At 41.9% G+C, this 72089-nt stretch overlaps 1 protein-coding gene across 1 annotated transcript; it reads left to right on the top strand.

Annotated features, from left to right (window-relative positions):
* The first annotated feature begins 32994 nt into the window (after positions 1-32994).
* Tnfaip8l3 (TNF alpha induced protein 8 like 3) lies at positions 32995-71848 on the top strand. Its single transcript, XM_021226829.2, has 2 exons — positions 32995-33277; positions 66999-71848. Exons 1-2 carry the CDS (start codon positions 33226-33228, stop codon positions 67559-67561), a joined length of 615 nt encoding a protein of 204 aa, XP_021082488.1. The 5' UTR covers positions 32995-33225; the 3' UTR covers positions 67562-71848.
* Positions 71849-72089: the final 241 nt, after the last annotated feature.

The following is a 72089-nucleotide window of genomic DNA, read 5'->3' as shown; positions in this document are numbered from 1 at the left end:
AGTGGAAAAAAACAAAGGAATTTTGAAGTTTGCAGGCAAATGGATGGCACTAGAGGAAACCATACTGAGTGAGGTAATCCAGTCACAAAAAGAGAAACATGGTATGTACTCACTCATTTATGGATTTTAAACATGAATCAGGGGAGTGCCAGCATACAATCCCACTGCCAGAGAGTCTAGGAAACAGAACCTTCATCCAGCGACTGATGAAAGCAATGGTAGATACCCACAGACAAACACTGAACTGTAATCAGAAAGAGAGAACTGATGGGCAAAGGAGTTAAGACTGGGCTGGCTTAACCCACAGAAACAGATGACCTGAACAAGGGGGAGATCTTGGATTCCAGATTGATGGCTGTGTGGAAAGCATGGGACTGACCCAGATCCCCTGAATGTGGGTGTCAGTGAGGAGGCCTAAGTAATCTATAGGGCCTTGGGTAGTATTTATCCCTGGCATACAAATAGACTTTGAGTGCCCATGCCACAATATGGGAGGTTCTCTCAGCCAGGACTCTTAGGGGAAGGCCTAGGTCCTGCCCTGGATGAAATGACAGTCACCAGAGATCCACCATGGAGGGCCTCACCCTCCCTGGGGATCAGAGTGGAGACTGGGTGGGGGACTGGGGGGCCTGGTGGGGAGGGCAGGGGAGGAGGGGAAGGAGAGGGAGCTGGGATTGACATGTGAAACAAGATTGTTTCTAACCTAAATAAATAAGAATAAGAATAAGAATAATAAGACCACTTTTGTACTTGATGCTGTGTTTAAGAAGCATGGGAAACAATCCAGTCTATTAAACACTTCGAATGTGTATATCCTTTGAGCCAGAGATTTACTTCTAAGAGGTTAGCCTATGGGAAACACGCATACTTAGGAACTTCGTACAGAAATATTTGCTGCAACATCATCAATTCTAGTGTATGATTAGAGGCACGCTCATTATCTAGCAGTAGGGGAATTATTAGATACAGTTGAGAGTATTCATACTGCAGAACACTGCACCCTCCATCAGCGGATGACATATGACTCTGAAGAATGCGGATATTGTGGGTGAAAACAGCACGCTGCAGAACATTATTCATAAATTCATATTTGGTTTATTTTTCCATAATGAGATTAAAGCATTTTGAGCTAAACACACTTGATTTCATAGTCATCAATTACACAGTTAATTTTCATCAGAGTGGTTATGCTACATGTTTGCACTATCATGACACTGCAAGACCTGCTGAGACATTACTTGCACATCCCTCTCAAACCTTCATTTAAGCAGCCTGCTGTGTTAAACTTGATGACTTTGATGGCATAAGATCCTCTCTTTTGGTGGTTTGCTTCAATTTGGAAAAATGGAAGCCCCACAGTGACAAAATGGTTATAACTACACTTAGTGATATTTTTATCCCCCCCAAATTGCCAAGTGGCAATGTACTAAGCTGCATCCAGCTCAAAAGGCAAATTTCAAAGAACATTAACAGGAGAAGCCAGTACCAGTGATTTTCACAGTGCCCCTAGAGACTCAGATGCTCTCAACAGTGTCCTTAGTCACCAGCCTGGCTTCCAGACAGCTCCATCCCACACGTCTGCCATTAGAGGGCCACTGAGCAGTCTATCTCTCCTCCCTTATTGTTCATAGACTGTAAGTTTATAGGAGTAGGAACCACATCTGTCAGTCATAATCTTTGGCAAATATTAAATGCTCAATTAGTTCATTGGGTGAACGTGTGAACCCCAAAGTGCCCTTGGAGGGATCATGCTTGAGGACTAGGGAGTAGAAGTACTATTTGAGTTTTTTCTTGTCTTTTCTCAATAACTTTGTTCTAACTCAAGTTTTAAAAAATCATGGCTTAACCAACCACCATCTAAAAGTATGACTAAACAAGCCTTATAGCAACCATGCTGCTGCCCAAGTGGGTCATTTATTTACAGGGAGGTCACTCTTTCCATTAAGGGAACTGAGCACCAAGGCCCAGCACCACCACCTGAGAAGTCTGATGAGAGTGTTCAAGTTACAGAGATGCTGAAGGAAAAGTACAGGGTCTCAAATAAGTAAAGAAAAAGTCATCCAGGAAATAGTAAGTAGCTAGCAGTAACCAGTTACCAAAATCATAGTGAAAGGTGCAATTGCTTCTAAACACCAGCAATAGAGTCTGCTTTTAAAAGAGACTTCAAACAAGTAAAAGCAAATTGTTTCTATTTGTGAAAGCAGTTTCTACCATAATTTTATGTTTTTGTTCCTTATTTCCTATTATATGCTATTTACCATGACTTGAAGTTGTTCTAATTATTTGCCTGCCTGCCTGATTTCTTTCTCTTTTATAGACCATAAATCTATAGAAATAGGGACCATATCTCCCATTCATACTCTCTGACAAATAATTGGTACTCAGTTAATTCGCTGGGTGAATATGTAGATGTATTAAAAGCATTATAAGGATCCACTTATGATATCAGCTAAGTGTGAAACAGAAATAGAATGGAAACTCATTAGCAATCAAAAAGTCCTGCAGGTCATAAGGAGAGAAATTTATGCCAGAAAGGATAGAGCATGTTAATGCCTTCTAATGGTTCCTTAGTGAAGAATAATGACAAATTAATATCCTAGTTTGCCTGCTTAAGTAAATTGCTCAAATTTATAAAATGTTATTAACAAATATATATATATGAGTCTAGCTCGCAAGGTAGGTTGAATGTTTGCAAAGAGTACAGATTGCTGGGGAGATCAATCTTAATGTGAATTCTTGTCGCTGGGAAGCATTGCAGTTCGGAGTCACAAGAACCACACACAAATGCTTAGCTGAGGCTGAAGCACTGGTACAAAGTGTATTACGTAGGAGTTGTTCATTTGGATGGAATATGCTTTAAGCAAGTCCTAACTGGAGACTTATGCACTGTGGGGGAGATGGAGTGGAGTTTGAGACTTGCTTTAGTACAAGCAGTGTTCAGGCTGGCTAGCAGAACAAAAAGTAAGACAAGGCTAACCATGAGCTAATGACCCCTAGAACTAAGACTGTGTATGTGGTATCTTAGTAGTGTTTCTTCTCTAATGTCATATAATTAAAATTTTTATAATCAAAAGCTGAAAAAGAAAACAAGCCAGTGCATATAAGGTTAGGCTTTCAGTACCTGAATGATGGGGCAATTTTCTAAGCTTCTCTCTGCTCTGCTTCATTTGGAATGGTAATTCTTACCTTACACATTGCTATAAGGACTAATGAAATGTAGATGTGAGACTTAGAACGGTGACTGGCATACAGTGAGCTCATGAATATTATCAGAGGAGGAGACACATAACTAAAGATCTAGACACATCTTGACTAAAACATTAGTTCTGGTGAAGAAATTATATGTCATATTAAGGTTGTTTTTTGTTTGACTGTCTTCTAATACTTAAAAATGTGAATGTGTATTGCTTATATAATAAAAGTAAGTTGAATATTGACTCAGGTACTTTTACAACGTGCAGCAATCTAGCTAGTGAAAGTTTGGTGACCAGGAAATTAATTAAAGAAAGGCTAACAAGAGTTAAGAGAAGAGCAAATCACAGAAGGGCGGCGTGGTCAGGCATGGAGGAAACAAGGCTGGGAAGTGAGGGCAAGCCCTTTGGGGACCCCTGGTCCTGCACAGATGGCCTATCAGTTTGCTAGTTTTTCTCCACTACTGACACTAGTCCTTACCTGGTCTCTACAGATGTCTTCTTGAGGCAGGAATCTTTTCCGACGGTTTTGCCTGTCATAGTCGAAAGGCAAACTCCAAACCCCATCTCCGGTCCTCCCATCTATCTGTGCTTTCTCCCAGAGTGGGTTTAACTGGGCACACCCACTTCTACCTGAAGCCTTAGTTTACCCACAGCGGTATGCATTCTTTTCCTCCCACACAGTAAAACAACAGATCTTCCCATTCCTTGGCCTCCATTCTCCAGCGTAAAATCCCCATATCTTTGCCCAAGAAATCAGTTCTATTAAGCAATATATACAGTGTAACATCCCAGATGACAGGGAAAGAAGAGTGTGATCAAAGAGCATCCAGCCAAGAAGCCTGGCGTGAACATTTGAGCCCGAAGTCTCTTTGACTGAACTCATATTTGCCCTTCAATGCCCAAGCTTTGTGACATTTTTTCCAACTTCTTTTTCTGAGGCCTCAGCTTATAACCTGTTTACTTTTATAATAACTACTTGATAGGGAAGATATTGCTAATTGTCCCTTAGTACTTACTGTCCTTTTCCCCCTGCAACAATAGAATCTCTAAATGTCAGCCCAAGAAGTGGTATCCAAGAAGAAAGAATACATTTCCCAGTTGCCCTTACATTGCTGTGGCCATGTGAGCAATCCATTCAATGGGACATAGATGGCTGGGGAAGAACTTGAAAAGAGGGTTACGAGCAGTTTTCCCCTGTCCATCCTGCTGACATGAGCAGATTTACAGCAGCAAGCCACGTAGATTCAGGCAGGTGAGGTAGGCTGGTACCCAGAGAGGAAAGGATGCTGCAGAAAACCTGAGTGCCTCCCTCTTGTTTAAGTAAGGATAACAAGAGGTTTGATTTAGACTTCTCTCATTCTGTGTCTCTGTAGCACACTGGCATACCCATTTCTTACACTATATGCTAGCCTACCTCTGATCCACACTTCAAGTCTGCATAATTCCTGAGAGGGGTTACACATGCTATCTCTGAATGATAAGATGAAGAACATCAAGCATATGCTATAATTCAAGATATAATACCACAAAACTATCAAAAGCCCTCAAAGCTTATTAGTGGTCAACCTTCCTAACGCTGTGACCCTTTAATACATTTCCCATTTTGTGGTGACCCACCAAACAATAAAATAATTTTTGTTGCTACTTCATAACTGTAACTTGGCTGCTGTTATGAATCATAATGTAAATATCTAATATGTGGGATATCTGATATGTGACCCCTATGGAGGTTGCAACCCACAGGTTGAGAACCACTGGTTTAGAGCTATGAAACTATATGATCAAAATATGATAAATTCAAAGAAAACTACATTTACCAAATCAAGTAAAAGTACTGAAAACCCAAAGAGAAGATCCTGATGGCAAAGAAAGTCTTACTCATTTGCCCTGTGCTTGTAAATAGAGCAACCCCCAAAGAAATATTTCTTAAATAAGCAAACAATGGTTTGTCTGAAGTTTGATGGAGTAAGACCACTTTGTTGTTCAGCCTGCTGTGGTAGACAGTGCGGATGGAAATGGGTGCCAAGAGGCCTGAGTTCTAAATACAGCCTACCTTACTTAGCAGTAAAATTAGACAACCGACTTCTCTATCTAGACCACTGTGCCCTTGCTGCAAAATGAAGGCACCGGACTTTGCCCTCAATGATGGCAGAGTAGTTTATTGGAGACCAACCTCACAGACACCTGAAAAGGCCAGACAAGATTACAAAGCCATCAAGAACATTAAGTTAAAAGGCAGTGGAGAGGTACAATATAGATAGCACTGAGGAGATGAAGTTTCAGAGACAAGGGAGCATGCTGGGTATTCTTTGGGCAGATTCCTCATAATATAGTTGCTGATTTGGGTAGACAGGAAGCCAAGGAGAGCATGGTATCAACAGTCCAGCAGCTGAAGTTGGCTTTGGGCAACTGTACAGGCGCTGAAGGAAAGAATAGTAGGTGTGTGGGTTTTTTTTTGTTTTTTTTGTTGTTGATTTTTGGTTTTTATGAGACAGGGTTTCTCTGTATTGTTTTCGAGGCTGTGGTCCAGCCCAGCCTCGAACTCACAGAGATCCGCCTGCCTCTGCCTCCCGAGTGCTGGGATTAAAGGAGTGCGCCACCACCGCCCGGCAGGTGTGTGTTCTTAAGTATTATCCTTGCCCTGGAAGCAATAAAAGAATTATTTGATGTAAAATCTATGAAGCTAGGGATATGCATTGGTAACGTGTGATATAATCACTAAAAGAAAAGTAAAATAATGTATAACTAACCATATGGCAGAGAAGGAATTAAAAAAACACTTGATTTATCCATAACCCATAGAAACAATATAGATTTGTGGTTACCAGGGGCGGGGACGAGGAGAATGGGAAGCAACTGCTCAAAGGGAAGTGGGGTATGGTGGCCTGTGAGTGTGATACCAGCATTCCAAAGACTGAGACGGGAAGGCTGAGTGTGAGGCCAGCCTGGGTTACATAGCAAGGCTTTATCTTAAAACACAACGGGCTGGGGATGTAGCTCAGTGGTAGAGTACTTACTTAGTCTGCCCTTTGTTCTACTTTCAGTACACAAGTAAGGGCTGGATATGAGATCTTGTGGGATGATGAAAATGATTTGTAACTAGACAGAGGTGTTAGTTGTACAACATAGAGAAGGTACCAAAAGCCATTGAGGTTTTCATTTTTAAATGACTCAGTTAATGTTATATAAGTACCACTCCACTGAAGATTAAAATATGAAAAATAATATTAGAGTTATCTAAAAGCAAGCAAGAAGAGAAAAGGCGAGAAGATGGCAGTGGCCATGTAGCTGAGACAGCTGAAAAGTCTCTGAGACCGAGACCAAGGGAACAGGTACAGCGCCCAGAACAAGCTGCAGACAGATTCCAGGTCTACACACAAACAATGGTCCAAGTCTAATGGTATTGACTACCATGGCCACCTGTCCAGTCAAGTAAAACCAATAAAGAACCCTTGCTGTGGAGCCACGCAAAAGAAAAGGCAACAGTTCAGAGTGCTTAAAGTACAAGGTCACTAGAATAGACCCACACTCTGCTAAAGAATCTTAATTCCTATTTTGAAGACAAAGTCTACGTTGCAGGATATAACTTTACCCGAGCAGATAAGCCACTGTATGATGGACTCCATCACTTTATAGTTGACATGACAGTTAAAAGAAGTGTCTTAATGTGTCTCACTGTTTTTGTCACATTCAGCATTACTCAGACATCAGGCAACATCTGTCTAGTGTTGTCTTCATCAAGAACAGACTGGATGCCAACTCACACTGGAAGCCCCTGCTGTGCAGCAGCAGGGTTAGAAGCATGATGGAAAAGCATAATGGAAAGTGTATTTTGGACCATGGCACTGACATAAGTGGATATGACATCATTGCTTCTTTGTTAATGTTGGTAGAATTTTTAAAGTGTAAACTCAAGTCTGAATGCTTTATTTGATCCTTAGTTGAATCCTTGCAATTTTTAATATAAAAATTCAACTGTTATCCAAACAAATCAGTATCACATTACTAATTATCTGATATTTATAGGTGAAATTAATTTTCATAAAAGTTTCAAATCAGTGGCTCAATCTTTAAAAATAAAAGTAACCCTGACAGTAATCCACATCTGGTTATTTACCTTTTTTGTGTTTTTAAAATTCATCTTCCTCTTAGTTACTTGTAGCAGTTTATTAAAAAGCCTATGATAAATTATGCTGAGGATTCAGAAAGGGAGATAAACATTTGTTCTCAAAATGTTTATGTGACTAGTAAATGTAGTTTCAAAAACAGAAAAGAGAAAGTAGTACTGCGCAGGTGGAACAAAACAGAAGTTAAACTAAATGTGTCAGTACTTTTACCCAATGTAAATGGCCCCAATATATCAACAGAAAAGACAAAACTACCACAGAATCCATGCTTATTTAAGTCTCAATACCGCCCAAGTGAAGGAGAAAAATAACAAGACATATAAATACAAACTCAGGAAAAATGCTGGAGTTGGACTCGTGTCAGACAAGTTAGAAGTGTTATTATAGAAAAAGTAAAACACTGTTTCAATAAAAATTCACTACACCAGGAAGCTATAACAGTTATAAATCTGATTGTACCAAAAACACAATTTCACAAATGCAAAGCAAAACTTGACAGAATAAAGAGAAATAGGCCCTAAAATCATTAAAGATTTAACAAATATCTCCAATAATTCCTGGGTGAAGCAGTAAACAAACAAACAAAAACACTAGAAATATTCAAGATTTAAATACAATGATATATAAACTTGGACTTAATTTATAAATTGTGGACCTAAGAGAACATTGCATTCTACAACTTTAGAATACACATTATAACCCCCCTTTTTTCAAATTCCTCTTTTCTAAAATTGGAATTCTTGAAGACATAAAACAAGTCTCAACACAAGTCCAAGGGCCGAAGGCATACAATAAATAATGCTCTGACCATAGTGGAATGGAGCTAGAATCAATTTTTAAGAAGGCAAGTTCTGATCTATGGTATGCCATGGTGATCACAGTTGGTAGCACTGTGTTGCATTTTTGAATGCCATGAAAGGAGAATTTCCATATCTGCATTTCCATTTTTTTACCATGAGAGAAATGCAAGTCAAACCTACACTGGCTCACACCTCACAAAGTCATGTAGTCAGGTTATCCACATCTATGCATTCATCTAATCTCTGATTTGAAAGATTTTTTAAAAGTGTCTGTGTTGACATGTAAAGGCCTTTTTAGTCATTATTTCCTAAATAGTGCCATTTCATTAGCACTTTTACATTGTGTTTGGTAACATGGAGATGATGTATAGTATATGGGAAGATGTTCAAAAGGTACTCACAAATGGATACCATCGTGCAAGGGATGTGAAAACTTTCAGAGTTATTATATTTGGCAGGTCCTGGAGCCAATGCCCCACAGGTAATGAGGGAAGGCTGTCATCCAAAGTATATCAATATTTGGTAGGATGCAGAACACTTGTGCATTGCTAGTGGGAATATAATCTTGTGTCTTTGGTTCCTCAAAAGGCTAAACACTGAATAAAAACATGTGATCCAGCAACTTTACTATTAGGTGCAAGCTCAAAAGGAATTAAAATTAGACAGATATGTTTCTGCCAATGTTCACTACAGCTTAATTCAAATTGGGTACTAGTCAATTTTGATCACTGTGAAAAACTCTGAGCAAACCAGCTTAGTGCAGAAATGGTTTATTTTGTCTTATATTTCACGTCTGATGGAATCCATTGAATGTCATGGCAGTGGGATGGCATGCCAAAGGAGGCTGCTCATCTCACAGGGTTTGGAAGCAGAAAGACAGGCATAGGAAGGGATCAGGGACAAGATATACCCTCCACAAACACACCCCCATGGATCCAGTTCCTCCAATTAGGCTCCAGTTTCCATTCAAGTATTCCACTCAATTACAAACTCCTCAATAGATTAATCCATTAATTAGGTGAGAGCATTCATGATCCAATCACTTTGCATATCCTCTACCACTGAACATTGCTCTGGGGATCAAGTCTTCAACACATGAACCTTTAGGGGAGATATTTCACATTAACCCACAATAGCAAAAAAGAGATCCAGTAGATGATTGAGTGAGAAAAAATGTGGCATGCATCATACAATTAAATATATTTATTTACTATTATTTTATTACTTATTATTTTATATGTATGGGTGTTTTACCTGCATGTATGTCTATGCATATTTGTGTGCCTGGTGCCCAAAGAGGCCAGAAGAGGGGGCATTGTATTTCCTGGGACTGGAGTTGCAAATGGTTGTGAGCCTCAGGTAGGTGCTGGGAATTGAACCTGGGTTCTCTGAAAGAGCAGCCAGTGAACCATCTCTCTAGTCTCTTGTATAATTAAATATCATTTAACCATGAAGAAACAATTGTTATAACATCAGTCTGAACTGAAACATTACACTAAGTGAAATATGACAAATGTAAACAGAAAGATAATCATATGATTCCATCTATATGAGGAACCCAGAATCATGGAGACAAAAAGTAGACTATAAAGTTGATATAAGAGAAGTTAAGAGCAGAGGGGAATTTATATTTACAGTTAGAGTCTCTGTTAAGAATGGTGGAAATTTTTGAAAATATACAAAAACGTGATGAGCAACAACAATGTGACTGTTAAAATAGAAATATATACATATATACATGTAACTACAATTTTAAAATAATATAATACAGCAAACTATTGAATTTTATGCTTTAAGGTGGTTACTTGTACAGTATGTATTATACCTTAATAATCTGCTTATTAAAAAGATAAACTTCCTGACTATATAGAAATTAAGCAATACTCTCTAAAATGAGGAGTCTGAAACAGATTCTCCCTAGGACCCCATCAAAGTCTGATGGTTCCAGGGTCTGGGACCAAGCTTCACTGTGGCCCCATCTGCCAAGTGTCCCCTCCATGCTGTGCAGTGAAGCTTTATGGCAATGTTTTTCTTGCACCTTCTGAGGCTAATGGGATTCCAGCCTTTGTCTCATTTTAAGAAAAGAAATTCCCTTAACAGAGCTTGACAAGCTCACACTAGTTTTCTTCCTTTCATGACTTCCCAGCCATCTGAGGGTGCATTTGTATTCCCTAATAACCCCTTTTCACCAACCTGGGGCTATATCACATTGCCTGGGAGACATCCACAGATGTTCCAGATTCCTGGAGGCTCTGTAAGCCCCGTGGCACAGGTCTCTGCATTTCTTTTACTTTTTTGAAGTGTGTGTGTGTTTGTATGTGTAGTGTGTGTGTGTTTGTTCATGTTTGTATGTGTGGTGTGGATATGTATCTATCTATGTTTGTAATGTGTGTGTGTGGCTTAGTGTGTGTTTTTGTGTGTATATTTGTATGTGTGGTGTGTGGGGTGTAATAAGAGGTGTGTGTGTAGGTGTGTGTGTGTATGAGTGTTTGTATGTATACTGTGGTATGTGTGTATGTGTGTTTGTATATATGTGTAGTGTGGTGTGTGTGTGTTATGATGTGTGGTATGTGGTATATAGTCTGGTATGTGGTGTGTGTGTGTGTTATGTGTGTGGTGTATGCACACATACGTGCAGATACTCTGGCCTGCATGTGTGAAGGTCAGAGGATGTCAGGTGTCCTCTATCACTCCCTTCTTACTCTGTTAGTCAGGCCTGGCAGTGAACCTGGAGCAGGTTAGAAGTCAGAAAGCCTCCAGAAATCCTCTGTCCCCCATTCTCAGTCTGGGTTATAAAAACACATGCAACCAAGTCCAGAATTATAGGTGGATTCTGGTAATTCAAACTCAGCTCCCCTGGTCTAAGCAGCAAGCACTCTTACCAGGGAAACATTCCCCAGCACCTCCCCCAGTCTCCATTCAGAGGCTTCCCACAGGACAGGCAGCAGCCATGACCCAGGAAGCAACTTCTGGATGGTGTCCAGACATCTGCAACAAAGCCCCAGATGACTGAGACCAGAAAATGTAGGATATCATTTTGTTTGAACTCTCCAGGCTAGGGCATGTGTGGCTCTTTTGTTGAGGACTTGAAAGTAATTAAAAACAAATCATATACTGCCAACACCCCTTGATCAAGGGGTAAATCTGGCATTAACAGGTCCCAGGAAGAAGGAAGCTTTCTGTAGTTACCATGTCCATGTACTGAGAAACACCAACTACTCTTTTTTTCTATAGTAGACATGATAGATTTAACAGGCACCTGCAACTCATGTTTCCAATATACATGTATTAAGTTCACTCCATAGATACTGTGGTGACAAGAAGAAATATGAGTGATTCATATCTAGGGGAATCACACCTCTGGGTTCTGAGGACCACGCCTCCAGTGGTCCCTTTGTGGTTAGTCTGCAGTCATGCCTGAGGGCTGCCCTCAGAGCCTGAGTTGTGTCAATGCAGGAACATAGAAGACTTACCACCACCACTACCACCTAGGACCCCTTCAGGATCCCATCAAAGCAGAAATGGATACAGACACATATGCACCTAATGACAAGATGCAAAGCTACCTCTCCCCACAAACTTGGGCAATGGTGTCGTGTCAGTCTCCTAGTCCCAGATGGAGTGCTGAAGCCTGTTGAGGACTTGTTAGTCATCCTTGAGCAAAGCTATCTTTTCATTCATAAATGTCACAAAATGAGCACAAGAGTCAAGATATGGTTAAAGGATTAGCAGGTATACTGTGCTTAAAGTGAATCCTGGTACCTATCTGAGCAGGCAGAAAGGATTTCAAGCCTCCCTGGGTTTCCTGGCTAGCTCCAGGCTCCCTTGATGGCAGTTTTGATGAATCGTTCTAAACTCAGCCTGCATGAATCAGGGTCAGGCTGACATCCATGGCTTGGGACCTGCTGCAGAATATTCCTTTACATTGTGTGAACATATGTCGCCGTGTCTGGTTTAATAAAGAAGCTGATTGGCCAATAGTTGAAGAGGATAATGTTAGGTAGGAAAGCCAAACTCAGGATGCTGGGAGGAAGAAGTGAAGAGTCAAAGAAGACACAGAGAGAAGCAAGACGGGCATGCCATACTGAGAAAAGGTACCAAGTTACATGGCAAAGCATAGATAAGAAATATGGGTTAATTTAAATGTAAGAGTTAGCTAGTTCTGCAATTTGCCCCAAACAACAGCACTGAATGACACTGAAATGGGAACTTAGGTCTCTCTGATGAACAGAAAATAAGCCTGGGAAATCAAATGTGTCTTTTTGGAAAAGAAATGATACTAACACAGAGCTGAATGTAAAAAGCAGTATAGCAAGCAATCTGATTCATTGTAAAGGTTCAAAAATTTAAAGGTCAGGGATGCATACAAGATACCAGGCATTTCAGACGAGTTTTCAGGAAATAATAGACCCCTCACTCAGGGAGCTCCTGATGCAAATTCTGTGTCACACTGGATGAGCTGCTAAAGCCTCTGTGGAGTCAGGTTCACAAACTCCCAAGAGTGAGCTGGCAAAGCAAGGAAAGTGGAGGCTGTGCATGTGGATGACGAATTCTAGAACTGTACATGTGGCTGAGAAAGGAGAAGCAAGTAGACAGCTGGAAGGGAGACCAAGGCTTTGGCCAAGGCAAACAATGGGCATGGTTGAGACTTGCTCCTGGTAGGAGCAAGGGGCAGATCCCCAGGAAGACCTAGGGATGGGAGGGCACCTGATGATAACTTCCATGTGCTAACACCTCTTCTGACTGCTCTACTGGCTAATAGATTTCAAAAGTTCAGGGGCATTCTGCGACATCAGAAAAAGCAGCTAAGAAAGGGAATCTGTGTTCCATGGCAATGGTAGAATCCAGACCATTCCTTCAGAGCTGGTTTCTGCAGCATCTAGGGGAGACCTCAGAGCTGGCAAGGAGATGATAAATACCTATTTGTTAGGTAGACTAATGAATCGGGAGAGCTCATTCCTGAGTCAGTTCTGCTTCTCCGTGAATCTGAACACATCTGTGTGGTCTCTTGGTATCATTTCCATTTGTCAAGAGAAGAGCTTGGCTTGGATAACCTCCAGCTCAGGTACTTGGTGGCCTCATGGCTTTGTTAGTGAGGTCACTGGGCCTCTGAGGCCCAGGGCCAACGATATTCTTGGAGAAAGAACAAGAAATGAGACAGGGAAGGAAAGAGGGGAGTAAATGGTATGCTGTCGTGCAAGAGCCACTAGATATCTGAGCTCAGCTCTGCTACGGTGCTCTAAGAGATGGCAGAGCATACACCACAGAGTTGTCCTAATCTGGGGTTGGCTGATAGGAGGCTGTTGCTGCTAGGAGTAACAACTTCCAGACCTTTCCACATTGTTCTCTGTACATGATCTGAGGGTGTTCCACTGGCCACAACTAACTGTAGCACCTGGGTGGCCGGTACCTGCAGAGGGCAGTCTGCAGGTGTGTACAGTGAGCACAGAGGAGGGAGCAGGGTGCCAACAGCTGTGCCTCCCTTGTGGGTGTGCTCTTAAGGCCTTTGCAGCCCTCACATTATTGATGTACTATTCCAGGAAATGGGCACAGCCATAGGTCTTAGTTACATGTAAAGTTTCTCACATCTTCTTTTACAGATAGGGCTCTGTAAGTTTGGTTCCATCCAGTCTCCAAAGCCTGAGGAATAGTGTCCATTTATTGACCTCTTAAACATGCTAGGCTTTTCAGCATATGTTAGATCAGAACATCTAAAGGAAATTTTGTTATCCCTAAATTCCATAGAAAACTCAGATAAAAGTCATAGGACCAAGGTCCTAAAGCTACTGAGAATAACCAGAAATTTGAGAGAATGTGTAATGGGAGTCCTTGTGAGCTCCGGACCTCACATTCCTGTGCTTGCTTGCCTCCTGGATGCTCGGATGAGTCAGTGCTCAGAACCTGCAGGGCTGGAGTGAAAGGCTGGCTGCATGGGGCCCAGCCAGGTTGCAGATGCCCTGTGAGGGCTAGCAAGCAGCCAGCCCCAGTTTCTCATGCCAGTGTTCTACTTTATTCTCATCCTACCAGAGCCTCATTAACTCCCCTCTATTCTTGTTGAAGAAAGTATTGCACTCATGCTTGTTAAAGCAGTAAGGAAGATTTTATTCAGGGCTGTGACGGGAGACGAAAGGAGGGGAGTGGTGTTCAGCTCTAAACACAGGGACTAGTGGTAACCTATAGCCAAGGAACTTAGACGGGAACCGGCGGCTATGGAAAATTATTAAGAGGAAAAGGCAATGGTAAATGGACTCTTGCTAAGCCAACTCAGAAGGGTTCTTGCTGAGAGTAGGCCAGGGTGATCACATGTTGAGGATGAACCACTCTCTCTATATTGACTGTGCTTCTTCCTGGATATGGCAAGGATGACTATAGACACGGAATCCCAAAGTCAAGACCACTGAAAAAAGGCCTAGAAGAACTCACCAAAAGCTTGGTCAAGCAGTCCTTGTCATGTGACATAATGGTCCAGTTAACATCAATGGAGCCACACACTTGGATTTACTACTCTTTCAAAATAACCCTGGAGGGTAGGGCTAGTTGACACTAGTTTGTTTCACCAACTAAAGATCTTTCTAAAAGTAAAACTGCTCTTATAAGTAGATGAACGGGATGGGATTTGGACCCAGAACATCTTGCTTCCTACCAAAGCCCTAACCACCAGGACACACAGCTTCGCATCTTGTTCATTCTCTAATGGGCTTAACGACACCCTCCATCACCACCTTGATCCTAAAAGAGCCCAAAGAGATGGGCTCTCATATGATCATCCGTCACTCGCTTCAGTTTCTTTGAGGCTTCTAAGGAGACAGTGCTATGATGGATATGCCATGATGTGATTTGATGAAAATAAAAAAGGCATCATCCTACAAAGGAAGAAATGGGAGCAGACTCCTGCATTCGTGTCTATTTTTGTTGTGCTCTGCTTTTGTTTAGTAATAACGGGGAGGAGACCAAACCAGAGTACTCATGTGTAGCAAGAAGTTTTTATTCCCAGGAACTGAAAACAAAACAAGTTTTAATTAATTTCAATTTTATCTGAGTTTTGCCAGTGGACATCTGTGCGTATGGGCTTGGACGCTATGATACATGACTAGCTCTTTCCAATAATTTTCTTTTGATAATTCCTCTGACACTGAAAAAAAGGTCCTAAGCATGGATTACATCTCTTATGACAATACTTTCCCAGATCTGCATGGCAAACTACTACTTTTCTTTTTGTGCTAAGATAATAGGAAGGAAAACCACTCCAATTTATCAGAGGGAGAAGTGGCAGACGAAACAGCAAAGGAACTTACATTTTCCTGGCTCTGCTACCCACTGAGGCAATTGACCTAACCTCTATGAGTTTCTTGTCCTGTGTTGCAAATACAATGTTTGACTACTTGATTTTCCTGGTCCTTTCAAACCTTGAAGTTTCTGGAATCGCTGATACAAAGTGGCACCAGATGACTTTAATTTTGTTATCATTATGTATACATACACACATATATGCACATGCATACACACATAAATGCATGCATATACATGAACAAACAGATATACACACATGCATGCATACACATACATACATACATAACCACCCATACATAAACGCATGAGTTTTGGTGGCTTCATGGCATCTCCTCAGAGCTTCCTTTCCTACACAGTCCTTCTTCCGCCTTCTACACTTCCTTCACTACCTACACCCTGAGAAGATACTCCTGCTTTTTCTCAGAGCGCCTCCCACTGCCCTACACTGTCTGCTGGCCTCCTTTCAAAGCATGGGGCCTCCTCCTTCCATTCGCTGGCCTCTCTCATCTTCCTGTAGAGCGCTTCAAAACCCTTTTCCTTTCAAGTCCTTCTCAGTCCACTCAGCTAAAACTCCCAGAGTGATGGCACCATGCTGCCTTCACAGGCCTGCTAAGCCTTGAGATGGTGGCTCCCCGTCTTATAGTGCAGAAGTTCTCAACCTTCCTAATGCTGCAGGCCTTTAATACAGTTCCTCATGTTGTGGTGACCTCCAATTATAAAGTTATTTTCATTGCTACTTCATAATTGTAATATTGCCACTGTTGAGAATTTTAATGTAAATATCTGTGTTTTCCAACAATCTTAGGTGACCCCTGCAGAAGGTCATTCAATGCCCCCTAAGGAGTCACAGCCCACAGGTTGGCAACCACTGATGCAATATGTCTGGTAGCTTTTATTTTTTTACTCCTCTAAGACTTGCACGGCATCTGCCATGTGCCCCGTCCCTCTTGTCATACCCTGTCCCCCAGCTTCTGGTTCAGTCACAGATCTGGACTCCTTCCCTCTCCTCATGTTCTTCCAAACCCTCCCAGGTGGGCTGCTCTTTTAAATCTACCCTGTGCTTCTTTTTCTGTTCTCTTTTCTCAAGTCGGTCCCTGGATGATCTCACCTACCAGCCTCCGAAGCTTCCTCCAAACCTCTAGGCTTCCTCTTTCAGCATCTCAGCTAATGTCTTCCATCACACCAGCCCACAAGACTAACACTTTCACTTCCCTGGCCATTTATAACCCTGTTCCTTAATGCCTCTTGTCTCTCTTTTGCATTTTGCAGTCTTAGCGATCAAATCCATGACCGGGCACATGTCAGCAAAGTGTTCTACCACTGATCCCGCCCTCTTTAAATTCCCCATCTTTTGGTCCTACTATATGGAGCTATAATTAACAAATGAAAATTACATATATGTACTGACTTGTCCCTGTCCAGTCCAGATCTTCACTTGTTTAGAGTGTGACAGCTAGCTCTTCCTCCTTGGTCTAATTGTTCAGCCTTATAGACTAGACTCTGGACTGTCACCACAGCCCTTCCTGAAATATGGTTTTACTATGTCATTTTTCTGTCTCAAATCAACACTCACATCTCCCACAGCAGGCTTCTTCCACTGGATTTTAATAGCTGATAAGGTAAAAAAAATCAAAATTGATTTATTGAAACACATACACTAAACAATTCAACCTGCTGAATTCTTTACTGCAGATACTCAAGATGGGGTAGCCATCCTTTTGAATCCCCAAGGCAGTGTAACAGTAGTTTACTTCTTAATCTCACTTAACAATTGAGCATTTGCACTGTAGGAAAGATGCTAGCGTGGCAGAACTACCAGACAGGGTCCCAGGTCCCTGAGTCTACTTGTAGAAGAGCACTCCAGGACAGTTACTACACTAGAAACACCTGGACCATTAGGTAGGCCAGAATAAAGCATCGTGTTCAGCCTTTAAGCTAGTTATAGTATTAGTTAGTTAGTTTATGTGTTCAATACAGAATGCATTCGAGTAAAGTTATATGCCAAGGGATAAACAACCATTTTCGTGTGTGTGTGTGTGTGTGTGTGTGTGTGTGTGTGTGTGTGTGTGTGTTAATAATAGCAATAGGTCACATGGATGGCACTCTTAAGTAGCACTGTGTTAAACAAAAGTTATCTCACTTCATTCTATTGATCAGTAGAGTGTTATCCTTGTCCCATTTAACAGAGAGTGAAACTAAAGTTGGAGACAAAGGACTCAGAATTTGAACATAGGCCATTTGGCTTCTGGTTCTTGATATTAATCACATGAGGTCCCCATCTCCTACACCCAGGTGATAAGATCAGAAAGGGTGGACTTCTGACATGACTTGGCTGGCTATTGGGTTAACAACATTGAGATGATTTGCTCCCAGTGTTTTTATTTAGATGTTCTTGGTTGTCAAAACTGGGAGGCACTCCTGAAGTCTTGCAGCTAGAGACTAAAGATGCTTCTAAAATAGCACAGGTTAGCCTACAACAAAGAGCTATTTGTTCACAATGCTATCATGCTAAGGTTGAGAAACTTTGGCAAAACACTTTATATATTTAAGCAACAGAGCTCCAGAGATTCAGAATAGATTCGTGCTCTTGTTTAGAATAATAAGCACATTTACATTATGCCTTATACTTTAGTACCCAAAAGAACAGGACAAAAAATTGCTAACCAGTAGCTTTGGTACTCAGAAGTGTTGAGCCTTGGCCATTTGGAGAGGGAAACCGTTCACAAAGATTGGCCACAGATAAAGAATTTGGCTTGGCTGGACTTCAGGAACAGTATATGGTAACAGAATAAATTCCCCTGAACGAATGCCAAGGCTTCCTGGTTTCCTAGTAACATAATTTCCCTGAGAATCCTCTCATATTTGAATTTTCAGCACTTTGACACTGATTTTACAGCAAAGCAACAAAAGAAATTTTAAGACATTGTCAGACTTTTGGGGCGGAAAAGAAACCTAGTGAACATCTGGTCCAACACCCATCCATTCCTTCTGGTGTAGGATGTTCACACTCCAATGTCCTAGGATGCAGAGATATCCCCATCACAAGAGTCCCAGTCCATTTCCAAATGAGCTCATTTTGTGTTGATTAGCTACTCCTGGGCATGGAGTCTAACCTGAAGAGCAGTTAATATACCTGGTGTGACTCCATTGGAGAAAACTAATTTTTCTTTGACAACAGCTATCAGCTGAAAAGATCTGCTTGGTTAGAGGTGGGACCCTATGTGCACTTCTTTCTTGCAGTACTGAGACACTGCAGGCCTTGTCCGCACTGCCATAGTCTCTCTGAGTTCAGATGTGCATCGGTCCTGCTGTGTGAAAGAAAGTCATCCATCACCTCTGGCTCTAAAATCTTTCCACTTCCTCTTTTGCATAGAGTTCTGAGTCCTGAGGGGAGGGGTAGGATAAAGACATCCTATTTATGACAGTGTGCACTCCAAAGTCTCTCCCTCTGCACACTGCAGGTCTCTGTTTTAGTTCTAATCTACTACAAGAACTTTCTCTGATGATGGTTGAGTATGGCACTAATCTATGGTTATAGAAGAATGTCATTAGGAATCATTTTGTTGCTGTGTTCCTTTATCAGGACAATGGCATTTAGTTTTCTGTGAGGCAGATGATCTATCCAGTCTCAGGTTCTTGGCCACTCTACCATGGTCAAGGGCTTTAAATCTAATCAGATAGTGACTTGTTACTCCTACCATGTCAGTACCGCTGTATACCAGCACATCTCACAGGCGGGTGACAGTTGTAGATCACAGGGTCTGTCGCTGGGTTGGTGGTTACCTTTTTCCTCTGGTAGCATGCAGAGCATCTTCCAGTACCACAAATACTAGTCAATAGGAGTGAAGGCTGTAGTTAGGCACCAACTCAACTTCCCCATGTTCAGTGAGAGATATAAGCACTGGCTTCAGCAATAGGAGCTTACCATCAGTTTGGGGAGAGTAACCATTAGCTTTGGCAGCAGCCTGAGATGACTGGTATTTTCCATGGGACCCTTTGGTCAACAATTCAACAATATATAATCCATTCCTGTCACTGGGGGTTTCAGTTGGTGGGGTAAGAGGTCTAGTTAGAGCATTCTCTCCCCTACTATTTGGTGATTCCATTTAGATTTTTCATATATGTATACAGTAGTAGGTTTCCGTAAGGCCCATGTTAGTAATCAATACCCACATTTTCTTCTTCTACCTCCCTCCCCATTTAGTCCTCCAGTCCAGTTTCCCCCTCACTTCTCCAAAACAATATATTCTATTTCCGCATCCCTAGGAAAGCCTTTTGTACCCTTTAGTCCCTGACTAGGTACCTAGACTCTGTTGTTACAAGGACTGTAGCATGAATAATGAAGGCTTAAAAGCTGACGTATATCTATAAAAGAAAACATGTAATATTTTCTTTGCCAGTCTGGATTGCTTCACTCGGCTTGGTTTTTTTCTAGCTATATCCATTTTCCTGTGAATTTCATAATTTCATTTTTTCCTTAACAGATGAATGATATTCTATTGTGTACATGTTTTACATTTTCATGATCCATTCACCCATTGATAGATATCTAGGCTGTTCCCAATTTCTGGCTATTATGAGTAGAGCATCAGTAAACATGACTGAATATTTGTCTCTGTGGTAGGTTGGAGCATCCTTTGGGAATGCCCAAGAGTGGTATAGCTTGATCTTGAGGTAGATCTCTTCCCAGAGTCCTGAGAAACCAATACACTGATTTCCACAGGGGCTGTTCAAGTTTTCACTCCTACCAGCAATGAATAAGTGTTCTCCTTTCCCCACATCCTTACCCGTATGTGTATCACTTGTTTTATTGACTGTGATTATTCTGACTAGTGCAAGTTGAAATGTTTTTCATTTGAAAACCAAGTGTATTAATAATTTTATTTGGTAACAGTGTATTATAATAGTATATCTCCTCTTAATCTAAACATCACAGATATTTTTATTTTTCACCAGAAATTTCTCCAAGATTTTTCATGAAATGATGGAACATTTGATGATGGACAGTTAAGTGAAATGAGTTTCATGTATCTTTCCAGGAAAAAACCAATATGTTAGTCTACATTATAATAAGTCTCACAATAAAAATAAATTAATGTATTTACTCAGTGTTGTTACTTTGCCTAACATTGTTCTTTGGCTATGGTAGAAGAGCGAGAAAGGGTCTTGCTAAGTAGCCCAGGCTGGCACAAGATGAAATTTTAAAATAGTTTTAATATGTATTTTCCTTGTGGTTAAGGATGTCAAACATTTCTTTAGTGTTTCTCAGTCTTTTGTTTTCATCTCTTGAGAACTCTCTGTTTAGTTCTGTACTCCATTTTTAAATTGGTTTACTTGATTTTTGATGTCTAGGTTTGTTTGTTTTTTTAGTTCTTTATATATTTTAGATCCTAACACTATGTCTGATGTGAAAGCAGTAAGGACCTTTTTTCATTCTAAGCCTGCCACTTTGTCCAAATGATGGTGTCCTTTGCAGTAGAGAAGATTTTCATTTCTATAGCTCTGTAGTACAACTTGCAATCAGAGATGATACCTCCAGAAGCTATTTTATTATTCAGGCTTGTTCCAGCTGTCCTGTTTGGTTGTTTGCTTGTTTGTTTCTGTTTTCATATGAACCTTAAAACTGTCCTGTGATTTCTATTAAGAATTATGTTGGAATTTTGATGGGGATTGCATTGAATCTGTAAATGGCTTTTGACTGAAATATTCTTACTTGCTATTTGATTTATAATACCACTCCAGTGTTTCTACTTAGTTTTTGTGTTGATGACTGGTCTATTGGCAAGAGTGTGATATTGAAGTTACCCACTGTCTCTATGTGATTCAAGCTGTAGTTGTGCTTTTTATGAACTTGAGTGGCCTTGTTTAGTGCAGAGATATTAAGAATTGCAACTTTTCCTTTGATAAGTATGTATGTAGTCCTTCCCTATCTCTCTGATTAGTTTTGGGTTGAAGTCTATTTTGTCGGGCATTAAAATAGCTTCGCCTGTTTGCTTCTTGGGCCCATTCCCTTGGAATTTCTCCATTCTTTTACCCTGTGGTGATGTCTATCCTTGGTGGTGAGCTGTGTTTGTTGGATGCAGCAGGAGGATGGATCCTGTTTTCTGAAGTTCAGTGGGTGACAGAGAGGAATGGAGATGGTCTGGGCAGAAAGGTTGGTTCTGGTCTGTTTACTTGGCTGGGGGTGCTTTTAAAGAGATGTCTTTCTATGTGGCCCATCTGGACTAAACTCCTGGTCTCAAGTGATTCTCCTAGCTTGGCTTCCCAAGCAACGGGACTCACAGCAGTGCCTGGTGAGAGTGGGCCTCTTGTGACTAGATTAAGCACTTATAAAAGAGACAAACAAGGTCTGCCTTCCCTCCAATACCCCATTTAACAAAGGAAGGCCTTCACACTAAACTGGATTCCAGCTCTTTAATTTTTGAATTCTGACCTCTTAAGACACTTAGTTTGTATTATTTTGATATGTCCTTTTTGGAATAACTCCAGATATTTTAGACTATTATTTTCCTTGCAAAACTTTTTAAGACTATGGTCAAGAACCAACGTAAGGATTGGTGGGGGTGGGTAATGATCATAGACATGTCAACACTTGGTGAGAAATGGTGTCAATCCCTGAATGCTTCCAAAATAGCTGGAGTCTTTAATCAAATAGACAAATCACCCAGGCATTTTTCACTTTCTTTCCATCTTAATCCCACAGCTAAAATTCTAGGCAGAGATTATGGCATGGATATAAATAGACTGAGAGCATCATTATATGTAATTTGGAAAGTGTTTCACTGGCATACATCTGCAAGCACTTCAGCAACACTTTCAAGCTGTGTTTACATGATATTAAACATCTGGATGAAAACTGAAAAAAATAATCAATTTGGACTGAAAACAAAACAGAAGTACAGATTTCAGTGCCCTGGCCTCTGGGATTTTGCATGCAGGGCTGATCTTCACAGCCCAGGGATGAGACAATGAGGCCTAAGAAGGGGCCATTAAAATGGTCAAGGGGCAAAAGGGGCTTCTGTAGGAAGGCGGATTTTTAAAAAGGAACTCCATTATGCAAGCGAAGAAGGGATACAATCAAAAACTAATATGAAGAATATGGGTCATAAAAACCCGAACTTCTGGAGCCAGGAGTTTTAAAGCTTGAAGGCAAGGACTTCAGTTCAAATGAAAATTCAGCAAATCCTTGTGATCAGGGGAAGGATCTTTCAGGAAACGTAAGCTTCCAGATAGTCAATGAATTCTTCCTTAGGAGACTTAATGTTTCACCGTTTATTTTGACTCTTGTATGTAGAAAGAATTTCAAAATATGGAACTCACTCCCAGGCCTCTTCTAGAATTCTCTGACAATATTTTTTTTACCGTGGTCGCTACTTTAGCTTATGACTCAGTGGGCCTGGTAATGGACCCAGTGTTACCACACTTACACTGCTATCTCTGTTTGTTTAGAGTTCTTTTTCCTTTCTCTCATTCCTTGGCTTTGTTCTTGTAACTCATGTTAGGATAGGCTCTGTCAGAAACAGACCCTGAAATTAATACCTGATAACATATTTTCTTGGCAGGTAATCCCCAGTGTGTCCCAGTGGGTACTGTCATGGGACAGGAAATGGGAAGGCAATCATTGCTGATAGATTAACTGGAGGTCACTTACCTTGAGGGTATCTGGAGTTCATTGACCTGGGTTTCCAATAGACTGTGTAAATTTGGACCTCACCGGAGGAGGAACATAAGCGTGTTACCCTTCATTCTGCCCACCATTATTTAAGGATTCTTTCACTTCTATTTTCAGAAGCCTGAAGTTCCCTCCAGTAAGAAGAAAGCCACCTAGGTCTCAGGAAGATGAGTGACAGGCCATGTAAGCATGGGAAGGAATTATTATAACCAGTTCTGGTGCCCTACTGCAGCCTCTTGTTCTCATGCCAATAATTTTCAAGTAGCTTGGGACCCTTTCTTTCTGATTTCCCTCTTGGGTCTTGGCTATCATTGCTATAAGTTTTGCAAGGAAACTAATAGACTAAAAACATTGGGAGTCACTCCAAAAAAAAGCCAATCAAATTAGTGTTTGTGAAAGTAGCACAATGGTAACTTGTGTTAGGCAAATTCTCCAGATGTTTGGGCTGACTTTTTATCTGTTATTTCTGGTGATTGGGAATGGCCAGATCCCAGGGTACCAGGGTACAGGTAGACCCAAGTTTCCAAAAGAGACAGCCAAAGGAAAGTGGTGTAACAGAGGCAAAACATAACTCACTGTCTTACACTGGCACATGGATCTTTGCTGATAGAGTGTTAGGGAGATCTTTGGATTAGAGGATATATAAGGACCCCGACACAAAGCATTCTGGGTTACAAACAAGATTATCTCCTTCCTCATTGTCTAGCAGAGGGGAACATGATCAGAACTGACTCGGGATCACACAGAGAATGCGATCCTCAGAACTGGCACCTGAGAGATCCAGGACAGACAGACAGGCAGCCTTTGAACTACATCCAGTTCATGAAAAGTTAGGATAAGAAGCAGAAGCTTTCATTTAGTGTCCCTAGACTAGAACAAGGTTGGTAAGAGTAGTGCCAGTGAAGAGATCCCATGCAAGATGCTGAGGTGGGAGAATCACTTGAATCCAATTAGGGTAACATGAAAGAATCCATCTTTTAAAAGTCATGGTCAACAGAATGGGAAAAGATATTCACCAACTGCCCATCCGACATAGAGCTGATCTCCAAAATATACAAAGAACTCAAGAAGCTAGTCTCTAAAACACCAAATAATCCAATTAAAAAGTGGGGTACAGAATAGACACTTAAGAAAGTGCTCAACATCCTTAGCCATCAGGGAAATGCAAATCAAAACAACTCTGAGATACCATCTTGCTCCTGTCAGAATGACTAAATAAAAAACACCAATGACAGTTTATGTTTGAGAGGAGAAAGGGGGGTACTCCTACACTGCTGGTGGGAGTGCCAACTTGTACAGCCACTTTGGAAATCAGTAATAGAGATTCCTCAGGAAAATGGGAATCAGTCTACCACAAGACCCAGCAACTCCATTCTTAGGTATATACTCAAAAGATACACATTCATACAACAAGGACTCTGTGCAACTATGTTCATTATAGCATTATTTGTAATAGCCAGAACTTGGAAGCAACCTAGATGCCCCTCAACTGAAGAGTGGATAGAGAACATGTGGTACATTTACACAATGGAGTACTACTCAGTGGGAAAAACAATGGAATCTTGAAATTCCCAGGAAAATGATGGCACTATAAGAAATCATCCTGAGTGAGGTAACCCAGTCACAAAAAGACAAACATGGTATGTACTCACTCATATATGGATTTTAGACATGGAGCGGGGTATTGCCAGCCTACAATCCACATCGCCAAAAAGACTGGGAAACAGTGAGGACCCTAAGAGAGACAGACATACATGGTACCCTGGAGAAGGGGAAGGGAACAGAATCTCCTAAGCAGATTGGGAGCATGGGGGAAGGGAAGAGGGAGCTGAGAGGAGAGGGGGAGAAGAGGTGAGAGGAGGAAATGGGGGAGCAGGAAGTTTGAGTCAGGGTAAGAATAGAGGAGAGCATGATGAGAGATACTATAATAGAGAGATCCATTATAGGTTTTAGGACAGATCTGGCACTAGTGAGATTTCCAGTGATCTACAAAGATGACACCAACTGGCAATCTAAACAATAGTGGAGAGGCTACCTTAAATGCCCTTCCCGTATAATGAGATTGATAACTGCCTCATATGCCATCCTAGAACCTTCATCCAGTGGCTGATGGAAGCAGAGGCAGACACCCACAACTAAACACTGAATTGAACTCCTGAAACCCAGTGGCAGAGAGAGAGGAGTGATGGGCAAGGGGGTCAAGACAGGGCTGATGAAGCCCACAGATGCAGCTAACCTGAACAAAGGGGAGCTCATGGACCCCAGACTGATGGCTGAGAGGCCAGCATGGATCTAATCCAGACCCCTGGATTGTGGATGTCAGTGAGGAGGCCTCGGCAATCTATGGGGCTTCTGGTAGTGAATCAGTATTTATCCCTGGTGTACGAATGGACTTTGGGAGCCCATTCCATCTAGAGGTATGTACTCTTGGCCTGGACACATGGAGGAAGGCCTGGGTCCTGCCCTGGATGATATGACAGACTTTGGGGGGGATCCCCCATGGAGTGCCTCACCCTCCCTGGGGAGTGGAGGGAAGTTGGGATGGGGGCCTGAAGGGGGGGGCAGGGGAAGGGAGGGAGCTGGGATTGACAGCTGGGATTAAATTCTTTCTAATTTAAATAAAAAAAATTTTAAAGTCATGGTCAGGAGCTATGAGGAGCTGGATAGAGGAAAGGAAAAGTAAATTAGGAGATTCATAGAAGAACTAGCGTTAGAATCTGATAGGGCTTTGGGTATCAGTATAGAAATAATACAAAAATAAGAAAGTAAACCTTAGGACCAAGAGTCTGGGAACGCAAAGCCTTTGGTAATAATGAGGACTTTAGGAAGACAGATTGCTTAGAGCTGAAGCTGGAAGCGCACATCACACTGACCCTACTTCACACAAGAGAACAACAAGACATGACAGATTGTGCTCTTGGGCTCCCGAACCTGTCCTTTTTCTCTGCCAGTAATCCCCCTCCTTGGTAACTTTGTTGAAACATCACTTGTGTGAAAGGATGTACACTTCTCTTCCAAATCCAACTTTAATATCTGATCACTGTACTTAACCAAATTTATCAAGAGGAATTAGTGTGTGAATTACAGGAATGTGGAAGACGAACACAGTTCCTGACCACTCAACAATTATGTGCCTGGGACAAAATCCACATCGATGAAAATAACAAAGTTTGGAAGGCTAGAAGAACATAAGCCAACTGGAGCTGTGGGGTCAATACGCTCTTCCCTAGAGGAGGGGCTGTACACTTGAACAAGGTCATGATCCTGAAAAAGCTTTAATAAATCCAACTGCTCGTAAATTTCTACATAATAAAAATTTGGCAAAGATCTAAAACCTGGCTAAGCCTGTTACTAACAGCCAAAACGGAAAATTGCCGAAGCACTGAAAACTTCCATAGATGATATATTTTGAAGAGAGACAGACAGACAGACAGAGACAGAGACAGAGACACAGAGAGACAGAGACAGAGACAGAGTCAGAGAGAGACAGACAAAGAGACAGAGACAGAGAGACTGCAGGTGCCCGTGTGTTCCAGAAGAAACATCTCATTCCCCAGAGCTGGAGTTACAGGAGGCTGAATCACAAGATAATGAATGCTGGGAACCAAATTCAGATGCTCTGCACACACCCTAAGCCATCTCTCCAGCCATGGATAATACATCTTAATGAAAATAAATGTGATATTTTTGGCTAAAGGAGGATTTCCCACTTCTGCAGTCGTGTTTGAGGTGTGAAGATGTTCACATCAGCAGTCAAGAAGCCAGGCAATAGTAGAGACAATCCTAGGGGTCCTGCTAAATGGTTATGACGTTAACTTATGACCTTTTTCAGAATGGTCAAAGGTTTATGGCAACCAGAGTTCAGACCCAGGACTTAGAAGATTCCTCCAGTAGAAGTATTCATGACTTCCAAAAGACAGACTGGCTTTGAATCATAAGGGAGGTATCAGTGAAAGGAGAGATCTGGGGGGAAATTATAGGCCAGACTGAAGAATGGACAGTTTGAAAACCTGGGAAAGAGAAGAGGTGGAGGGGAGAGAGACAAGGAAACTGAAAAGAGGTTTCTGCTGACCCCTGCTTTTGAAAAACAGGCTAGCAGCTGAGGTAGAAAGAGGGGAAAGATCAGTGTTAGAGAAAGAATATGTGATGCCCACTGGAAGTTGGCAATAATGCTGGCAGGCAGAAGGGTCCCATAACAGTGTGTCTTAAACTAGGTCAGCGACCTGGGTTCTAGTCCTACCTACCCCTAACTCTGGGCAAGGCACTCTAATGCTAGATGTGCTTCCTTCTATTAAAGTGATGAGGTTAGACTGACTGACCTTGAACACCCTTTCCATCTCCCATCCTATATTCAACACAGGCATTATGAGACTTACATAAACAAGCCTTCCAGATTGGACACGTAAGGATAAAACTTTTGAAGAGAAGAATAAAAGGTTCCATTCAACACTTGGCAAGCAACATTTGTTCTGTATAATAATTAGCATGTAGGCATTATTGAACTAGTTTGTCATATAATTATAATAAAATTAAAACGGGAAAATTTAGGGCATTCGGTTTTCCTTTCCATAGATCAGGGGGATGATTAACGTAAACCATGGAGAATGGTTGTTGAAGGCGTATTCAGGAGAGGGAGCCAGCTTCAGATAAAGAGTTGTGACTTAGAAAACCTCAGGAGTTCTGGGTTCCAATCTCACCTGCCATTCCCCTAAGTCGGACATGCAATTTCCTGTGCTTCAGCTGGTTTCAATGCAAGGGGCCAAAATCAGATCCTCTGCAAGAGACTCCATGCCCTTGACCACTAAGCTATGTCTCCACCCCCAGGTAATATGTCTTGATGAAAATAAACACGATATTCTTAGCTATAGGAGGATTTTCCACATCTTCAGTACTGTTTGAGGTGTGACTCCAAACGAATCCTAAAATTCTGGAACTCCAGCCTCCCATAATATCTTTGCCCATGACTGTCCAGGAACCATTATTCTTTGACTAGGCCCTAATGAAGTCTAATTAGGAAAACATCTTATTTATTTTCAAAGAAGGTGAAGTAATCTGGGGGATTGATTGCACAGGTAATGGAAGAGTGGAGAAGTCAAATCGGGGCTAGTGAGGCAATCTGAACATTACTTGCAGCAGATAACCATTGCCACTCTGGGCTGGAGGGACACAAGACAGGAGATGCTGTGACAGCAACCTAGGTTCTGGGATCACCTGGCAAAAGATGGAGGTTACAGGGGAGACACAGCTGTCATCAGAAAGCCAAGATTCAGGGATAGAGGACTGGGAAGAATGTACTTAATACTCATTCCCTTGCCCCTACCAGTCTTCTGCCAGTTTTTTTAAAAAAGAAAACAAACAAACAAAGCCTACACAAGTAGACTACTGTACAGCCAACAAGGGGAAATTTTCAGAAGATACACATACTGGTTTGCTTTCTGTTGCTGTGAGAAGCACCATGACACAAAGCGACTTTGGAGGAAAGGGTTTGCTTCATCACATAGCCACGGCAGGAACTTCAGCAGGAGCCATGGAGGAATTCTATTTCCTGGAGTTCTTCCAGGCTCAAGCCCAGCTACCATTCTTATTCAGCTCTTGCCCACTTGCCTAGGGATGGTACAGCCCACAGTAAGCTTGTTCTCCCTGCAATAATTAGCAACCAAAAAACTGTCCACAGGCACGCCCAAAAGCCAATCTGATGGGGGCAAATACTCAACTGAGGTTCCTTTTTCTTGTACGTGACAAGTTGATGAGCCATCACAGTACACTAGCAGTGACTACAACTAGCACAATTATTAAGGACTTTTTTATTTTCCTCCTTTTTACTTTTCCTATTTTTTATAGTCACAGTGTACTGCATTTGAAAGGAGTGGGAATTGTAAAATCCTATTTTTACTAAAAATAAAGAAATGTGAAAAACCCCTCCCTTCTTCCAAGGCTGCCTTCCAGCCCCTGCTACATCAACACAAAACTACCTTTAAGTGACAGCTCCTCTGGAGCCATGATGGTTCTGGCAGAAGCTGCCTTATGTCTGCCTTGAAATAGGTTGTTAATAATGAGGCTGTCTTGGACAACTCCTTGTCTTCTGGGTCAAAACCACCTCAGCCCAGGCACACTTGAATCTGGAGTTGGAGCATTGAAAACCACCTTCCTTGAAGCCTCCCTTCCTTCTGCTGTCAAGAGATTTGCAGACACTCCCTTTCCATCCCACAGGAGGAGACAGGCATATGAGTCATAGCCCTGGCTCAGATTAAAGGAGTATTATTGCCTTAACAGAAATGGATCTACTTTGTTTTCATTTCTTGACACCTTGCAGATAGATATACTTTTTCCAGCAGATAGGGAGTTTCTCTAAAAAGTGAACAATTCTGCTTGCTGAAGTTAAGAAATGGCCAATGAGAGTCAGACGTTCCCGTGTCTTAAGAGTTGCCGTGCTCCAAAGATGTAGTGGAAATACTGAGGAAGGTGGTTTGCAATGTTCCGACTCTAGACTCAAGCCTGCATAGTGATGCCGTTCTTCTAAAATTACACAGAGGCTTTACTGAAATCCATTTCCCCCTTCAGTTCCCAAATATTTTTTAAGGAAAAAAATGCCAGGATGGGTTTGTAAGGAGAAAATCGCACCTTGGATTTCACCGTCACCATGTTCATGTGATGGTCATGAGATATTGTATTGTCTGGCAGGGGCTTTTCCATCTGGGGGCACAGATAATGTGTTTTCTATTAACACTTCTCCTTCAACTCAAATGCCAGCAATCAGTTCCCTTTGTCTTGTCCCATGACAACATATTGCATATCACAGGAAACTAGGATGAAGACATTATTTAGCTTGGATCTCTCTCTTCTGTTGTTTAATTGCACATACAACATTTCATTCTCCATCTGTCTCATCCTGCAGAAATGTGAGGCTGGGAGTAGCTAACCGAGTAGGGATTACCATGTCAAGACGCATCCCCTAGACTTTCCCAGGCAGTTTAGGCAGTTTTTTCTCCAATGCACCCACAAGCACTGACCATCTCTGAGCTCAGAAAAGCTGGTATTCAGAGGCAGTCTGGTGGCTGATGGGCAGGTATGCATCAGGAATATGTGTTCCTGGGCTTCTCTGTCACTCTCAGCACAAGAATGTTCCTGATACATTTTTGCTCTTAGGCATTGATTGGACCCACATAACTCTCATAGAGCACTTGTTCATGAAACACATGTAAACAAATAAATAAAAACAAAAACAGACCCACCAAGTGCAGGGAAACAAAACAAAAGACACAGAGAGCAACTCATATGCCTGTTGTTGAATTTAGACCTGGCTTTTAGAAGTATGGGGGAAGGTGGGGGGGGACAACGACATTGAACTCAGAATCTTAAACATGCACTGCAAGTTGTCAGTCACTAAGCCACGTGCTCTCCATTCCAAATGCCTTCAGCCCAATGTGCTGTGTTGTGTGAGGTTATTGTTCCACTTTTCCTCTGTGAAGTGTCTAGAGCAAACTTTTTTTATTTTTGATTTTTTGAGACAGGGTTTCTCTGTATTGTTTTGGAGGCTGTCCTGGAACTCACTCTGCAGACCAGGCTGGACTTGAACTCACAGAGATCCGCCTGCCTCTGCCTCCCGAGTACTGGGATTAAAGGTATGAGCTACCACCGCCCGGCTAGAGCAAACTTTTAAAAATTCTTTACTCATGTTTTTGAGGCAGGGTCTCACTCTGCAGGACAGTCTGGCCTGTAATTCACTCTGCAGCTCAGGCTGACCTTGAACTTGTGCTCACCAGTCCTGTTTCAGCCTCCCCATGCTGGGATTATGGGCTTGAGCTATCAGATCTAGCAGAGCAAACTTTTTTTTTAAAAATATTAATTTTTATTTTATATTTTTGGTGTTTTTCCCTGGGTGTCAGGTCCTCAGGAACTGGAATTACAGACCGTTGTGAGCTGCCAGATGGGTGCTGGGAAATGAACCCCTGAAAGAGCAGTCAGTGCTCTTAACCACTGAGCCATCTCTCCAGCCACTGCCCCCTCCTCCAGCAAACTTTTAAAATGACCTAGCTGTTTCTTTTCTGAGCATTAACTTGGGCCTAATTTTGCATTTCCCTTTTTCTTTTTTTTTAAAGATTTTGTTTTTATTTTTTTCTAAAGGAGACCCATTAGACCAAAGAATTTATATTCTTTCCCTTATCAAACGTTAACACTGAGCCAGTGTTAGACAGCTGCTTCCACGCTCATCACTTTTACTCCCTCACAGTCCTCTGTGAGAGAAACGTTAATACAGGAGGAGACTGAGAGAGGCCGGCCATTTGCCCAAAAGCATACTTCTTATATAGGAGCTTTTTACAAGTATTCATTGAATCCAACTTTATCACTGAGGCCCGTGAGTTCGGTCTTTCAGAAAACTTTCCGCTTTAATCATGTTCTGTGAGGTCCGTCTCTCACTAAATAAGGTGGCTACCTGGTAGGTGAGAAGCCAAAACCTGCCGGTAACACTGGACCACAGTGTAAGCAGCATCGGTCCACTCGAGACAGCCTTGATTTGAATCCTCCCTCATGTACTTACTGGACCAGAGACCCGGATTCCGCATTTGTGAAATGGGGATGACTATAGTTTGAGTTTATACCATAGCAGAATTTCAACTATGTTTCCCATCTCCAAAATGCAATTTCAAATGGTTCAAACTAAATTCACCCCTGGGTCTCAGTTGGGACAAAATGAATGTTCAGAGACACACTGGGAAGCTGGCCCCTCTAAGTGGACATTTTCTTCCTGTTTTCTTTTCTCTCACGTCAATAGTTCGCAATCACTATGGGTAGTTTATACTCAAGAAAAGCAGGCTTAGGGTTATGTGAATTTTAAAGCCTATAAAAATACAATGAAAGCATGTATATACTCAGAAATTAACAATAGCTCTCCGGCTCAGTGCTTCTCCTCCGTGGCTTGGCCTCTTGATTAGATAATAATAATAATAATAATAATAATAATAATAATAATAATAATAATAATAATAAAGTGGAAGGAGACATTGAGAAAGTTTAGTACTTTGTATTTAATCCCATCAGTAAGAAGAGGTTCCTCCTCAGCTCCGAGACCAGAGGAGGACACCAGGAGTCTGTCAGGTCATTCTCTAGCATCTAACCCCCTTCAGATAGGATCTCTAATTGAACCTGGAGACAGGCTGACAGCCAGCAAGTCCCAGAAGTTCTCCTGTGGCTGTCCTCCATGGGTTACAGGCACCTATGGGGGCCACGCAGGGCTTTTTAATTCAGTTCCCCATGCTTGAACGCCAAGTATTCTTACCCACTAGTCATATCCCCATTAAAGAAAATGTTTTAAAAGCAATCCTTGCCTCCTAAGGTGGAGGCAAAAATTGGCTCAGGAGAATGATTGGCAGGTCGGGTCCAGCCTTGCAGGACAGCTCAGACTGGGACCTGGCCCAGCTCTGAGAACCAGCTTCACAGGCCACGCCCACGCGGAGAAGAGCAAGAACGGCGGGAGTTATGGCTACCTGACTAGTTGTTTACTCTGTCACTAGGCATAAGGCCCACTGCCTGTTTCTTAACAAGCGAACCGGTATTATATATCCCACAATATCCCTGCAAGACCATTTGCCCACTTTTCCACGCGAGGAAACAGACACAGAGAGATTTCACTCGTGTCTAAGGGATGAAGTTGAACTAAAACGCATGCAGTCTCACAGCCCTAATCCTAATAACTCCCTTTTTAATGGTCAGAGGCGCTTTCTCTCTGAAGAATTTTGCAAACTTTGCCACACCCAAAGAAGGGGACTTCGGACCACCTTGCCAGGCTTCGATTCCAGGGCTCTGGGTGTAAAGCAACCCGGGCTACTTAATCTCAAGCCAGGAGCCTTGGGGCACTGGACACTCCTCTTCCCCCTCCCTCACATCCTACCCCTCCCGTCCCCCTCCTGCCCCCCCCTCGCGTGCAGGCACCGGCGGGCGGCGGGCGGGCCACAGGAGCTGGCTTGGCCTCTGCGGAGCCACCCCCTGGCCCTAGTGTCTGGCCACACACTGTCCACTCTGCACGGTCCGAGCTCCAGACTCTTTGCAGCCCATACGGAGTGTGCCACGGCCACCGGAGCCGGGACGCCGGCTCCAGCGCCCCGCAGACGGCGGCGGTGGATGCGCGGGCGGAAGCCCACAGTATGGATTCAGATTCTGGCGAGCAGAGCGAGGGCGAGCCTGTGACTGCAGCAGGTAGAGAAGGGGGCAACCCTGCCTGCCGGGAGGGCTGGGGTTGAAAAAGAGGGGAGGCCAGCGCAGGAAATCGAGAGTATTTTTCTGAGCTGCGGGGCAGGAGGCCGGTCCCCCGGCAGCTCGAGCTCTTCCAGACCGAGACTGGAAACTGGCTGTGGGGCGTCCTCCTACCCCACTGCACTTAAGTGCGTCGGAGGGACTGGAGGGACGTTTGCCCATGGATCGCACTGTGGCAGGGTCTCCAGCGGCGGCCTTGGCGCTCACTGATGGGTGGGGTGGGGGAGGGCCCGAGGAATCTGCGGTTTGGCTTGTGTAGTTTTCTTCGGAAACCGGCGCAACCCTTTGGAAGTAACTTTCCGTGTGTTGCCGGGTCCTCCATCCTAGGGCTGTGAGGTCATGCTTCAGAGTCTGTGGGAAGAAAAGACCCGTGGGCAGAGCTCATGGCTCTGGGCTCGGCTTGTGTCTGCGGTTCTTCAAACTGCTGGGCAAGCCGGTGCAGAAGTGCTGGCCCATCCCTGCGGCTTGGCTAGCTGAGGAGGGCCCTGGATGAGAGGTCCTAAAGCAGTCGCTGTGACACGCCGAGCGGGTCTTCCCCTTTAAGAGGCGCCATGGGCTTTTCATAATCAATAGTTAGGGAAGCGATAGGATAGGTGGCTGCTTCTAGGAGAGAAATGAATATCCTCCTCCTCCGCCTCTCCCCAGTACTGAGCAACAGGAGGAAGCTGCCCACAACTACGGGTCTGTTTTCCGCCAGGCTCAGCCCACCTCCACCAGCCTGCACCGCCCCTCCAGGACCCCACTTGGGGTCCAGGCTCCAACACCACTCACTTTCTATCAGCAATCATAGTCCTGTGCACCTAGCACAGCCCTGAAAGTTTGTTTGCTCCACAGACCGTGACCACCTGCCCGGAGTCTCCCAGCACAGACCTATACACAGTCAAGTCTTCACACTTTCCAAGCAGTGCCAACAGTGGGGACGAATTGGCCGAAGGCCAGTTAGATCAGGCGTGGGTATAGGAAATGCGTGTTCAGGAATCAGGGTAGGACATCTAGCTGGGGGAAGGGGTTGTCTTGTTTGTTTTTAATTTTTTAATCTCCATTTTGCAGAGGTAGAGGCTTACTAAAAGACTTGCCCAAACTCCTAGCCACCATGGGCCCTGGGACTTACCTCTCTGAGCTGCCCTTAGTCCTCACAGGGTGGCTATGGTCCTCAACTTAGAGTAGGTAGGTTTCACGGGGCAACGTAGGCAGAAAGGGAGGGTGTAAGGATTCCAGTAACTGTGCCAGGGACTCTTGCAGGGTGTAACATGTGTAACTGTCATTCATAAATGCACGCATGCATGTGTGTTTTCATGACTTTAAGGCACCAACATTCTGCTTCACAGGTGGCTTTTGGATCTTCTCTAATCGTGTGATCCAATAGGTGTATTTAGTAGGCATCTGTGAGCATCTAAGTATATTTCCAGGACTTGTGGTAGACGGCACCCGACATGTTGTCCCTGACACTTCAGCAATCTCAGTAACTTTGCCATGGTCCACCAACCTGTTCTGTGGGTGGAAGGAAGCTGGAGGACCGAGGGAGAGGGGAGGGAGCCTCCAGGACTCCTGGTGGTTAGAGGAAAAGGGGACAAGTGGCATACATCCTGCTGTGCCCACCCCAAAGCCTGCTGCAGTTCCCAACGCCCCTGCCTGTCCAAGGGACTGACAGTTTGTGTGAGAAGGACTCTGTCACTCAGGTCAGATGTGCCCGGAAGAGCAGGGCAGCCAGCTCCCACAAGCTGTCACCATTTGTTTGCACCTCACTGTTTCCTGCAGTCACTTCTTTCCTTGTGTGCTTGAATCTCACGACTTGAACATTTATTTTAATGTCATGAGCCATTATGCTGAATGACATTTAGTCTCACTCATTATTTTCAGTCTGTAAGTGTTCCCTTTGTGACAAAGCTCCGGAATCGGTGCTGTTTCTGCTTCTTGCTTTGCTTGCATCCTGTCAAGTGCACACTGTTGTGGCAGAGTCAGGTACAGCCGAAATGACAGACACTCACCCACAGAGGCTGACCTTTGCCCTAAGGAGAAGTCAGCATTCTTCGTGGACCTGTACCTCCTCCCGGTGAGCGTCTGTAACTGGGAGAGATGGCAGACTATATGCTCCTGTGCACACACACATGCTTGCTTTGGAGGGAGTTGAGTTGTGAGGACCGCCGCCTCCTCTGCACTTAGGATGCCCTGTAGAAGGTTAAGAAAAATAAACTTTAGAATGAGAAAGACTTTAGTGTCTCTCTCAGGAGCAAGTTACTTACTTCTCATTCCAACCTCGGTTCTATCAGGATCAAGTAATTAACACCGGGAAAGTGTTCTTGGCCATTTCAGTAAGTGGCAGCTGTCATTTTACCCAGTTGGATTATCTCTAAGAATCCCACTAATTACTGATCCTAGTGCTTTGTAGAGTAAAAATTGCAAAATTGCAATATATATATGTATATATACATACTCAATATAATTATCATGATTCCACTGATTAGTTAGCACTGTGGAAAAGGAGTGGCAGTCTCTTCCTAATGCTGTTCTCACTCCATAAACCTCTCACACTGTCCAGGTGGCAGGAGGCATTCATGTCCCTCTTGAACTTGCCGTGGTGGTCCCCTGATGGCAAGGAGTGAGGCAGTTTCCATAGACTACTTGCTTTCTTTTTTTTTTTTTTTTTTTTTTTTTTTTTTTGGTTTTACAAGACAGGGTTTCTCCGTATTGTTTTGGAGGCTGTCGGTCCAGCCTGGCCTCGAACTCACAGAGATCCGCCTGCCTCTGCCTCCCGAGTGCTAGGATTAAAGGCGTGAGCCACCACCGCCCGACTGACTACTTGCTTTTTACTGCTTTCCGAGACTCTGTAGAAGCTCCTCCCATTTTTTAAGGGTTGTCTCTCATTGAGTAACAAACACCCTGGCTCAGGAGGGTTGTGGAGCAGAGGTTTGAGGATGATAATGTAGAAATCTCCCCACGTCCCAGGAGGCACAGGGTGATGTTGCTATGTCATTCTGCTGTCTGCATATCTCTTTCTTGTCTGTCATTTCGTGGTCCCTTATGTGATTAGGAAAGCAGCATAGTTTATGGAACACTGGATTCACTCCAAAGGCCCAACTTGGCAGTTTTCCGTTCAGCAAATCTATCATCCATCTCTGGGAAATCCTAGGGCTTGATAAATTAATTCTAAAAGGAATGAGCATCATTCCTAAGAAGCAACAGGAGAGTAGCATTAGCAATACCAATTTTTTTTTTTGTTTCTGGCTTGGAAAGCCAAGAGTCTGTCTTCTCAGCTGAAGGCAAAAGAGCTTGAACCAACAACTCCCTGGCCCAGGAAAGTCATGCTGATTGTATCTTCAGAAGTATTGCAGAAAAGCAATTCCGTGTGATGGAGTCTCCATGTGAGATGGGAGCTTCTAGAGGAAAAAAAGAACTGGGAAAATGGCAGACCCAAACTGCCTTTCCTGTTTCTTTGGATCCTCAGCTTGGTCCATGTAGTAAGCATTAGGTAGATGCAGTAAATTGTCAAGAGGAGACAGACACTCCAGGAGCCAGATAGTTTGAGCAGAGGGACAGGTAAACGGGATGCAGCTGGGATTCTGGGAGATCTCAGAAAATAAAACAAAGTCAGTGTAGGGTAGGCTATCTAGAAGAAGGTCTTAAACACTTGGGAAGGGGTGTCCCAGGATTGTTAGACAGACATGGCCAACAGAAAACCATCACCAGACATCACTTCTTGCAGAGATGAGACTCTGTTTTCAGAGTGTGACCTCAACACTGGAGAGGCTGGTGGCACATATGCAGGACAGAGGAGGGATGCAAATGGTACTTTAGAAACAGCAGAAGTTAGCTACAGATTGCACCAAAGCAGTGAAAGGAGATGATGGGAGACAGCGGCGGCGGCGTGTGCTGAGCTGGGATGAGAGCAGAACAGTTGAATGAAAATGCCCTGGAGGCAGAGACAAGCTGGGGACTGATGCTGGACCCCAGCAACATTCTCCAGATTCATGGTCCTTCAGGCACTTGACAGTGGGGTTTTGTTTGAGGGGTCTTTTCTTCTTTAGACCTAAGGTAAACTCTGCAGGTGTGTTTATGAGTTTTAGGGGTCCGCTGGTTCCCAGTTTTAGGTTAATGGTGGAGGCTGTTAGCTACTCTTTGAAGACAAATTAGTGATGAGTGAACTGGCCAGCTAAAGGCAGGGATGGTTTGGACATGCTGCACCATTTGGCCATTAGCCAAGTTCCTTTTCTTGTTCCTGTTTTTGAAGCTTGAACTGGTTTCTCTCCTGCCCACACAATGAGTTGTAGCTGTTTGATGGTCAGGAACTTGTCTTGCATTTCTGCATAGTCTCAGATGCTATGGATGAAGTTTTGATTGACATCTGAGCATCTGGAGGAAATTCCTGGGAGCTTTACACTGAAGGCAGGACCAGTGGCAGAAGCCTTCCCTATACAGTAGAACTATTGGTTGTGTTGTCTTCTGCTTTGTTCACATTGCTTGGCAATTTTTACACTGTATTGAACTCTGTTAGAAATTATGAGGAATTGTGAAGAGAGACAACATAGTCTGTTCTGTCCTTCAGGGTTTGACATTGCATTGGGGAAGCAGGTTAGAGATACTAGTGGCCATAATGCATGAAGATTCTACATCTCTCTTGCCTGGGATTACATCCCTTACTGTCTCCTTTGTATTCTTCCTAACCACTGGCCACAATATTCAACATTTTATGATTGTTCCTATTCTGGGCTATATTATATTCACGAGCTCCCTAAGAGTTAGAGCTGACTCTTTTTCATCTGTATCACCCACCCCACACTACCTATGTGCCCTAAACCCAGTGGCAGGTTGCTGAATGATAGAGTCATATATGCATGCACGGTTAGTGGGTTGGTTCTCCAGGAACCAGACTGAGGTATAAGTTGGCAGGAGGAGGGTCAGTTTAGTTTGGTTTTGGTTTTGAATTTCTTATGGGCTCAGTATCTGTGGAAGAAGAGGTGAGGGGAAGGGAGAGAGGAAGCTGTTTGCAGTCATGTTAGGTAGAAGAATCTTGTGAAATTGAGCAGTCTCTGCAGGATGTAGTGTAGGATTTGGAACGTGGGGACAACACAGTTTGTTCTCACAGAAGTTTCTGAAATAGTGTACATGAATATGTACATATGACACCACTTCCTATGCTATTTTTCTCTGTAAGAAAATATGGTACCTGCTGGTCACATGAGATTCTTGTCATACTCTCCGTTAGCACTTCTCTAATGGGTTCATTCTCCTCCACAGTTACCACTAGCTTCCACTTCAACCCACATTTAAATCTCTAGAAAGGTATTCTATAAATAATTTATAAATAATTTTGTTTACTTTCTCAGTTACTTGGCCTCTATTTTATATAAATGTCTGTGTAGGTAGGTGTTCAGGGTGTATTCTATGTAAATCTGTAGAGAACAAAATAGGGCTGAGGGTTTATCTCAATGGTAGAGTGCTTGCCTAGCATGAATAAGTGCTTGGGTTGGATTCCCAACACCATAAAGAGGAAAAGGAAGAAAGGGAGGCAGGGAAGGAAAGAAAAAGGAGAGAATTTAAAGAATAAACTTCATTTAACAGCCCCTCCCAAGACAAAAGCCATATAAGATTAATACCTCTCTGCTCCTGTGTACATTGAGGCATAAAATTATACTGTTTTTGTTTTACAACAGAAATGTTCTTTTTGGTTAAATGCTTACTGAGTTTCTTAGACATCATTGCTTGGGAGTAAATTTGAGCCCGTTCATGGAAAATCTACCCGTGTACAGACTATAAAAATGGAAAGCTTGGCAGCACAGAGAGTGCTGGACACACCCTAATAGAAACCAGGATTTTATAATTCAGTTCTCTGGGAAGGAAAGGAGACACTTTGGTGGTGTCCAATAATACTTAAACTAGGGAAACCGCAGAGACAGCCACTGGCTGCTAGATTCTGTTTCAGAAGTAAAGCATGCTTTCTGGGAAGAGTTCTAGTCTGAAAAGGATGGATTTTAGTAATGGCACAAAGCTTTGGGGGAGCACACAGCTTTGGGGAGCATGCAGCTTTGGGAGAGCACACAGCTTTGGGGGAACACACAGTTTTGTGGGAGACCAAAGCTTATTTTTTGTGTGGTAGAGGTATCCACTTTTCATGTGAGACAGAAAAAAGTGTTACTAGTGAGCACACGTGTGTGTGTGTGTGTGTGTGTGTGTGTGTGTGTGTGTGTGTGTTTTGTGTTCCCAATTTGGGGCCTGGGGTTCAGCTGGAAGGCTGTAAAATAGGAATGGGATAGGGGAAGAGCGTAGAGGGCTGTTTCTGCAGCTGTTCTTTCCTGCTACCTTTGAATCCTGCTTTCTTGGTTTCTATTGGATAAAATGAAGAAAGGTGGTGAGCAAGACTGGGATTAGGGATTTTGTAGTAGCAGAAGCTAGGACCTTACATTAGAAAACAAAAGGGAGACAGGAGGTGCTTATTTTTTAAATTTTATATAAGTCTTTATAATTTCTTAGGGATGTTGTTACTTAGGGGTGTGGCATCTAATCTTAAACTAACCATCCTTCTGGGTTAAATACTACAATAGCCTAATTTTCTAGGCATGGAAACAGAGGCACATAGTGTAAGAAACTGTCTCAGGATTGTCCAGCTTGTGAGTGGAAATGAAGCCAGCCTAAGTCCAAAACCTGTTCTCTTGCACAGGCAGACCATGTATTAGAGGGACGGGTGTCACTAGATTGTTTTGCATATCCTGCTCAGCTCTCTTGGTACCCAGAACCCTGAGAACTGAGCCTCCTCTATTAGTTAGGGCATTGTTTCTCCACACGCTCTGCTGTATATTACAGACATCCTCTGCATTAGTAATAACACACAAGGATCAGCCCACATGGGCTATATAGAGTGGGCTGGTGAAGGCTGTTTTAGTGGTCTGCTTTCTGGTGCCATAACAGAATGCCCAAAACTGGATTATTTCCAAGAAAAGGAGCTTACAGCCTAGGTTTGGGTTCCTAGCACTGTAGTTACTACTTTTAGGAGCATTATTTTGGGGGGTCATAGGAATGTGAGCTCAAGGTACATCATGTGAGAATAGAGCAAAGAGGAATGTTAGACAGGACCTGAAGAATAGACACACTTTTCCAAAGAAAATAGTTATCCCAAGGCAATCCCGGGAAGACAAAAAATGGCTCTGTTTGGAAAGTGTGTTTTATATGAGAACAAGAGTTCCTATTCTTTAATGTTTACTCGCAGATATAAACACAACCAGACACCAAACCTCATCTGGTTGCATGGCCAGGCAGGCTGAGAACTGGGTTGTATGTTAGGTCCTCTTACTCCAATCTGCTTTTCTAAAAACACACATAATTGTGTTTTTTAAACAAAGGATTGTAGTTATTCTAGGGTCTGAGACAGAAACCTGTGTCCTAGTTTGCTTTCTGTTGCTGTGATAGAACACCTACCAAAAGCATCCTGGAGGAAGAAAGTATCTATGTAGCTTACAGTTCATCATCAAGGGGAGCCTGGAGGCACTAACTGAATCAGAGACCATGGAGGAACACAGATTACTGGCCTTATCCTTGCTTCCTCAGCATCCTTCCTTATACAGCTCAGGCTCCCTGCCTAAGGGTGGCATCACCCACACTGGGTTGGGCTCTCCTACATTAATTAGCAATTAAGAAACCCCACAGACGTACCCACAGGTCAATCTGATGGAGGCAGTTCTAAATCTGAGATCTCCTCCTCACAAGTTATGTTCAGGTTTGTGTCTATTTGACAAAAACTAACCAGTATAATGTACTCCTTGTCAACTTCAATATACAGACATATCACTTTAAACCATAACCTTTCTTTGCCTGTCTGTCACCAAGATCTCATGTTACTATCATACTATAAAACACAGTATAGCTGTCTGTGTTTAAGTGCATGTTGAGAGCCTACTTTGCCTGTTAAGAACTTGGAAGAGCATGTCATGGATACGTTTGAATATATAACTAATGAAAAGGGGTTGTTAAGTTTTCTCAATAGGAGTTCACCTTTTCCTCAAAATTTTACAATTCAGATTTCAGCCTTTATACAAGCTCTTGTATTCCATGTGGAGTTAATTTACACCACATGCACAGTACCCACAGCCTTTTCTTCCTTCTCATCCCTTCTTTTACATGTTATTTGAGTTATCACTTAGATTGATAAACTGACTATTCCCTAGTTTTTAAGTCCTGAATTTGTAAGTGTCATTGTATGGTGGTATTTCTTAAACTTTCCACAATTGATATTCCATTTGATCCATTTGTATAAACAATTATACAAAACCAACAAGAATATAATAATCTAAAAGTTCCACAGCCTTAAAAAATCCAGTGGCCTAAAAATTTAGCATTCCTACAAAATATTCAGTCTTTTAACTGTATGAGCCTATGAAATTAAAAAAAAAGTTAAGTTTTTTCTTACTCCAAGAGGGAGAAACCAATCCATGGAAACAATTACACTTATGCAAATATAAGGTCCAGCTATGTATCTCCATGTAGCTCATTGTTTGACATCTGGGGCTCACTCAAGATTTTCTGGGCCCCAAAGGGTTTGGGCAGCTCCATGTCTCCAGTTCTCACATCCGCAACACACAGCTTATCATCTAGGCTTGGGGTGGCTGTATTCCATAGCTCCTTGACAGACTTCTCTCAGACCTGGCATCTCCAATATCTGGAGTCTCCACTGCAACAAGGCTGCACCTTCACCAATGGTCTCCTTTAGAGAGTCTGACCCTGCCAACGGCCAGACTTCAACTTCTCCCTATGATGCTTCATGTTTTCAAAGCCAATACCGTGCCAAGTTCTGCTGCCATCTTGAGATGAGTCTCTTGTCCCCTACTGGACCACAGCTTGTGCATGCTTGTTTTGAGAATGGAATCCCAAGATTTTACCTTAATGGCAGCTGATTTTCAGTCCCAGGTAACCAGCATCAATTGTCTCAATAAAGCAAAGGTTTCACTTCTGTGGTGCTGGCCTCCTGTCAATTACATTTGATTCTTCAGTCTCAACTGACTAGAAACCACAGATTCTCACTTCATAGTATCGTAGGAACAGCCCTGATAGTGTTTGCCTCCCTCTCAAACATCACAAGCCAGGCCTCCATTCTCTGCAATGTTCTTTGTGTTCTCTTCCAAGTTCCCCCAAACAGCTCACTAACCCTGAGAACTTCCAGCCTAAAGTTTCAAATACTTCCACAGCCCTCATCCCCAACAACTTGGTTGGGTCCTTCGGAACAATGCACTACATCCCTGATACCAATATCTATTCTAGCATGCTCTCTGTTGCTGTGATCAACACCACAATCCCAGTGGCTTTCAGAAAAGCCCACTCCTGACCCAGTGGAAGCCACGAATGGGGCAAGAAGGGACCTGCAAGATCTCCATCCTGATTCTTGCTGGGCGCCTTACTCTTTGGGAAGCTGTCCTTTCCTTCAGGGTGGGGCTGACTTGTAGAAGACAGGATTTGTTGTAGCTTGTAAGTTACAGTCCACCACTGAGGGACACTAAAGCAGGAGCTAGAAGCAATAACTTGAAGTGGAAACCACGGAGGAATGTCGCTCACTGACTTGCATACAAGGTTGTGTTCAGTTTATTATGCAGTTCATCCCCATACACCCAGAGATAGTGCCGCTCACAGTGGGCTGAGTCCTCCTGCATCAATTAGCATTCAAGACAATGCTCAACAACCTACCCACAGGATAATCTGATGGGGGGGTTCTTTAACAACGGTTCCTGCTTCCAGCATGTATTTAAATTTGTGTCAAGTTGACAAAAATGAACCCCACCTCACCTCCCTATCTTCTCTGGGTTTCCTACTCTGGCCACATTTGTCCAAGACCGTCTCTCATTCCTTGAATTCTATTCTAACTATGACATGACTGACTTTCATCTTCAGTTTTTTTATTTATATGTTTTGCTTTTGTGTTTTATTACATTTACAATTATGGGAGAAAAGAGCATTTAAATTTGGTATCGCAAGATTACATTAGCTTATAGGCTTGTCACCTCCATCATTATTCCATCATTCTTAAACGAATTCATCACTGAGGAGTTGTATGACAGTGAGTAAAATCCATAGAAATAGTATCTGTTTCTGATGCAGTTTGATAGAAATCTAACTCAGGGGGTTATTGTGCATCTTGGAAATAAGAGATCATATTGAAGGCCCAATATACCTTACAGTCCCTCTGGCTCCATCCCATCCTACTCTAGCCTGCCAAACAAAGGCAGCCTCTCAGGAAGCTGGTAGGAAAAAGCAATACTCGTATTTACCAGCACCGTTAAAGCAGTTCTAAATTTCTGTCAATCACTGTTAAGGATTAGTATTCCTTAATTGCCAGGCTTTCTTGTCTCTACTTACTTTATCAGTTTATGTTATGAAAATGGCTTATCTTTGCATTTTCATTTATAAAATTATAATAGACTCCAGAGAGAACTCTCTCCTCCATGCAAAGAGGCTCATCTAGATTTCAAGTGGAAATCAAATGAAACAGTTCCATCACTTAGTCCCCTGCTTACTAAGACGAAATCTAGGGACCAAGGCGTGGCCCATGAGTAAGAACATTTACTTAGCATTGGTGAGGCCCTGGGTGAGAAGACTTTTCCCAAGGAGACACAACACGCATGTCTACTCACCCCAGATAGGGAGCCCACGACTGACACCACCAAAGTTGGAGTTGGTGGACCTGGGGCTACTTACAGCAGTATGGGAGGGATTACTTACAGGGGAAGAAATGACTCAAAGACAGCTGTATCACCAAGTCCCACCCAAGAATGACAGCTCACAAAGCTGGGAACAAAGCACACTGCCCAGCCTGCAGGCAGTTCAACGGACTCGAGAGTGTCCTTTCCAGGTGCCTCAGTTGGTCTGAGCTTCTCCCAGGAAGCTACACTGGTCTCAGAAACGTTGCACTTTAATTGCCTGAGAGTGACCTCCAGCAGCCATTTTATTCCTGGGAGGGAGGGACCCAGTTAGCCTGGTGAATTTCTGGGACTTCCTGAAGCTATTTTGAGTTGCTTAATTTCTGCCCTGAGGAACTTTCCTGCATGGTGGAATGTTTCAGTCTTGAAGAAAACAACTTCACGGCACTAGTGCAGGCACACATACAATAACAACTACAACAAGCAGAAGAAATTACCTTATTATTCATAAGTGAATATAACCAACATGACTTTTAAAACAAGACAGCAGAGAGTATAAGGGGAAGAATTGATGGACAATGTCCTTCTGTATGCTATGAATATATTTTTCTCTTATTGGTTGATGAATAAAGCTGTTTTGGCCAATGAAGATGCAGCATGTAGCCAGGCAAAGCATAGGCGGGACTATCAGACTAGGAGAATTCTGGGAAGAAGAATGCAGGGAGTGAGTCTTCAAGAGACACCATGTAACTGCCAAGGAAGAAAGAGACCTGGGCATCACCATTAAGCCTAGTCCAACATGGAGATACACAGATTAGTAGAAACGGTTTAATAATTAAGAGGGAGCTAGCCAATAAGAAGCCTGAGCCTTAGGCCAAACAGCTTATAATTAATATTAGCTTTTGTGTGTTTCATTGGGACTGAAGGGCTGTGGGACTGAGCTGGACAGAAACTTCCACCTACAAAGAATGGTTTGGATGGAGGTAAATTTCTAGAGAAGCAGATGTTGGGCTAAGAATAACACACAGCTCCTCCTGAGACCAGTAGTGTATATACTCACAGCTGTTCCCAAATGCCCCAACCCAGGCTTTCTTCTCCCCAATAGCAGGATGGGCCAAGGTACACAGGTGAGCAAGGAGATGTTTCCAACCATTCTCAGTGTTTTGTTTTGCAGTTAAAAGCTCACTAAGCTTAGAGCTTAAAGAACTCTCTAAGACAGAGCTTACTGGTGGAGAATTGCCTAATATGCACAAGGCCCAGGGATAAAAAAGGGAGGAAACAGAGAAGAAAAAAACTCTCTATAAAATTATCTCTAGGGATGAATTTCTGCCTAAAGAGCTAAAAATAAGCAACTGTGAGTGTCCAGTTATGAGTGAGTATGATGGTTTGAAAGAAAATGGCCACCATAGGGAATGGCACTATTAGGAGGTATGGTATTGTTGGAGTAGGTGTGGCCTTGTTGGAGGAAGTGTGTCACTGTGGGGACAGGCTTTGAGGTCTCCTATGCTCGAGCTACACCTAGTGTCACAGTTGCTTCCAGTTGCATGAGGATCAAGATGTAGAACTCTCAGCACCTTCTCCAGCACCATGTCTGCCTGCACACTGCTTTGCTTCTTGCCATGACAATAATGGACTAGACCTCTGAAACTGTAAGCCAGCTCCAATTAAATGCTTTCCTTCATTAAAGTTGCTATGGTCATGGTGTCGCTTCACAGCAACAGAAACCCTAACTAAGACAGTGAGACATCTTTATCAATCCTCCCTAAGACCGAGGGAACACTGAGTAAGAGGGAACACAGAGAATGTAATAACTAGAAGATGGGGAAGGGTGTTGTGAAATGCTGTCCACTGGAAATGACATGGTTCTTGCACACGTGAATTCACAGCAGCTGTGGGCACCTGTGCAAGATCTGTGTTAGTTCAAGTCAGTTAAAAATCCCAGCATGGATTGAGGATGACCTCCTGATGCCCCACCCTTAGCTGAAAAGATACTGACTTTTCAGTTGATGACTACTGGGGTTGGAAGAGTCACTTTCTTTTAGGAATGTGGGCACAGCAGGGCGAGGGGGGGTGTTTCCTATATCCCTGTGTATAACCTCATGCCTGTATGGGTATAACTAACTGACTCAGAGTGTTAAAAAATATATACAAGGACATGAAGTTGGAAGGGAGATGTGATAGGGGCAAGGGGAAGGGGGATGTTGGAGAGAGGAATTGAGTTGTGGTTATGATGGAGATACTTTGTATAAATATATGAAATTTTCAAAGAATAAACATTTACAAAACTCTTTGGTGTTGGAGAGATGGCCGCATCCTTAAGAGCACTTGCTGTTCTTTTAGAAGACCTGAATTCAGCGCCCAGAACCCAGATTGTATGGCTTACAGCTGCCTGTAACTCTAGCTCCAGAGGGTCTTACAGCCTCTTGCAGCCTCTGAGGAAACCTGCACACATGCAGCATGCAGTCATACAGACAATACATATACACATTTAAAAATGATCTCGAACGCTCATTATAGTGATAAGTACCTGTAGTCCCAGCCCTTGGGAGGCTGAGGTAGGAGAATTACTAGGGCCTAGGAGTTTGAAATCAACCTGGACAATAAAGTGAGAAGCTATCAAAATGAATAAATAAATAAATAAATAAATAAGAAAGAAAGCTTCATAAGGATTGGGACTATAGCTGTTAGAAGCCTTGCTTTGTATGTGTAAACCTCCCCTGTCTCACATATTCATGTCTGTCTAATCATCATAAACTGGAGACAGTGGATGAAGTGTGGGCAAAATCAAGGCTGGACAAAGACTAGGATGTCTGATCCCACAGTTAGGAAGTCAGGGTAAGCGGTATTGCAGCTGACTGCTTGTTCATGCCATGGCACATATGTGGGAGCCAGAGGACAACTTTGCAGTTGTTGGTTCTCTCCTCCCACCACGTGAGTTTCAGAGATTGAACTCGGGCCATCAGACTTGACAGCACATGCTGTCACCGCATGAACCATCTGGTCAGTGTCCCCTCCCCCAGGATTCTTTTTTTTTTAAGAAAAGGTCTCATTCTGTGTTTCAGACTGTCTGACTTTTAACTTGTGATCCTCCAGCCCCAGACTTCAAATCTTTGTATTGCTATAGAAGCACTGTCTCCTTTTCCCCTACAGCATCTCTGGCCCTCCCATTTTCTTGACCCTGGGTTCGTACACACCTTCATAAGCCCTCCAGTGGAAATAGAAGAGAAGGAGTAGAAACTCCAAGTGCAATGGCCAGTTCTAGAGACTGGTTCTGAAATCATGATCTTAACCCACCAGAGAATAAAAACGACCCGAGCGCTGCAGTAGTTTTTAAAACATGAACTTGAGAGCTAGATGACAATGTAAGTCCTTCACACACTCAGGGTGAACGAATTTTAATAGAACTCTGGATCCAGTTAAACCATCCATCAAGTGTGAAGATGAAACAAAGTCATTGTGACACTTGCTAGGTCTCAGAAACAAAGGAACTCTCCACAACCCCTTCATGGGGAGCTTCCAGAGCTTAGGAACCAGCCAACTGACTACTCAGGCACAGTAATCTCAACCTTTTTTTTGTGTCTTTACATTTAAATGGATACAGTTTAAGTGTTTATTTAAAACCTACATAAATTTTTATATTTTGCCTTCTGACCCTTTATTTTCTGACTTCTTAAGGTGTTTGTTGATATCTACTCTGGACAAAGTGCCTATTGTGGTTTGAAAATAATATGTTTCCTACAGGCTCATGTGTTGGATATTTGGTCCTGTGCTGGTAGCACTGTTTTTGGAGATTCTGAGAATGTTAGGAAGTACGGCCTAGGCAGACGGAATAAATCATCAAGGGTATGCCCTTAGGTTTATCTTTCTCTGCCCTTTCCTTTCTCTTTGCTTCCTCTCTGCCCTTAGATAAACAGCCTGTTCTTTATCCTCTACATGCCCCCGCCACCATGATGCTTTTCCCAAGTTCCTAGGGCCATGCAACTGTGGACTAATCATCTGGGCTGAATAAACCCTTCCTTCCCTATGTTGTTTCTCCCCAGTATTTTGTCACAGAGAGCATTCTACTGAACCAGAAAATAAATTAAAAAAGAGAAGCCATGAATCTGAGACCTAAGACAGAGCCAAGGAGAAGTGGTGGAGGGGGAGGGAGATGTCAGGTATAAAGGAAAATGTGCTCAGATCTTAGCAGTGAACATCACACTCCCAGAGGGACATCCAAGAAAAAAGGAGAAGTGGCCAAGTAGTTGACTTGTTGACATACTGAGAGCTTCGTATCTCTTAGGAATTTGGGAAGGGGGAGTTTAGCTCTAGATAGATAGGAAATAAACCAAAAGATATAGACAAGCAGTGTTAACTCCTTGGGAAAACAAGATGAATAAGAGAGGAAATGCAGTCATAGAAGTCATAGAACATCCTGACTAAACTATGAATGTTATCTAAATCATAATACTATAACTGCCAAAGTGTGATTTGACCAAATGTTGACAGGGAACCAAATTAGAAGGTAGACAGAACATGAATAGGGAAGACAATGAAATTTCCACCTTTTGTAGTCTGAGGTTAAAAGCAAATAAAACCAAGAACTAAAAGTATAAGCATATAATTTAAATAGTGGAGGCCATTAGTCATGGAAACAGTGAAATGGCCTGAAGTGGTTGTCTCTAAGGAGCCAGCCTCAGAGATAGGTCAGGAGATGTTTCATTTGGTTATAAGTTTTGTAGATTGGTTTGACTTTGAAATGATATACCTGAATTATTTTGAAATTTTACAAAAGCCTAACTTACCAGACTAAAGAGTAATGTGACAGTTACAACCTCCTCACCGGATAAGGAGCACAGTGCAGGGATCTCTGACCCCTGGAGGAGGAAGTAGACTTCAGTATCCCAAGTATATGCCAGCTCCAGGTTATCACTGGTGTTCTTAATGTGAGTTCAATCATTCATGTGGTGGTAGCTTGCTTTGTTTCAAGTCCTGGCTATGGCTGTTGGGTGCATGAACCTCAATTTCTGCTCTCCAGGAGTTTAGACTGGTGAGGGAGAAAGTTGGTCATCCAGGTGGTGGGTGATTAATGCCTAAAAGAAAAAATTTCTCAGGAGTCTGAGGTCCTTCCAGTGGAGCCCTTGTGATTGAGTGGGAATTGTGTTGAGAAGGGGGTAGGATGTCCTAGCACAGGGGACAGAATACGCAGAGTCAGAGACAATGTTGTGAAAGTGAGAGTCTGATGCCAGGTCAAGAGCTTGGAGATATATAGAGTGAGCAGAAGATAGACCACTAGCTCAGAGTCCTGGCTGACCCATGCCTGGGAATCTGCATAAATCTGTGAAGAACCTGGAGAGCTGGGATGATGAAAGCAGAGACCTAACCCTAAGGAGGGTTCCATGCTGCTGGCAGCCAGGTCAGTCAAAGACTGAAAAACCTATTTTGGGGAGCTCTTGGCAGTTCCTTGTCCTGGGCCTCCTGGTAGTTAGCAGGCCTGCCCAGGAAGACTTGTAGCATTCTGTACTCACACACTGTGGCAAGAAAAAGAGCCTCCCTTGCTTCAGACACCCCACATGGACAATTAAAAGACTGTCCAATTGGCCAACAAATATAAGAAAGAAGTGTTCAATATCACTAGCCATTAGAGAAATGCAAATCAAAACTACAGTGAGAAACCATCTCAACACAGCTAGAATGGTGGTCAAAAAGTTCAAAATAACAAATGCTGGCAAGAATGTGGTCAAGAATGAATTCTCATACACTAACGGCAGGAATGCAATGACTATAGACACTCTGGGGAAGTTTATGGAAATTCCTTAAGAATTTTGAAAAATAGGATTAGGAAGATTTGCTGCTCTTCCAGAAGACCTGGGTTCATCCTTAGAACCCACATGATGGCTCAAAGCCATCTGTAATTCCAATCCCATGGAATCCAGACCCTGTACACACTTGGTGCACAGACATGTATGAAGGTAGAACACCAAAACACATAAAAATAATTCTAAAAATAGATCACCACCTCATCCAACTATCTAACTTCTGTGCATATATCCAATGGAAATGAAGTCAACATGCCAGAGACACCTGGGTACTCATGTTTTCATGGCTTTCTATTTTTTATAATGGCAGGATAAGAATCAGCCTAGGTACCCATCAACTGATGAATGGATAGAGAAAATGTAATGCACACACACACACACACACACACACGAATTTATATATATGTATATGGAGTAATTTTTCAGCAATAAAGAAGAACAGAATTCTGTCATTAGTGGCGTAATCAATGGAACTATAAGACATTGTGTTAAGTGAAATAAGCCAGGTTTATAAAGGCAAGTGCTACACTCTGTGTCTCATACATGGATTTCAAGTCCACCTGAATAGATTATCAAGTGTTAGGAAGCAGGGATGATAAAATAAGGCTGGATTTGATCAGCACATGCCACACACATGTACTAAAATGTCACACTGAGCACCATCAAATATACAATTAATAAGAAAAAAACCTAGAAAATTGGCTTTAACAATTAAATTGTATTTGACAATTGTATTTTTAAAAGGCCATTTGTGGCACTGGCAATAGCAATTACTATTGAATTTGGAGTAAAAATGGGGAAATACAAGACTACTGCTCTATGAGTATCTTCTTGTGCTGACTGGTCATTATTTAATTTTTGAGGTTTAAGTTTACTAATGTTTGGCATGTATGAGGCATACTCCTCTTGGAACTATCTGCCAAGGAACAAATAAATGAAAGCCTATGGGAATTCCCTGACTAGGCCTTGTGCAGGGGAGTTGAAGGAGGGTAGCTGGACCTGTGTGGGTCTGTGGAGAAGATACACAGTGCAGGTGTGGTGCGTCTGGGGAAAACATGAATGTTGATTTAGGGGAGACAGGGATTCACTGTATAGTGGGGTCTAATGGGAGGAACTGGAGCTGAAATTTCTACGGAGCCCATATAGACAAACAGGGCAGCTTGCTCCGGCCAGAGGCTGGCAGGTTTGGCCGTCTGTGGCTTAGTCTGTGGGTGCTGAGGCTGACACAGGGAGAGTGTTTAGGACAGATCCTGCCAGAAGCTTGTTCTGTGGTTGACCCACACTGAGGTCTGCTGGGGGGGGGTCAAGAACCCCAGAAAAGATGGGAGAAGGCCCTCTGGAGGGAAGCCATAGAAGAGCAACGCTGTAGGCTCTGAGGTAAATGTCCCAGGGTTTTCAAAGGAGGAGGCAGTGTCTAAAGACAACAGAAGAAGTGGGAGTCTGGACAGGACGAGTCATCCTTCGAGTGAAGGACAGCTGCTGGCCCACCCCACAGGAACACTTGTATTTGGTATGTGCCCAGTGGTGGCCTTTGTGAATGAAAACTCAACCGCTGGTTCTGAAGGGATCACTATCAGACTGAGAACACAGAACAGACTGGGCTGCTTTACTTCCCTATTTAGCAGACTGAGAAACCAGGAACATGAGAAGAATTGGGGGGGGGACAGCAGGGGGACAGGAAGCCAGCTCTATTCTATTGCTTGCCACTGTTCCTGAGTCAGATCAACATTCCGTATTCCATCTTTGAAGAGTGACTCTATGGCCACCCCTGGCATTTTGACTCCATGGTGTCCCAGAAAGACTACCTGGTAATTCAGCTGCACGATCCTTTTGTTGGTACTATTTTATAGTACTGTAAAGTCTGCAAATATTTTTCTGGACCACTTATTGTCCTAGAAACAAATAGAGGGAGGGTTTGATTTGGAAGGGCAGCATCAAGAAAGGAGTACTTCTGAGAAACTTTCAGGAAGACAGGCTTCTACCGCCACAGAAGTGTGAATGGGCCGGGTCTTCAAACCAGTCTACCAAGTCCAGAATCCCAACCTCAGACTCCTCGGATGACCATCTATCCATCTTCCACTGTGAACTATACCTCTTGGTACTGTCAGTTCTTAAGTCTGATGTTGGCAATGGGGACTGTGATTATTCCAATGTGGCTCTACTCCAGTTCCAATTTTACTACAGCATATGCACAAGGATTCTCATAAGTAGTGTGTTACAAGTGTCCCTTTCCTGCTGTTCTATATTCAACTGTTGAATGAAACAAAATTCATTTTTCCTCAAAAAAAACTAGATTGAATGTTAAATAAGATGCACAATTGTCTACAAGATTGTCTCCCGTCTGGCTTCTCCTGCATGTGTTCCAACTGCTCTAGTTCAATTTACAGGTGTGTGTGTGTGTGTGTGTGTGTGTGTATGTGTGTGTTTATTAAACTGGGGTTTTACGTGTTGCCAAATTAATCAGATTATGGAACCTTTCAGGATCTTTGGTTTTATGAGCTTAAATTCCCACCACCTCAGATTTTAATTTATTTTCCCTGGAGTTTGTTCCAGGAAAATGTCAAATACTAAATTTACTAATAGAATTCATCAGCATATTAACTACACACATCAGACCAGATAAGGCTTGTTATGGCAATGCAAGGATGATTTATGTTTAAAACATTTATTGTAGCTCAAATTTTAATTGGTCTTAAAAATAAAAACCCAGAATCAGATATAGGGGTTGATGATGAAAGATTCGAGAAGCAGAGCAGCCAGCCAGCAACTAGTTCTTATCTCTAACAAATTCTCAGACCAAATGGGGGATCCTATCTCTAGGAATCCTCAGAGTGAATATGATGGGCTCCTGCCTCCTCCTCCCTATATTTCTCTCTCTGCCCAGCCATGTCACTCCTGTCTCCACCTCCCTAGTGCCGGGATTAAAGGCATATGACTCACAGGTGCTGGGATTAAGGTGTGAGCCACCACTGTCCCACTCTGTTTCTCTTTGAGACTGGATAAATCTAGTGTAGCCCAGGGTGGCCTTGAACTCACAGAGATCCTGCCTTTCTCTACCTCCCCAGTGCTGGGATTAAAGGTGTGAGCCACCACTGCCTGGTCTCTATGGCTAACTAGTGGTTTAGCTCTGCACTCTGATCTTCAGGCAGGCTTTATCTGTTAGATCACAAGCAAAATATCACCACAATTTATGATCAAGCCATGTATTATGAAATGAACAATCTCATTCTTTTAGTAAGTCAGGTGTGTATTTGCATTTAAAGGCAAAGAACTTTGGTAGAATAAAGAATTTATGATCAAGCCATGTATTATGAAATGAACAATCTCAATCTTTTAGTAAGTCAGGTGTGTATTTGCACTTAAAGGCAAAGAACTTTGGTAGAATAAAGAACAGAATGAAGATTCTTTTACCTGGTGTTGTTTGTCAGAAACCCAAGCATGGAACATGGAATTTGAGGTAGTCTAGACCTATGTCCCCAGGGCCATGGTCACTCAAAATGCCTCCAGAATAAACTCATGGTCCCTTTAAGACAAGAGCTGTGTTGTTTGGGTGACAGTTATGGTGCCACAATATGCAACTTGAGAATGACCCACATGTCACTGGAGGAACCACCTAGATGGAAGGAAGCCAGGTGTCTGCATGGACCCGTGGAGTCTGGACCATCTGGTGCTACTTTCCCAAGCGTATTGTGCATTCTCTCCAGGGCCCAGGGCCTCCCATGGTTTGACTCACAGTCCATTTTGCTTATTCTGAGCTGGTTAACAAGGATTCTACTTTGACAGACACCTTTTTGGTCCACTTCCAATGTATTTGGTTTAAGAAATCTAATCAATTTGCTTTCTTTGAAAGCATTTTGGTATAGATATTTGGTTTGTTTGTCTGGTTGGTTTGCTTTGAAATGTTCTGCTTTGTTATCGTTTGGCATTGTCTCCTGACATTCCTTCTCAAGTGCATAATTCTGCCTTCTTTTCTGCTGTTGCTTCTCTTCTGACCTTGACAAGCCTTTAGCTTAGGAGTTTTATGATACCTGATGATAAAGGTACCAAAGAGAAGAGGCACCTGTTTCCTCCCATCCAAAGGCACGGGAGTATCAGGGGATACCCCACAAAATCCACAGACTCATAGGGAAACCCAGAAAACATCTCCCATTCCTGGGTCAGGGGGAACTGTATTGCTTGTCTGGGAAGACACCTATGAGGGATGGGTCTCCCAGTGTCTTGAGCCCCCTCATATTTGTGTAAACATGCACGATAATCCTGAGACTCAGTGGGAAAAGACTTCAAGGTAAAAGCTAAGAAAGTTGACTCCAAAAGCAGCACATAAAAGTGACCTAACACAGGTATTCCCCAATCAGCACAGACAGGAAATTTTTCAAGAGAAAGGAAGAACATGTGTGTTCACACTTGCATACACACACACACACACACACACACACTCATGAATGCACACAACAAGGTTTGCAAAAAGGAGGAGACAGACTTGCATCAGGTATGCTAGCTGGCTTTATGTGTATCCACATAAAAACCACAGCTCTCATCTTAAAACGAAAAAGAGGTAGTTTATTGTCGAGCCATTTGAGCGACCATGCAATCCGTCTCTGCAGACACAGCTTCTTCAGGAGATTTTGTTCACACTTCCCGTGTTGGACAATGCACTTTGTGTGTGCAAGGGTCACATATTATTTATTAAGGTCCCTCATAGTTAGGAAGGCTCATTCCTAGGATCTGATGCAAATGAGACTGAGCAATGGACAAGACAGCAGTCTTCAGGAAAGAGGAAAGGCCATTAAGAAAGAAACTCTCTGGTCATGCCAAAACTATAAGCCATTATGACTTGGATCTGAATTATTTTTACGCCCTCTGCATCTGGCATAACATTTATATGTGATGGCTTACTATACTTAAAATTAAGTAATCAAGAACACAGTTTGGCCTATTGGAATCAAGTTTACAGATGAATCAAACATCTAAAATAACCAAAATTTATATATTTTATTAAGATTGACTACATAGTTCTCCCTATATTTATAGTTACTTGTAATCTATGAACTATCTTACTTATATTTAAATGGCTAGAAATGAGATTTTTTAGGAAGTCATTACTATAGTATTATCTTTTTTATTAAATACAAATATTGTTTAATTAATTTTAAGCAAGATTAATTGCATTTCTTAAGGTGTAAGATAATGAATGTTGTTATTAGACATTGATGTCTTTTGGATAAGAAGAATTAACTGAAACCTTTAGGTATATCTAGCAGAGTAAATGGAATTAAAGTTTAACTTAAAACCTAGAATTTTTTTTGCTTTACCCAAGTATACTGACTTATATAAACAATGAAAACACTTTAATCTTTCAAAAATTAGTTTCAGATAAGGTTTAGAGTAAGCAGTCATAACAAAAGGTATGATCAAATGGAAGGACGTGATATCTTCATTTGTAGCGTCATTAAAACCAAGACTAGCATTTTATCAATTAGGAATATACTAAGTGGAGTACTAGATATCATAAACAATTTTTAAAATCTAAATATAAAGAATATTTAAGAAATATAAAAGGTTGCAGGGTAGTGGTAGCACATGCCTTTAATCCCAGCACTTGGGAGACAGAGGCAGGCAGATCCCTGAGTTAGAGGCCAGTGTGGTCTACAGAGAAAGTTTGCTCTTACATAGGCTTGACTAAAGTAAGGGTTTTAAAAACCCCATTCTTTCTTTATTTTTTTAAAGAGGTGGTAGTGGTCAAAAACATCCTTAAAATCTTTAAGATGTGTGTGTATTTATACATATACACAATGCAGCGTATCTAAACACACAGACATGAGTTATCCCCCTAACCTGTGGAATAAATAGTCTAGAATCTCGGGGTGGAGTTGGGGGCAACTATCAATAGGTAGAACACATCCTGTAGAAGGAGCAGTCACTTCTTCAACCTGACGTACACCTTCAAGCGATGAGGACATGCTGTGGAACCAGAAGCGGGACATGGACCAAGAAGATAACATCTGGCCAGTATTGGAGGATTATGTGTACCCTGTCATTAAAAGCTGTTTCAAATTTTTTAATTTAAAAACTCTTGCACTGGGCAGTGGTGGCGCACGCCTTTAATCCCAGCACTCGGGAGGCAGAAGCAGGCGGATCTCTGTGAGTTCGAGGCCAGCCTGGTCTACAGAGCAAGTTCTAGGACAGCCTCCAAAACAATGCAGAGAAACCCTGTCTCAAAAACAAAAACAAACAAAAATATTTTAATTGTTCCAAGGGCAATTAGGACCATTCATCATCTTTATTTGTTTTACCTATATGTCACATTAATTAAATATACTTTTTATCTTTTATCATATTGTTTTATTTTAATTTTCATTTACTATAGCCAAGATAAAATCAAGCCAAGTTAGTTTACATGAGCACTTACTAACAAATCAGTTTGGCAACATGTACATTATGTAAAAATAAAACATAACCCAACATAGACAGTTTGTTTGTAACAATACATAAGATATATTTCAATAAACCAACATTTTCAGCATACTTGTATTGGAATTTTATTTTGTATAATCTTCATTATGAAAAGAAAAAGGCATAGAGTCTTCAGTAAACATATGTCTCTATTAATTTATATATAGTTCAACCATAATAAAAACTTTAAGTTTTAGGCTAAGAATATTTTGAGGGGACTGGAGAGATCGTTCAGCAGTTAAGAGCACTGGCTGTTCTTCCAGAGGTCCTGAGTTCAATTTGCAGCAACCACATGGTGGCTCACAACCATCTGTAGTGGAATCTGATACTCTCTTCTGGCATTCAGGCATACATATAGACAGAGCACTCATACAAAAAAATATTTTTGAAAAAATCATATTAATTCATGTACCTGTTACATAAATGAAGAGTGATTTTGGACAGAAATCCTTATCAAATATATATATATTTATTTATTTAAGGTTTATGAAAATTTTACATTCTCAAAGATCATTTTAATAGACTTTAAAACTTTTAGCATGCTTAAATGTATAAATAGTATGTATTTATCAGGTTTTAATATATGATCATAATATTGAAATTTGAATCTGCATATGCAATTTAGTTGGGCATACATAACAAAAATCAATTTTAAAAAGAGGACTGAGGTGGCCACAGTGTTTTTTTAAAAAAATCTTTGACAGAAGCAATATATGAAAACAACCAAAAATATACAAAACTAGTTATCATAGACACATGGCACAACCACATGAAATTAGATCACCTGCTTTTAGAAACAGAATGTTTATCCTGTTTCTTTAAGATTTGAGAAAAGTTTAGCAAAAGAGAGCCAAAAGGTGATGTCTGTCCTAGAGGCTCAAGGTAAACCCTCTCTCTTTCTCTCTAGCTGAGGGGGAGAATGAGGGTTTGCTTTGTGTGTGTGTGTGTGTGTGTGTGTGTGTGTGTGTGTGTGTGTGTGTGTGTTCCAGGCTGATTTCTAGCAGGCAACTTGGAAGTCACAACTTGTGCCAAGCACATCTGGCTACCCTTCCACAACAAGCCAATTAGATGAGTCAAATTATAAGTAGAAAGCAGAAGAAATATTTATTCAAGGTGGTCCCATTAGGAAGGGGTGATAGAGATGGAGCAAACTCTCAAGCCCACCTTTAGGGTCCTGAAGTAAGAAAAAAATGTTTAAAAAGAGGACCAAAGATACGCACATCAGCACATCTGATCAGTCCTGGTCCAGCTACAACCAGACAGGAGTGTCTCTTTAGGATCTTTGTTTACCAAGCTGCTCCCCAGAAAAGCCACATGTCACTACATAGGACCTGGAGCAGAATCTTAATGTGTCTAGGAAATGTCTATTTTTTTTAGGAGAAATAGATTCATCAACCAAAGAAAATCTTAGTCCAACAAATCCCTAACACAAAATATCCAGGAAATATGGACACCATGAAAAGACCAAACCTAAAACCCAGCTCAAAGGTACAGAAAACATATTCTGCAAAATCATAGAAGAAAACTTTCCCAACCTTAAGAAAGGCATGCCAATGAAAGTACAAGAAGCTTACAGAAAATGGAAATGTCTATTTTTGGTGTCAGTGGTTCTCCAATATTTAGTTGGTTTGTTAGAAGTGCAGAAGCGAAGGGATACAGGACCCACATTTCACAGGATCAACCTGTCAAATAACACAGGGAAACTCACCAAGAAGCTTGAAGATGAATTCCCGGGAATATCATTGAGGGTCTGTAGAGTATAGTCTTCCTTGCCATCTGCCTGGGCCCTGCCACAGTTGTAGTCCCCAAATAATACACAGGACACTATATTAATTTTGAAGCTGTTGGCCGTTTGCTTGTTTCTTACTGGCTAGCTCTGACTAAAGTATTTAACCCATAATTGTTAATCTAAGTATTTCTCTTACTGGAAAAAAGGGTCCAGACCTCTTACTCTGGCGGACTACATGGGTCTCTCTCTGCCTCTCTTTCAGAGAATCCTCCTTGCCTCCTAGTCCCACCTATCTTGCTTCCCCATTGGCTAACAGTGCTTTATTCAACAACCAATAAGAGACAGATTTACAGAATGGCATCTCCCATCAAGGGTCTGCAGACATAGCTTCTTTTAATTTAATAGCCCGAGGAGTTCCTCTAATTTGTAGGGATCTCAGTGCGGTCAAACTGAGGTTTGGGGCCTTAAGGCTGGAAGGAATCTCAGGACTGGTTTGTGTAATAAAGACACTTTGCTGTGAGCACAATAATCTGCCCAAGGAAAACTCTGGGACAAGCGATGTCACAGAGAGATAGGTACGCAGTAACTTTAGAATTTATCCTCAGCTTCAATATCAACACTAAAAGGACTTTTAATTTCTGTTTTAGCATCTCATTTAACTCATATGTATCTTCAAGAGCTCCTTTTTTACATAATGAATTACCATTTTTATCAGTTAACTTAGCAGAACACTAGCTTCCACCAATCCAAGCGCTGAGAATTCCATCAAATAGCATCCTGTGCCTATAAAATAGCTCCCTCCATCTCGCTGTATCGTCTCTCTGATGTACTCACCAATGTATTTAAAACTTGCCTTTATTTATGACTTTCTTTATTCTGCAAAACTACAAAAACTACATGAAAACCACAGCAGACAACATATTTTATGGGAAAATGTAGAGGTAATCCTTTTGAAGTTAGGAATGAGACAGAAAAACCAAATAATTCTTATTTCTCAAGATCCCACTGGTGGGTGTTCCCACCATTATAATAAGGCAATAAAACAACAAACAAGAAAACACGAGGAGAAGATGACACATCTGTGTGGGCAACTTTGGCTGCATTACAATATCCAAGAGACGCTGCATAAAATCTACTAGAACTAACCGCAGAGCCCAGCAAACTAAATCACTGGGAGAAGTAGAGGTGAAGTCATCTTTGAAGTGGAAACTTCATATCCATTAAATGCTATTCTCACACCATTTGGTGGGCTCTTCTCTGCCTTCTGATCATGATTATAAAGTGTCTGCACATTTTACTCACCAAATAGCCCTTGATGTAATTTATAGTTCCTTTCTTGATTATTATTGTGTGTGTGAGAGTGAATGTGGGGGATGGGGCTTGTGTGTATCAGACCACATGTGCAGAGGTCGGAGAACAACTTCCTACTTCTCCCCTTCCACATAGCTTCTGGGAACGAAACTCAAGTCACAGTTTGCACAGCCATCTCGTTAGTCCTTTCTTACAGTTAATTAAATGGCTGTTACCAGTTGGGTTCTTCTGTGTGTTTCTCCAAATGACTTAGCTTGCTGCACTCTGTTGTTAGTTCTAATAGATTATGCATTTGAGCAATGATTTGGAAGTTCATATCTGAGAGGAAAAGAATAATCAAGATAGTTCCTAAGCAGAATAAAGTGGGGTACTTATCCACTGTGTTAGCAATTAAGGTGTGGTATTGTTGTTGAAATACACCAACTACTAAAGAATACACTAAAAATTCAGAAATGTGTCTGTTAAATGTGGAAACTTGATATGAAAAAAAATGAGGCCTCTGACAAATCAGTAGCAGAAAGGATGTAGTATTTAGCCCAAAGAATAAATTGTGTGGAGATAAATAATCCAAACCTCATAGAATATGCACAGATATCCTCCAGGTGGGTTGAAGACCAAAATGTGAAAAAATAGAACCTTAATGTTCTAGAAAATATGTGAGACTTGGTTTGGCAGGTAAGACATTTTTAAAGTCAGATTTAAAAAGAAAATCAAGGGAATGATTGGCCGATGTATGTTAACATTTAAATCTTCTGCATACCATTGGCTGAGAGTGATGCATGTTAAAACAAAATGCCAGTTTTTGTACTATTCACATGGATAAAAATTTGAGAGGTGGATGATCGGTGAGGAAGCGTAACCTTGGGAACTCACTGCTGCTGGGGGTGAAAATTTGTGTGGTCTCCGTGGAGAGCAGTTGGCAGCACTTCCTCCAGGACTTGGCAGACACCCTCTAGATGCAGGGTCTGACAGGTCGCTGTGTGTACAGGAGGTGGAATGAATTTGAGGGTCTGGCAAAGGAAACAGGCAGACATATTCATACTAGGTAAATCTTGGAAGCATGATGTTAAAAGAAACGTTTCTAAGGGATTCATGTGACAACTTTTATGAAAGGTTTAAAATTACTCTATAAAAACTAGAGATCAGTCTTAGAGTCGGTTACATCCGAGGGGAGAATAGTAGGGGAGAAGTTGAAGGCAAAAGGAATGTCACCCCCTCTGTCTTGGAGGACAAAATGTTAAGAACTATTCTTGGACTGGCCAGATGGCTTGCCAGGTAAAGTGATTGCCTCACAATGACCTGGAGTCAAGGCTCCAGAATTTACATAAAGGTGGAGGAGAGAACAGACTACACAAAGTTGTCCTCTGACCTCCACATGTAGGCTTGGCACAAGTCCACACCCACACATCACATATACTCAATAACAAAACATCTAAAAATGTAAAAGAACTGGGTTTTTTGTGTGTATTGGCCATATAAGTGTTATATTTTCTTCCATTTTATCTATGTGCTTGAAATGCTTTGTGGGTTTAAAGATTTGTTGTACTGTTTATATGTGCACATATGTGCATGTCTGTGTGAAATCATGCATGTACCTATGGTGGCCTCGAGAGGGTGTCTGGTCTGTTGGAGCTGGAGTTACAGGTGTTTGTGAGTACCTGATGAGGGAATGGGGATCTGAACTCTGGTCCTTAAGATAGGGCAGTAAACAGTCTTAACCACTAAGCCATCTCTCCAGCCGCAGTTTTTGAAAAATTAATTCCCCTGAGGGAGATAAAAGCTGATCAATCTTTATTTTAAAGTGGGCAGTAATACAACTAATTGGTTTATCATTCATGCATGGAAGTTTAGTATGTACTGAAATAATGGGTGTTTAGTGGGGGGTGAAGAACAGGGCAGTGGGGAGGACCACAGAACCCAGCTCTGTTATCTCCTGCATGGTGGATTTAGGAAAGTAACCTTACTTTCTCTTGCCTTGGCTTCCCTGAGTGTAAAATGCTGCTGCTGTGTACATCATAGAATTGCTGCAAGAATAAGATCAGTTATATGCATAAAGGATTCGGTGAGCAAGACTCCCTATCAGGAGAGGCTTTGTTTAAAGGAATTGTGTAAGTGGACGCTGGCTTTACTGATGACTGCTCTTCTATGGTATAAAAATCTCTCTCGGATCATCAGAATTAACCAATCAAGTTGAAAATGATTCAGTCTCTAATGACTTCCCAAATATCTACTTCGGATAATTCTGGTAAAGGAAAGTGATCAGATTCTCATTTACTTTTCAGAACTAGCTATAAAATCAACAAGAAAAACAAAATCCATGCATAACTTTGTTAAGACAGACATGATTCTATCAAAAAACAAAAATTGTATCTATCTTCAACTTCTGGTAAATGTGCTGTTATTCTGTCATAATGCTGTCCTTTTTTGTATTAAATAATGAGTGTTAGCTTTCCAAGATAGATGGAGATTTAAATTGAGATCCATTTAATGTGTCACAAAAGTAAGAAGCCATAAACATTCAGGAGCTTTTGTAGTCAGTTCTACTGCTGTGAAGAGACACCATGACCAAAACAACCTATAAAATAAAGTATTTAATGGGAGACTTGCTTACCGTTTCAGAGGTGAGTGTGTGACCATCATAGCAAGTAGCATAGTGACAGGCAGGCAGGCAGGGCCCAGGAGTACAATAGCATGTAGTGTAGTGGCAGACAGGCGGACAGGAAGACAGATAGGCAGGGTCCTGGATTACAAAGGCAAACGGTGCAGGCTTTGTCTAGAGTCTTGTGAACCTGGGCTCTGGAGCTCCGCTGCTGACTAACCACATGTCTCTGGATGCTGCCATCCACTGTGCCTGTTTTCTTACTCTATGAGCTGAAGCAGCCAGGTCTTCTCTTGCAGGACCGTGATGATCAAATACATGGTGCTCCCCACCTCAGGTACAGAATCACCAGCCGAGTTACACATTGCTCAGGGCAAGCTGGTGGTTGACTGGGTTGGGTAAGAAAAGATAAGATAATAAGCTGAAAACTTTAACAGCTGTCTCTGCCAGAGCCTCTTCATTTCACCTACAATAAAAGGTATTGGGGGGAGGCCCCAAACAAGCCCCACCCTCCAAAATGGCCTCCCAGTGCTGCAATTACAGCGAACCATCATGCCCAGCTGTGTGGCTAATTTCTCGTCAGATCATGTTAGACCATTGCTTTTATCTTTAAGATGTGTCTGTGGAAGAGCTCTTGCCAAGAGGAGAATAGTCCTCAGCCCCTTCTCTTGCCCAAAGTTAGGTACCTTATTCTCATGAGGCTCCTCTGGCCACTCACCAAGCGTGGTGAGATTGGTGAGACTTTCCTGCTGTTTGTCACTATTGGCGTGCCATTTCACCATCTGGGAGAGCCTCATGTTTTCTGGAAATATGGAAGTGTAACTTGTGCTCTGGATGAACACTGTTTTTAAAGCAGCAGCTCCATGTGGTCTTCCCCACACATGCAGGTGTCCACGTGAAGCATCTTTGATGCTGTCTCTCTAGACTACTTCACTCTCACTGTCACACTGTAGCCAGAAATCCCCAGGCACCATCAATTACCCCTTACCTGTAGTGGCTGGATAAAAGGAACTTCTGTTCAGAGATAATGAAGAAAATTATCTCTGGCCAAAAGCACTTTCCTAAGGCATGCATATGGGAATGAAAACAATTGTGTCAATACCTATTCTGGATATTCTAGTGTTTTCCACTAGCCATAGTGAAGCTTGCTTTCCTAATCAACTAATCCCTGACTTTGGTTCCCAAAACTTGACCCAAGTTTTTCCATCTAGCCCACAGTGTCTCTTCCTGATATATTACCAACATGGTTCTTCTAGAGAATGCTAATACAGAAGTATGGATAGAAAAAAACCCAAAATCTCCATGTGCAAAACATCCCTGAATAGGACTATGCCTGTGGGTTCACACTCCCTTAAATCAGTAGTAGCATTGTGTATCTCGTTCCCATAGATTTCTGAGAGTTGTAAAACTTTTCTGTTGTCTCCATTGTCTTGATTTTTCTTCTTCCAATCCTCTCCATGGTTTCCCATGATGCATCCTACAGGATGTGTTTTACATAGTTATATGTACATGTATTAGTGTGTATGTGTGCCTAGTAAGTTTGTGACTGGGTAACTAAACAAAATCATGAGATTATCTTTCTTGCCTTGACCTGATGTACTAACCATCAAGAGTAAAAATACATAATCATCTAAAACTCACTGAAGTGATCACAGAGCCCTTCCTTCCTGAGGCATCTAAGAGAATGAATTGTGTGGGGCATTTGTGATGGGGCACATTCATGATCACTTTGAATGCAAAAAATTCTGTGCTCCTATGGAAATCTATTTGGTTATTTGGTCTTTTGAGGTCCAGCTTCTTCAGTTCTTCATATATTTTGAAGATCAGTCCTCTGTCAGATGTGAAGTTGGTGAAGATCTTTTCCCATTCTGTAGGTTGCTGCTTTCTCTTGTTGACTGTGTCATTTGCTTTACAGAAGCTTCTCAGTTTCAGGAGGTCCCATTGTTGCTCTCAGTGTCTGTGCTACTGGTGTTATATTTAGGAAGTGGTTTCCTGTGCCAACACATTCAAGGCTACCTCCCACTTTCTCTTCTGTGAGGTTCAGTGTGGTTGGTTTTATGTTGAGGTCTTTGATCCATTTGGATTTGAATTTTGTGCATGGTGATAGATATTGATCCATTTGCAATTTTCTATATGTCGACATTCAGTTATGCCAGCACCATTTGTTGAAGATGCTTTCTTTTTTCCATTTATTAATTTTAGATTCTTTGTCAAAAATCAGGTGTTGATAGGTGTGTGGATTGATATCAGGGTCTTTGATTAGATTCCGTTGGTCTATCTGTCTGTTTTTATGCTAATGCCGAGCTGTTTTCAATACTGTAGCTCTATAAGTTTGAAGCCAGGGATGGATGGTGATGCCTCCAGAAGTCCCTTTATTGCATAGGATTATTTTGACTATCCTAGGTTTTTTGTTTTTCCATATGAAGTTGAGTATTGTCCTTTTGAGGTCTGTGAAAAATTTTGCTGGGTATCGCATTGAATCTGTAAATTGGTTTTGGTTAGATTGCCATTTTTACTACGTTAGCCCTACCTATCCAAGAGCATAGGAGATCTTCCCATTTTCTGATATCTTCTTCAATTTCTTTCTTCAAAGACTTAAAGTTCTTGTCATACAGATCTTTCACTTGATTGGTTAGAGTTACCCCAAAGATATTTTATGTTATTTGTAGCTATTGTAAAGAGTAATGTTTTTCTGATTTCTCTCTCAGTCCATTTATCATCTGTATATAGGAGGGACAAGGCACACTTTTGTCTTAGAAAGGATTTATTCTATTTTCAAGTGTGTGTGCGTGCATGTGTGTGTGTGTGTGTGTGTGTGTGTGTGTGCGTGTGTATGCTGTTCTGTCTGTGTATATATGCACATGACAACAGGTGCCAGAGGGCCAGAAGAGGCTTCCCTCTGGAGACAGAGTTACAAGCTGTTTCAAGCAGCCTGGTGTAGACCCTAGAAACTGAACTTCGTCCTCCGCAAGAGCAGTCATACCATGTTGTTAATTACTGAGCCACCTCTCAACCTGATTTCTTGTTTATTTTGAAGCCTCTCAATAGCCCAGGATAGCCTCAAACTTGTGCTCCTCCTCCTTAGTACAAGTATGCATCATTTACCCAACTCAGACAAAGAGAGTTTTGAGGGAATAGACTTCCAGATACAAATTCCCTCTCTGGTTTCTATGCACCTTCTCTATGCAGACTTTAAACAAATTTATTTGCCCGGGGGGTAGATGAAGTCAAGGCATGGCGATCTTCCCTCCTCCTTTCTATTGGTCGGTCATGGTGTTTCCTCCTAGGGAGAAGATTAAAGGAATTTGTAGCTCTGGAGTAGAGAACCTTCCCAGACAGACAGAGAGCCAATCTGAAACTCACGTTGATGATGAATCTTTTAATCAAATTGCCTTAATCCACTATTCCACATGTCATTTAGAGATGTGTTTCTCATAAAACTTTATTCAGCCCAGAATAGTCTTGGTATGAGCACTGTGACCCGATAGAAAGAAAAATTACCAATCTGTGGAGGTTTACTATCACCAGAATCTTCCTTAAATTTCAATTTACTTATACACCTTGGTTGCAGATAATTATGATGGATTAATCAGGTTTTTTTCAAGCACTAATAACGTATCTGAAATTACAGTTCTGTGGGTGAGCCAAGCATGGTATCCCATTCTTATAGTTCCAGCACCAAAGAGGTAGATGTGGGAGTGTTGCAAGGTCAAAACCAGCTTAGGCTATCTAGGTCAGTTCTAGACTCTGAAAAGTATTTCAACAAATTCAAAACAGACTTGTGCAGACACAGTGTTGTAGGGTTTAAAGCACATGCATTCTCCTTTATTCACAAAGTGGAGAAGAGCAAAATAAGTTGGCTGTGGTTTTCCTAAGTTTCATTCAGTGTGCTAGTTAGACAAAGGCATGTTTGATTTGTCATTTGTTGATATTTGTATTTCCCACACAGTACCCTTCTGTGCCCTTGAGAATTAGTGACCTGGGCATAGAGACACATATCTGTAGCCCCAACATTTAGGAGGCAGAGTTCAAATGCAGCTTATACTACAAAAGTTCAAGACCAGCCTGGGTTACATAGTGCCTTTGTGATTTTTTTTTGCCTTTGTTTGTCTGTTGCTGTTGACCATGCCCAGAGCCTTGTGCTTGCTAAGGAAGTGCCCTCCCACTAAACTAAATCCACACCCCTGTGAGACCCCATCTCAAAAATGAAAATAAAAAACTAAGTAAATAACAAACAAATAAACAGTGGTTGGGTATCATTTCTTAACCGAGTTCTTTTGACTTTCTCTCAAATTTCTGACATCTATCATGTAAGTTGTACATACAGGTAGTGACAACTTAGCATCTGCAGCATACCACAATTCCCAAGATCTTGACAGTGAAAATAATATATCTTAGAGACTCAGTTAAAATAAAAAGACTTCCATGATCAACTTGTCCAGATTGTCCCTGGAACTGACTACATTCTGGGCACCATGCAATAATTCTCTCTTTCGTAAGTTGCAGAACTGAATAGTTTCCAAAGTGCCAGTGGCTTCAGGGAAGTATTTGGTAAGTAGTCAAGTCAGAGAGGCCTTATATAGGGAGTAGGTCTGAAGTGGTAAGATCTGGCAGAGAGGAAGACACTTGTCCACAGAGGGATGAGCATGAGTGTCATTTAGAAAATTCTCAGAAGGAACAGGCCCATGTGGAGAGGGCAGGTGGCTGGTGGTCTGGCATTGTTGATGTCTGTTTCTCCATAAAGTGTCTTTCGTAGTGCTGCCAAGAACAGTAGTGAGGGCTGGTGAGATGGATTCAGTTGTAAAGGTACTTGCCACCAAACCTGGCAAACTGAGTCTAATCCTTGAGACCCACATGGTAGAGAGATCTGACTCCCACAAACTGTGACCACAATATGCATGCACACACACACACACACACACATCATATCACATCACAAATAAACGTAACTTAAAATTAATAAAAATATTAGTGAGCAGGGTACGGTGGTACATACCTATAATCTAAGCACTTGGGGGAGTCTGGGGTAGAATTCAATTGGAGGCTGTAGGTATAGACATTAGTTTTTGTTCTAAGGATGTAAGTTCAACTAGCTGTGTTTTACTTGCAAAAACTGTAACAGTTCTCATTCCTGCATTTGTTTATCTCCTTACCATAGGTCCTAATGTGTTTAGCTCGAAGAGTCTTGCCCTTCAAGCCCAGAAGAAGATCCTGAGCAAAATAGCCAGCAAAACTGTTGCCAACATGCTGGTCGATGACACCAGCAGTGAGATCTTTGATGAGTTGTACAAAGTCACCGAAGAACACACCCATAACAAGAAGGAGGCCCACAAGATCATGAAAGATTTGATCAAGGTGGCAATCAAAATCGGCATCCTCTACCGGAACAAACAGTTCAGTCAAGAGGAGGTCATGATTGTGGAGAAACTCCGGAAGAAGCTGAACCAGACTGCCATGACCATGGTCAGTTTCTATGAAGTAGAATACACCTTTGATACAAACGTGCTCTCCAAGCTGCTGCATGAGTGCAAAGACCTGGTCCATGAGCTGGTGCAGCGCCATTTGACACCCAGAAGCCATGGACGCATAAACCATGTCTTCAACCACTTCGCTGATGTGGAGTTCCTTTCCACTCTCTATGGTCCACATGGAAACTGCAGACCAAATCTCAAGAGGATTTGTGAAGGGATCAATAAATTGCTAGATGAGAAGATCCTCTGAATGGACTCTCTTCTCCTGATCCAAGTTAGAACATCTGACCTTGTCCAGTGAGAATCAAGTAGCAAGCTTCATTCAAGATGCTCTTGTTCTGGCCTCTTCATCCTTCTGATGCTGATTTTAACCCAGACCTAGTGTGTTGACTCCCTGAGCACAGGCATGAGATCTCACATCTAAAAGAACTGTGTTTGCAAGCCCAGAGAGTAGTCAACTGTCCTAAGCAAGAGCCTGCTTTGCTCACCACCATGAGCTTGCTTCATCTTAAAGTGGAAGGCGTCCTGGACTAGGACGCAGAAGACATGGGCATTGGTATCAGTCCTGCCACCATGGACGCTATCTTCTGTGTTCTAGAGATGTAACGCTTCCTGACTACCTCACAGGGCTGTTGTCAGGACCAAACGGGACAACTCACATTCATGGTTTTGTGAAACAGACACCAGTGATTGCATATAATAGATAGATGGGGCAGAACTATTCGTAGCTGATGTGTTTGTTGTCAGTTGTCATGGCATATTTAGTAATCACAGTACCAGAGAGGCTGGGGTATAAGAATTATTATTGTTTTGATAGTCTGAACCACAGAGTAGGGCTGAGACAAACCTGGCCTATATAGGAAACTCTGAGGAAATGGAAAAAAGAGGGAAAAGGAAAAGAAAGAGTTCCTTGCCTCGTTTGGCAGAAATGGGAGTCAAGGTGACGCTGTTCCCTTTCCTCTGCACATGGACTGAGCACACTTGTCCAGGGCCACAGCCGTGACTCTCGGTTTAGGAAGAGCCATGCTTTTGTTATTTCCCGGTTCTCCGGTTTCTCAGAATCTCCAGTCTCATCTCCAGCTACATCTCTTCAGCAGCCACTCCGCTTCTCACTTCTTCACGTGTCTCCTCCTTCCATTTCATCTTACCGGAGAATTTTTCTGTTCTGATGAGTAGTTTTCTGTTTTGTGGGGTGTGGGGTTCTGCACTAAAATTTTATTTATAATTGACCTATAATATTTCTAAGTGTCTGTTGTGATGTAGAGCTTCAGTAGATGTATATATTGTATTATCAAATCAGTGTAATTAGCATATCTATCATAAATATTTATTTTTTCTGGCAAGATTATTCAGAATCCCTGCCTCTAGCTATTTAGTAACATGTAGCACATTATTATTAGCTATAGCGACCCTATTATGAAACGGAACAATAGGATTGTTCTATGTAAATGTAACTATCAGCTTCTTCCCATTCTCACTCTGTAGTAACCGGTGTTCTACTTTTTATTTCTTAGATATCAACTTTTGGAGTATTCCGTGTTTGTGAACTACACAGTGTTTGTTCAATATCTGTCTCATATCACTTAACATAAAGTTTTGTAATTTCATCCATATTGCTGCAAATGTCAGAATTTTTTCTTACAATAAAAAAACACTCTGTTCTGTTCAAATGCCACTTTTTCTTCTGCTACTCATCTGTTGATGGCGCTTTGAGTCTTAGCTATTGCAAACATTGCTGTGACAACCGAGGGATTCCCACACCTGCTTTCAACATGACTATTGTGTTCCCTTTCACCCAGTAATGTGGTTTCTGGCTTAGGTGGTAGCTGTACCCCTCACTCCATAGGGAACAACCACTCTGCTTTCTGCACTGGCTGTTCTGCTTGGCGTCTACAGCAATTTCCCCTTTCCTCCACATACCTATCAACACATGTCACTCTTTGTCTTTTTGATTTTATCGTATCCTCAGAGAAGTAAAATCTCACTGTGATTTTGATGTGTATTTTCCTAATAATTAACATTTTTAATTATTTTTAGAACTATTTTGGCTATCAGCATGCCTCTTTTTGAAAATTTCTATTCTTGGCTTTTTCCCTTTTAAAACTCGGATTGCGTTTTAGTTTGCTATTGAGCTCTTTGATGACGTTAGTAGTAATACATTATCAGAGTAAATAACTAGAGCTTTGTCTGCCATGGCTGGCAGACCCAAAGAAGTGCAGATGCCCAGACCGAGATCTCAGTCAATTCCAGATGTGGGGCACTGAGAAACAGGATTTATTTTCCACTGTTAAACTTTGATTTTGCTCTGAATTGATTGTGGCTGTGCCCTGATTATTACCTCTTGGAATAAAACTATGTAAGTTGTTTGTGATTTTAAAGTAGCCCAAACTTTGGAGTTTCAGTGAAACTTTGGGTACTTTTTTGTTTGTTTTTGTTCTTCAAGACAGTAGCCCTAGCTTTCCTGGAACTCATTCAGTAGACCAGGCTGGCCTCGAACTCGCAGAGATCCACCTGCCTCTGTCTCCTGAGTGCTGGGATTAAAGGTGTGCACCACCACCCCTCAGTGAAACTTTGGGTTCTTTAAAGAAACTGAATTTTTAAAAACTGTGGGACTTTAAAAGTTATACCATGCTTTATATTGTGACATTGATATTAATATGAGATCTTAGGGACAAACAAAAAAGGAAGGTTATGGATTAATAGTAACGTTTTAGTATATCATTGTTTAGCATGACAAGGGATCTGTTGTCTTGGTTGAGTATTTGTCAACTTGACATAAGCTAGAGTTTTCTGGGAAGAGGAATATCTAGTGAGAAAATGTATACATCAAGTTGTAGGCAAATCTCTAGGGAGTTTCCTTGATCAGTGACTGAAGTGGAAGGGTCCAAATCACTGAAAATGGTGTCATTCCTGGGTGGGTTATCCAAGGTTGTATAAGGAATCAGGATGAGCAAGTCATGGAGAACAAGCCTGTAAGCAGCACTCCTCTGGGGTCTCTGCATTAGACCCTGCCTCCAGGTTCCTACTCTGAGTTTGTACACTTAATTACCTTCATGAAGGACTTTAGTCTATAAGGAGAAATAACCCCTTTCCTTCCCAAGTTGCTTTTGGTCAGATGTTTTATCACACGAGTAGAAAGCAAACCAAGATGATAGACTATAGAGTCCTTTGAGTGTATCCTGAGTATAATTTGAAATATGTAATGGTGATGCCTCCAGCCATTCTGTATTTTCATATAACATTTAAGGTCTTTTCTGTAAAGAACTGCATTTAAATTTCTATAGGAATTGCATTAAACCTGTAAGTTGCTTTATGTAGGATGGCTGTTTTTTTACAGTATCAGTCAGGCCAATCCACGAGCATGGGATCTCTTTCCATCTCCTGCTATAATTTTTAATAGTGTTTTTTATTGTACAAGTCATTCACTTCCTTAGTTAAATCTATTTCATGATTTTAAGGCTGTTGAAGACTTAATTGTTTCCCTGATTTCTTCCTTGGTGTGCTTGTCATTTGTGCATAGAAAGGCTGTGTAACTTTTTAGAGTTATTTTTTTAATATTGTGACTTTGCTGAATGTGTTTATCAGGTGTGGAGTATTTCTCATGGACTCTTCAGGGTCTTCTATGTACAGAATGAAATCATCTGCAAATAAGGATACTTTGATTTCTTTGTATCCTCCTTGTTGCCTTCATCTGCCTTATTGAACTAGGTATGACTTCCAGCACCATGTTGACTAGAAGAGGGAGAAATTAGATATACTTGATTTGTTCCTAATTTTAAAGGAAATGTTTTGAGTTTCTCCTTGGCCCTCTCCTTCTTTCTTCCTTTGTAATTTTTCAGTAATACTGGGGATTAAACAAAATTAAGAAAAACCCATTAGCTTTGATTTAATTTGAATTTCAGCTTACTGCAAGTTAGTTATAAAGCTCTAAAACTTCACAGACTTCCAGGTATCACCGGGTAACAGCTGCAAAAATTGAGATCTGAGGTAAGAGCCATTTAAAAAGTATGTTAAGAGAGGCTCCAAGGATTTGAAGACCTGAACACTTAGAGAGGTACTTTGCACAACTACCACTGGAGTCTTTGGCTTCCCACAGGAGACTGTGAGACTATGAGCAAATCTGTGAACAGAGGCTTCGATGCCAACTGCCTGGTGCTAGAGACACTTAGAGTCTATGATAGAGCTGACCCACAAATATTAGAACAAGTATAAACTAGATTCAGCTACTGTTGCCAAAGTAAAGAAGTGTTGCTATAGTGATACTGGAGCAAACAACACAAGCCGAATATCTTCCTCCCTCCTCCAGCCCTGCAAACTCCCTAACTGTAGAAACCAGCAGGAAACCTGACAATGCAGGCACATGGCTTTGGAGTTCTAACCCCAATGGCATACAACAGAATATTGAAAAATGGCATTGGAACTCAAAACTAATGAATGACATAGATACCTATGTATGCAAAGTCACTTAATGCAATTAATAAATTACATATTATATGGATGGTTAACTAATATAAATAAACTTAAAAGTTGAGCTCCCTATGCTGTGTTCTGAGCTACTCAATAGCCAAATAATATCAGAAAATTTCTTCCTTTTGGTCTTGGTCTTTTACTTACATATTAATAGATTGGGTTATACATTTTGTCTATGATGGTGATACTTTTGTAAAACCTTCTAACATAATTTTTGCTCCTTAGAAGCAAATAAGAATTTGAATGAAAGTAGATACATTTTGGCTTTTGAAAGAGCTGCCATGTTGAAAGTCTGCAGTATATTCACA

The sequence above is a fragment of the Mesocricetus auratus genome, unplaced genomic scaffold (assembly GCF_017639785.1).
Source record: "Mesocricetus auratus isolate SY011 unplaced genomic scaffold, BCM_Maur_2.0 Super-Scaffold_100022, whole genome shotgun sequence".
In the NCBI taxonomy this organism is placed as follows: Eukaryota; Metazoa; Chordata; class Mammalia; order Rodentia; family Cricetidae; genus Mesocricetus; species Mesocricetus auratus.
This window is presented reverse-complemented; position numbering and strand designations above follow the sequence as displayed.

Excerpts from the sequence above, each read along its gene's own strand:
- Tnfaip8l3 (XM_021226829.2), top strand. The coding sequence starts at position 33,226 with ATGGATTCAGATTCTGGCGAGCAGAGCGAGGGCGAGCCTGTGACTGCA. Across the intron at positions 33,278-66,998 it reads CGAGCCTGTGACTGCAGCAG|GTCCTAATGTGTTTAGCTCG; the intron begins GTAGAGAAGGGG and ends TCCTTACCATAG.